This window comes from Vidua chalybeata, chromosome 8, assembly GCF_026979565.1.
Source record: "Vidua chalybeata isolate OUT-0048 chromosome 8, bVidCha1 merged haplotype, whole genome shotgun sequence".
NCBI lineage: Eukaryota > Metazoa > Chordata > Aves > Passeriformes > Viduidae > Vidua > Vidua chalybeata.
In genome coordinates this window covers 1,179,804-1,249,880 of record NC_071537.1, presented here as the reverse complement: position 1 = coordinate 1,249,880, position 70,077 = coordinate 1,179,804, and the positions used below count along the sequence as shown (strand labels likewise).

Here is a 70,077-nt window from a genome sequence, read left to right as displayed (position 1 = left end):
CCCCCTTGATTAATTATTCTCATCCAAAATCACTTATTTGCACAAGCCAGGCTCGGTCCTGGCTCCATCAGTGCTCCTGCTGGTGGGGAGGGAGGGGTGGCTGTGCTGCTGGTATTCCTGCAAACATCCTTTCATTTCCTACATGAAGGTTAAAATCCTGCACTTCAGCCCCGTCTTTCTTCTCTCTTTCCTTTTTAGCAAAATCTGCTGGAGTTTTGAAACAGTTCTTGAGCAGCTCCAAAGGCCCTCCCTGGTGGATTGCTCCACCATTAAGGCGGCTCTTTACGGATGTGTCCCGCTCATTTTGCTGGAATGAAACGGCAGTTCTGCCTCTCACACGATGGGTAAAAACTGCAGGAAACTGAAACTGAAACAGAAGCACAACCCACAGGGGAAGCACTACCACAGGTTTAATGTATTCCCCCCGGAAATCACAAAAGTCTGTCAGGGTCTTGTGTGTTTAGGGTGAAGCGTGTGCAGCCCCTGCCTGGCTGGGGGCACCTGTGTGTTTCACATTTCCGTGTCTGGGGGGGTTTGCAGCAGGTGCTGGAGCTGCAGGAACCTCTTTGCTTTCTGAGCTGGAGCTGCTGGTGCAGCTCAGAGATCTTTTCCAAGGTTTGGTGCTGGTTTTAGTGACGCTGGGCAGGGAGGGTTTGTGCTTTTTGGGAGTGCAAGGGATGCTCAAACAGCTCATGCCGTGGTGCAGGTTGTTGTTTCATGGAATCCTGTTGATATTTCCTGTTTCCTGTTGTTATTTTATATAAATCCAAGTTGTTATTTCATGGATCACGGAGTATCCTGTGCTGGAAGGGACCCACAAGGATCGAGTCCAGCTCCTGGCCCTGCACAGACCCCCCAAAAATCCCACTGAGAGCATTGTCCAAACACTTCTGGAGCTCTGGCACCTCGGAGCCGTGCCCATTCCCTGGGGATCTGGGCAGTGCCAGCACCCTCTGGGGATGAACTTTTCCCTGAGATCCAACCAAAACCTCCCCTGGCACCACTTCCTGCTGTTCCCCCAGGTCCTGTCACCAGAGCCCTCATGCACAGCTCATTACCAAAAACAATTCTTTTATTTCAACCCACATTTTGCTGGGAATGATCAGGCAATGACTCAAGCATGAGCTGTGATTCCAGCCAGCTCTGGGTGCAGCTGGCAGAGCACCAGCAGTACACACTCCCCAAAAATGCCTCCTGCTCTGGTTTGGAACGCAATTAGAAGGGTTTGTGTTTGTGCCTCTGCTGGGAGCCCAAGTGTTCCACTTGCTGAGCACTTTTCCCTCATTTGACATCTTTTCCCTTCCCTTCAGCCCCGGAGAATCTTTATAAAACAGCTGAACTTTGCTATATCTCTTTATAAAGTGCTGAACTTTGACCAGGGAGGCAGGAAAAGTGGGTGTGTGAAAGCCAGGAGTGGTAGCTCAGCCTCGGGATTAAACCAGGATCAAGGAATGCCCAAATAAGAGGAAACAGGGCCAGAATTACGTGGTGAGCTGGGCAGGGTGAGCTGATTCCTCCAGCAAACAGCAGGCAGGAGCTGGGCCCTGCCATCCCAAGCCTCGGCCCCTCATGCTGGTGCTGCTGCTCCAGTTCCTCTGCTGCCTGGCACTGAAAATTTGTCACCGAGTGTTATGGTTTGACAATGGTGTAATGCTAGTGTTTTTATGAAAATGTACTTTTCTTAAATAAATGTTGTGAGATGTTATTAGGGATAGAGTAGAGTAGGCTTAAGTTTAATAATAAAGGAAAAAAAACTTTATTAAACTACTATTAATATAGAAAACACATAAATTAAATTTAGGATGAAGACTTTTTAAAACTACTTTTCTTTCTCTTAATTTTAAACACATTTAGTTATGAAATATTATTTGGGATCTTTGATTAAATTACTATTTTTTAGGTAATTTATGTTTAAATTATTAAGGGAGAGAGAAGTCTTTCTTGCACCACAGACCCCCCAGGAAACACAGCTGCCCCCCTGTGTTTTTTTGTTACACATGGCAACCGCCTGGAAGAAAAATTTGTTAGTGTGATATTTTTTTTTTCCATGTCACAGTGCTCTTATTATTGTGTATGGACAGATTGCTTGTAGGGTTTTTTTAAGGATGTTTTGCTATGGACCTAAAGATATAACAGTTTAGTTTCTTATTCTGGGACTACAGTCCCCCTTATTTTTTTTTGGGGAACTAAAAGAGAGAGTTCTCCTGGGAGTTCTTGCTTTTAACCCCCTGTGTTCTTAGAGGCGTGTCTATACTTTCAGTGGTCACTCCAGGTGCTAATATTTAAACTTGACTACTGATTGGTTTGACTTAACTTTTTGGAAAAAATTCACTTCTATGTCAAACCACGACACTGAGTCTGCAATGGAAATACTTCTGTAATTGCCAGTATTATATGGATCATTGCCCTTCAACAGGGAAGCTGCTGAAGCAACTGTCCATTTATCTGGAAAATTACCACATGGCAAGAGCACATTAGGCTGCTCCCCTCTGTCTCCTGCAGCAAGGGCTTTCAGCTGCTGGACCACAAATCCCTGCCCGTGGCTCCAGCTGCAGCTTCGCTGCTGGGATGCAGCAGGGAAAGGGGAGGAAGGAAAAAGGGGAGGAAGGAAAAAGGGCTTTCCCCACTGCAGCACCTTGGTGGGGTTTGACATCCTCAGAGGGACAGCGGATCCCGGGTTTGGGTCCCCAAGTTAAATTTCAGGTTGAAAACAGAGATGGGAAAGGTGTAGGTCAAGGCTCCTGCTCCAGCACAGTGCCTGAAATAAAGGATAAATACAGTGATAATACTGGAATAAATGAGAAATACAGTGATAATATTGGAATAAATGAGAAATACAGTGATAATATTGGAATAAATGAGAAATACAGTGATAATATTGGAATAAATAGGAAATACAGTGATAATATGGTAATAAATTAGAAATACAGTGATAATATTATAATAAGTGGTAAATAAAGTGATAATATCATAATAAATGGTAAATAAAGTGATAATATAATAATAAATGTGAAATTCAGTGATGATATAGTAATAAATGGTAAATACAGTGATAATATCGTAATAAATGAGAAATACAGTGATAATATAGTAATAAATGGTAAATACAGTGATAATACTGAAATAAATGATAAATACAATGCTGGGGCAGTGGAATGTGCTTGTCTGTGCCTGTGCTCCAGCCTGGAGCATTCCCAAAGTGCTGGACACACCAAGTCCCAGCGGTGCAGCTTTGCATGGAGGGTTTGAGGGGATGAAGGTTCAGCATTTTTAGAGAATCCCAGGATGGTTTTGGGTGGAAGGGACCCTAAATCCCACCCAGGGCCACCCCTGCCATGGCAGGGCCACCTGCCACTGTCCCAGGTGCTCCAACCTGGCCTTGGGCACTGCCAGGGATGGGACATTTTCCCCAAATTCTGCCTCGTGCAGTCACAGGAGGTCTGATCACATCCCAGGCTCCACAAGTGACTTTCTCATGCAGAATTTTCTTTGTTTCCAGCACTTTTGTGGCATTAGAATTCCTGTTTCAGGCACGGTGTTTCTGGAAATCCTGTGTGTGCCCAGCCCTGCTTCCCACGGAGGGATGGCTGCCCAGGGGCTCTTGTGTCCAAATGAGTTTTGGGGTCAAAATAAACCTCGTTTAGTGTTTGTTCAGCAAAATGTGTTTATGGAAATGTATTTATTTAAACAGCTTCAGGTGAAGTGGGGGAATGAAGCCAAAGCTTTCAGCTACGCTTCTGTGCAAAATGACTAAAATAGGATTATTTACTATAAATATACCGAGTTATTTCCTTCCCCAGTGCGGCTGCAGCTTTCAGCCCTGACTTTGTGAGCTGATGTTTATCGGGCAAAACAAAGGATAAAATTAGCCGCTCGTTAAGTTCAGATCCACTTCTCTCTTATCTTGTAACTCTGCCTGAGGGCTTAAAAAAAGCCAGATGAAAAAGCAGCTCCCCGGAGCCCAAGGCCATGAGCTGTCCTTGCTGGGGTTCCAGGGCAGAGCACCCTCCTGCCCCTAATCCTGGACTAGCCTAAAGGAACAAATTCCTAATATCAGATATCCTAAAAACGCGGTTTTATTGTCCCTTCCTGGAGCACTGGCAATGCCTTGAGCTTTAACTCAACGTGTATTAATAATCCATCTAAAAGGAGCATTTCCGATTTTCCTTGAGGCTCTTGCACAGTCCTGAAGCAGTTTTTGTTGGGATTCTCCAGCTGGATTATTCCTTTTCCTTGTCCCATAATTTGCAGCGCTCTCCCATGAGTACAGCGCCTCCAAATAAACCCCCCTAATTTTCTCCTATAAATAAATATTTGTATTTTTACCCACATCACTGGTGGGGAAGGTGCTGGAGGAATATGGAGCTGGTGGATCACATCCCTTCCTCACTTCATTTCTTCCTTAAAAAAACTTTTACTGGTTTTTTTTTTTTTTTTTCCACATAAAATTTTACCAAGAAACTGAGAAATTTAAGTTAAAACACTTTAATTGAAGATTTCCTCTAGAGCAGGTTAAGACATCTCTTAACCCTGGTGGGATGGAGGGGTTGCTGTGGGAGAAGGAGCTGGAATTTGCCATGTCTGATCCATGAAATTCCAGAGGGAGGAGCAGTGAATCTTCTGCCTGGGTATTTTCTCTCTTAATCCCACATTCAACTTTGGCCACAGTTACCAGGAGGAGTTTGGCAATAGAAAAAAAAAAAAAAAACAACCAAACTATTTTTTAAAAGCTGAATGCCTTTCAAATATAGTTTACAGTTAAAAGTTTTCAACGAGCTCATTCAGAACTTGCATGGAAAGTTTGGAGATTTTAAAGACTGTAATTTAATCTGGCCCCTCAGCAAACGCCTTGAAACACATCTCTTATTTCTCTTATTTCCCACAATTTATGTTATCCTGGCATGTGCCAGCATCAGGATTGAGCAGCCCCATCTGCATCAGGCTCACATCACGCTCTGCTGTGACTTTGGGTGCTGCCATAAATCAAAATATTCGTAATTTTCATATTCTCCTTAGTGCTCTCCCGTGTCTTTTCCAGCTCAGGCTGCCTCCACTGTGCTGTTCCACTTGTGTCTCAAATCCCACGCTGGAGGCAGAACATGGAAAGCCTCAGGAGAGGGGCAGCAGCACCAGGAGTGACCCCAAGGGTCCCGTGGAGGCTGGAGAGTGGGATCAGCACAGCCAGGGTGAGTTAGTGGTGAAAGGGGGATGCGACAAAGCATTTGTGTGGAGCTTTGTGCAGCGCTTGGAGCGAAAGGAAAATTCTTCATGGCAGGATAAACTTTGAGGTGAAGGTGGTGGAGACGAGCAAGGCTCCAGGCCAGGTTGGACACTGGGCTGGGAGCAGCCTGGGGCAGGGGAAGGGCTCCCTGCCAGGGCTGGGGTGGCACGGGGTGCCTGTGAGGGCTCTCCCAGGCAGACCAGTGTGGATGGATCCACGGTGGGATGAAGTTCCCACTTGGCTGCAGGGGCTCTCCCAGCCGCGGAAGAGGGGCCACGCAGCGAACGGCGGGGGGCTGAGCTTTGTTTCAGGGGCACAGAAAAGCAGTCTTTGGGGAAATCTGGAATCCTCAGACCTGCAGGAGTCAGCCTGGAGTTCAGCTCTGCTCCCTGCGCTGGGCCAGGGGGTGGCACCTGCTCCCACCTGCTGTGGCACAGCTGCAGCTCCGCTCTCGCACCCCGTCGATGTCTCGGGGTTCAGAGGGGTCAGGGTGACCCTGAAGTCATAAAGAGTCTTTATTCCCAACCCGGGCAGCCAAAGAAGGAGCCTGGGATGCTCTGATTGCACTTTCAAGGTTGTTTATTTCTTCTTCTCTATAACATTCTCTCTCTGACCTGCCGAGCTCTGCCTAGCAAGCCCACCATGGCATTCTGCCCCGAGCCTCGGGCAGCTCCCACCTTGTACACTCAAAACTACGTGTGTGTGTTTATAATTTATTACCAATTCCCATCATCTATTTCAGACTGTGAATCTCTGCCTTGAACCAACAGAAAAGTGTCACCAGCACAGCAAGGCATGGAGGGCAAGGAGAAGGAGAAGAAGGTCAGGACATGTCCAAATCCCTCCATCTTGTACCCCCTTGAACCCCATTCTAAAAAGCCCCAAAATTCTACTTTTCCACCCTGTGTTAACTCAACTACCACACTGCTCAAACCCTTGTGGCTGTAATTCCTCACACAGAGTTGGCAGCTTTTCCCACGGGCTGAAATGGAAGCCACAGGTGTTTTTGACTTTGTGCCAGGGTCTCTGAGCCCCCTGCCAGGGTCTGGAGCAGCCAGGGCAGCCACAGGGATGTCCTGGACTCCGAGAGGAGGCAGCCTGGAAATATTTGCATTTTACTCCGGAGCTGCCCAGGCAGTGCAGAGAGCAGGATGAGGCCCCAGGCAGCCTTTGCTTTGTTAGTGAGAGGAGTTTGTACCAGGCTTCATTTTCACTCCCTAAGCCTCCCTGTGATCTGCCTCGTGCATCTGTTTCCCCTTGATCTCGCTGCCTGACTGACAGCTACTTTACACCAGCATTATCTGTCAAAACATTATTTAATGGAATCCCTTCTAGAAGGAGTTTTTGTTATTATTAGAAATCAAAATGCGGTGATAATTGAATCCCTTTGTATTCCCTGTGTAATGCAGGGAGTAAGACACATTCACACCTGAGGGGAAAACACATCTGGATTTCCTCTTTGCCCCAAGTCCAGGAGCTCTCCCTCTGCCTGGCTTTGATTCTCCTGCCTCAGAGGGGGAGGAAATTTGCAGTGCGTGCATCTCATCTGAGGGAAACAATGCCATACATATACTCTGATTTTTTTCTTTAATTTTTTTTTATTTTTTTGCTGTAGGAATGGCATTAAATAAATACATAGCAGGCTGCAGTGTCACAACAAGGAGATGTACAATTACGAAGAAAAAATACCCCAAGGAAATCAACACAAGGCTTATTAATATCCAGGCCTGCAGAAGACAACTGTCAGACAATTGGTCAACAAGGTACATGGTATCTGTTAGATACTGACTAACCCATTATGATCTTTATGAAGTGTCCTTTTGGGGGTCTAGATCTTCAAATATGAGTTGGAAGACCCTTTTCTTTTATTAGTTGCTAAGCTCTTTATACTTTTACCATATTGCGGCAGGTTAGAAGTCTGAGCTTTATTGTCTTATGTTATTGAAAATCCAGATTCCCGCAGCCTTCTCCCTCAGGTCAAGATTTGTCTGAGAATACATTCTCATTTCTCCATGTACAAAGGCTGTCTGGAGAGAGGCAGAAAAAGATTATGACTGTAATATACTTAAATCCAATTTATTTGCCTGACTAGAAACTTCCACACTTCACAATTGCTTCCTACAGAAGATTTTGTATTTAATTCCTTCAGAATCGCAGCGAGGAGCGGCAGAGATCCGAGTCCTCCAACAGGTCTGTGCTCCACACACACCTGAGCCAGAGGAGAGGGAGGGAAGCAGCAAATGGACGCTCACTTTGCACGGCTGCAGTTTGTTCCTGCTTCAGAAATGAACAGGAATGGGAAGGGATTTGGAATACTCTTTGCAGAGCCGGGCGTGGGGCGCCGCGGGCTCTGAGCACCCTGGCAGTGCTGTCTGATGGAGACATCATCTGGCTCAGTGACTTCATTCCCGTGCTGCTCTCCCAGCTCTGGTTCGAGAGGAGCATCTCAGCTGCTCTGCTCGTCCTTCACCAGGTCCCAGGGCTATTTTAAACCTTCATTTGAGAAGGCTTGAAAAGGCCTGGCTCGGGTTTCCTGCACCCTTTCCCTAAGCAGAGGTGGCACCAAAGCCTTTCTGCCTGGCTCCAGAACAAACGTGGCCAGGCCAGAATGCCCTGGGCCAGCTTGGGCCTCACCAACACCTTTGTTTGGGGGAAAAAAATGTAAAATGGGGTGAAAAGACGCTTTGCAAAGTGCAGCACTTGCCTTTGGACTGTGGCAGGGAGCCGTGGCTGTCCGTGACATGTCCAGGGCTTGGGACACTCCTGAAGGATGGATAAAGGATGGCCAAACCCTCACAAAGGGGTCAGGAGCTGCTGCTGCGTGGCCTTGGCTCCTGCACCTGGATTTGGCACTCCTTGCTTGGGCAGGGCAGTGCCAGGAGAGTCAAAAAGGAGAATTTCTTTGGTTCTGAGCACCAAGACGTGCAAAAGCAGGGCACAGCATGGCTCAGCCTGCAGCTCAGGTGCCCCGAGGGTGATGGCAGCACCTCCCTGGCCAGCAAGGGCCCTGCAGCCCCTCTGCAGCTCCTGCCGTGGGAGGCCCTGGCATTTTTTGGGATGCTGGGGCAGGTGGGCGTGGGTGTCCCACCTGCACAGGTGCCCCTGGGGCTGGGCACAGGCAGCAGCTCAGGGGCACGCCAGAGGGGTGGCCAGGGCTCCCTGGTGTGCTGGGACAGCAGGGACAGAGCCAAGGGCTCTGGTGGCTCTGGGGGATGCTCGAACAGAGCCCTTGGGACCCTCGGACAGGGCCTGGTGGCCACTGGGCTGCCACAAGCCAAACACCCTGGAGCTGCAGAGGAGGAGCTGCCTCCACCTCCTTGTAGATTCTCCCTCTACTTCAGAGCTATTTATCTGTCCTAAGACCAAAATCCAGCCTAAAACGACGGGAAGCCAACTCTGGCACAGTTATTTATTTGGGAAGATGCTGCAGTGGGGGTTTTTTAGCCATGGAAAGAGATCTCAGCTCGGTTTGAAACAGAGACAACCTTAATTCTCCCAGAAAACACCATGGCACTGATAACTTCAGAGCAGCTGGGCTGGATAAAGCTCCTTTTCACCACAAAATGCTCCCAGATTTCTGCAACTTGGAGAATTCCAGCACGTGGCTGTGTGGCTCGTGCTTTCCAGGAGCACCATCCCTCCACTCCCCCTGGGAGCTGGAGCCCTGTAATTCCCTGGCCAGGTTTCCCAGCTCTGTCCCTGGGCTGGTTTTGCACGGCCACGGCGCTGGATTTTTTTCATTTCCCTCCCAATCTTTTGAACAAATTCTCCTTTTCAAAGCCTGCACCCCGTGGGGGCTCTAAAATCATAACAATTAATGCTGGCAAAGACTCCTGAAGCCACCTAAGCCATCCCTCCCAGGGCAGGATTGCTGGAGCAGGCAGAGAAATTAATGGAGAGGGGAGGCACAGGAGCCAGGCAGGAACCTGCTCCCGAGCTAAAATTGGGGTAAAAAGTTGAAATCACCTAAAAAAGCTGCGAGGGGTGAAGTGGCAGAGCTGCTCTGTCACCCGAGTGCTTGATAGTTAATATGGAAGGAGCTGTAATCGCTAATTTATCCCAATTTTAACTCTTATTTCAACATTTGGGTTTTTTTTTTTTTTTTTTCCCCTCATTTTGACTTTTTCCGGATTTTGTAGCAACAAGGGGTGATCAAACAGATTTACAATAGTCGGTGTTTATCACCCTTCCAGAGGCGTTAAGTGGCTATAAATGCATATGAAATATCTGCCGTGGATCCCTCGCCTGCTCAGCAATGTGTTCTTCCTACGTTCCTAATTGCTAGCAGGAAAAATAGGAGGAATTTGTTTACCAGCTTCCTGCATAATATTCAGACATCTGGAGCTGCGAGGTCTGGCTGGCGCTCCTGGGGGACAGAGAATCCATCAAGGACAATTAGACAAGCGGGGAGCTGCAGCCGTCAGGGAATTTCCCAGCCGTGGGGAACGGCTCCGAGCGAGCCCCGGCGCCCTCCCACCCTCCCTGGGCTCCCCTCCTCTTCCTCCTCTCCCTGACAAGCTCTTCCCTGCTCCTTTCATCATCCTGCCACCGCTGGGAATGGCTGGATCCACGATCTCAGCGGGATTTTTCCGAAATGATTTCCTGACCTGCTGGTTGCCCTGGTCTGCAGGTGCATTGTCCCCACCCCTGCCCCTCGTTCCTGGCTGGGTTTTCCCCAAGCTCCCTCAGGAAAACCAATTTTTGTGCCACAGAATTGCTGCCTGTGCCCCTTAAAGGCGATTCGGGCACTTTTTTAGGGAGTGGAAATACCTGGGCACCTCCCTGCCGTGTGAGCCCTCCCTTCTGGCTCCTGTCACACACCTGGGGGGACAAACTCCTTCTTGAGGGTTCCTCTGGGCTCCTGCCAGCCCTCAAAAATTCCAGGGATTGCCATGTGAGAGCCAGGGAGCTCCGGTCCCCGTGGGGCTGCTCCTCATCTGTGACACAGATGGGTTATTGATGATTTTCTGTTTCTTATTTAACAGCTGGAGATCAGCAGAGAGAGACTGTGTGGTTTGATTGAAATCAGCCAAGGAACTGCTTTTAATCATGATTTAAATCGGGGAAAAAAAAAAAAAAAAAGTGAGAAACGTTGGTTTAAGTAATTGGGTTTTAAATTTGCTTTGCATTTGGGCTTTTTGAGTTGCCTAAACAAAGGTCTGTCCCCTTTGGGGGTGTCCTGGAACCAAAATCCTCTTTGTAACACATTAGGGCCAAAGACCACGTGGTTTTCACTTGTGTATTTTGTGAACATACTTTAATTTAATTTAATTTTTGTACAAAGCCCGCTTATCTGCTGTGTTTTTATTCTTTTTCTGCTGCCTGTGTTTTGTAACTCCTGGTATCAGGCAGGAGGTGACTGGAAGGCAGCCAAGGGACACTTTTTTCCTGGAGATAAGACTTTTTCTTCAACACAGACGTGAGAAAAGATGTTTAAATGGATTTGACAGCGGGGCAGGAGGCTGGGCCAGCCTTTGGGAGCGCTCAGGTGTGCCCAGGGCAGGGGATTTGGGAAGGGATGGGGGTCCCTGAGGCACCTGGCAGCCCCAGGAGCCCCCCAGGACCTCCCCTTGGGGAATGAGCAGATCTCATCCTCTCACACCTGTGGGCAAGGACAGGTGTCCAAATCCAGCTTGGACAGGGCTGGGAGCACCTGGGACAGGGGAAGTGTCCCTGGGCATGGCAGGGCTGGGAATGGATGGGATTTAAGGCCCCTTCCCACCCAAACCATTCTGGGATTCAGTGGAACCGTGGGCAACAGGGAGGGGAAGCACAGTGAGCACCCACAAATTGTTAATTTAGGGTTAATTTAATTTAACTCATTTATCCCCTTCCACCTCTGAGAAGTCCTTCTGGCCAAGCTGGTTCCAGGATGGGCTGGGGTGGGTTTTGGGGCCCCTGTCCCCTGGGCTGGGCTCCGTGGATGCTCTGCCTGTGGATATTCCCACAGGAGAAGATCCACAGAGAGCAGGAGCTGAGTTACTGCTGAGGCCAAACAGCTCTCCTGAGCTCATGGAGCTGATCCCAGCCCAGCTGCTGCTCCAGTGGGTCCTCTGCTCCCTCTCCTGTGGATTTAGGGAATTCTGGAATGTTCTGCCCGGGGAGGTGGTGCAGTCACCATCCCTGGGTGGGTTTAGCAAAGCCTGGATGTGGCACTGGCTGCCAGGGTTGAGTTGAGGGGCTGGGTTGGACTCGATGGTCTTTAAGATCTCTTCCAACCCAGGGATTCTGTGACTGTGGGGTTCTGTAAAAGGCCCCTGGCAAACCTGAGCCCAGCAGAACCAGTGGCAGAGCTTTTAGAACAAGAATAAAGTGAATTCCTGAGCTGGCTGTGCCAGCTTGGACATCCTCTCAAAGGGTGACAAAGTTCTGGAATGTTCTGCCCGGGGAGGTGGTGCAGTCCCCATCCCTGGGTGGGTTTAACAAAGCCTGGGTGTGGCACTGGCTGCCAGGGTTCAGTTCAGCTGTTGGGCTGGGTTGGACTCGGTGATCCTGGAGGTCTCTCCCAACCTGGAGGTTGTGTGAATTACAGTTCACCCACCTGGCAGCAGCCCAGGTGAGGATGGAGCCGTGTCAGGAGCACCTCTGGCTTTCTGAAGGGTCGATCAATACCTGAGCTCATCTGCTGCTGCTGCAAAGGTTACGCTGGAGCTCTCCCTGCAGATAAAACAGAACATTATGTCTTCTTCAGACTGGCTCAGAATTGCAAATCCTGGAGTGAGACACACTGGGGCACTCACAGGCAGCCTAGGAACAAGGTTTGGAGCAGGCAAGGTTCTGCAGCCCTGAGCTGCATCCTGTCCATCCCATCCATCCTGTCCATCCCATCCATCCTGTCCATCCCATCCATCCTGTCCATCCCATCCATCCTGTCCATCCCATCCATCCCTGTCCTGTCCATCCCCTCACTGTGGGGACAGGAGGGCGAGCTGTCCATCCCCTCTGTCCATCCCCTCTGTCCATCTCCTCTGTCCATCCTCTCTGTCCATCCCCTCTGTCCATCCTCTCTGTCCATCCCCTCTGTCCATCCCCTCTGTCCATCTCCTCTGTCCATCCTCTCTGTCCATCCCCTCTGTCCATCCTCTCTGTCCATCCCCTCTGTCCATCCCCTCTGTCCATCCCCTCTGTCCATCCCCTCTGTCCATCCCCTCTGTCCATCCCTTCTGTCCATCCCCTCTGTCCATCCCCTCTGTCCATCCTCTCTGTCCATCCCCTCTGTCCATCCTCTCTGTCCATCCCCTCACTGTCCATCCCCTCTCTGTCCATCCCCTCTGTCCATCCCCTCTCTGTCCATCCCCTCTCTGTCCATCCCCTCTCTGTCCATCCCCTCTGTCCATCCTCTCTGTCCATCCCCTCTGTCCATCCTCTCTGTCCATCCCCTCTGTCCATCCCCTCACTGTCCATCCCCTCTGTCCATCCTCTCTGTCCATCCCCTCTCTGTCCATCCCCTCTCTCCATCCCCTCTGTCCATCCCCTCGCTGTGGGGACAGGAGGGATCCCGGTTCCCTGCAGGACCTCGGCGCTGTGGGGAGGGGATGCCCGGGAGAAGGTGATGCCCAAGAGTTCCCTGTGCCAGAGGCTGGGCAGAGGCAGAGAACAAAGCAGGGATTTATGAAAAGCCCTCCCAGGACACACCTTGGGCACTGCAAGAGCCCGGCCAGGCCTCCAGCCAAGCTGGGCCCCGCCTCAGGAGCTTTCACACTTTGATCAGTTCTGCTCCATTTCCAGCCTGGGCTTCAGTGCCCAATCCCAGCTCCAGGTGCTGCAGTCCCACCCTGCCAGGCTGCTCTCCTCCATTCCCTGCTGGTTGCACTTTTTGGGGCTGGAGCTGCAGCGCTGTCCTTGGTTCTGGGCTGGAGAAGGATTGCTGTGTGTGCCTGGGCTGTGAGGAGAGCTGCTGGCCCCGGGTGTGCAGTTCAGAGCCACGCTGAGGCAGGAGAGCCAAACCCGAAGGCATCGGAGGGGACGGAGCTGTACGGGCAGATGCGAGCCCCGGTAGCCACAGGGCCGAGCGCTGCTCCACCAGCAGTGCTGGAGCTCCTTCCTGTGGTGGCAGCGATGAGTTACTGCCTGTGGAGCACCAGCCTGGCAACCAGCTGGGAACCAGCCTGGCACTGCGGGATCCACCACCCCGCGGGCTCGGGGCGGACTGACCCGCTGGACACTGCTCCAGGACACTCCGGCCGTGCCGGGCTGGTCACCTCACCCAGCCCCGGGCCGGCTGCGTGCTCACTCATTTAGTCCTTAAATTATGTCGTTTTCTAACTGGGGTCACGCACCTTCCCAGCCAGGAGAGGTGGGAGTGGGGAATTTGGGGGGTGGGCACGGCCCTGGGTGCTGCCCGCTCCCCTGGCCGCAGCAGCAGGGATGAGCAAGTGCTGCCTGCAGGTCTCCACAAGAACAGAATCTGGCCCTTCGTGTTCTTCTGACGTGGTTTTTCTTGTATGCAAACAAGGTAAAATTTGCAGGTTTGAGGTTTAGTTGGCAGGTGAGTTTGTCAGAGTGTTGTGTTATTGAGTTTATACTCCTGGGGTCAGCCCAGGCATTGGGAAAGCACAGCGAGCATTATTCATATTGTTAAACAAAGTCAAGGAATTCAGGCAGTTGCTACTGGCCAGGAAAAGAGACACTCAAAACAGAGGCACGTTTGTAATCATTCTCAGTAGTCTTTTTAGGAGCAGTAATTACTAAAATAATCGACAGGCATGGAAGGGATTATTAACGACAGCGATAGCCTGGAAGATCCATTCCTCCCTGGCACAGAGCAGCTGGGGGGTGGAATGAGCAGCCCTGGGCTTGTGCAAGGCCGAGCTCACACCTGGATTTTGTTGTGTCAGCCAAGGAGCTCTGAGGGGAGCAGAAACAGCCCCGCTGCTGCCTGGGCCGGGTGGGATTCTGAACCCAGCACCCTCCTACCCCATGCACTGATTTTGCTCTTGCTGCTCTGGAGAAACCAAACGTAAGTTCTTAATGAATTCCTTTTAATATGAGCATTTCCATGCGTCGAGCTGGGTGAAATTCAAGCTAAGGTGGAAAACATCCAGGCTGCATTACCACGGGGATGGGACAGCGAGGAGGGAATGAGTGGGAGCCTGCACAGGCTTCCCTGGGTCCAGGCTGGCACCCAGTGCCTGGATGGACAGGGCTTGGAGCAGCCTGGGACAGTGGGAGCTGTCCCTGCCAGGGCAGGGAGGAACTGGATGGGATTTAAGGTCCTTCTCCAGTCAAGCCGCTCTGGGATTCTGTCACGTCTGTGGTGATGCTCACGCTGCTCCGCAGAGCTTACCCAGCCCCACCTGCCAAAACGATGAGGTACAAAGCTGCTTTAGAGAGAAAACAGAGCTACAGAGACCCACCAGGTCCAGCTGCAGCTCCCTGAACCCCGCTGGGTCTCCATTCAGGGCCAGGCTCTGCGCTGAGAGCCAAGGGAGGAGAGCAGGACTGGGAGGAGGTGGGAGCAAACCCCTTCCACGCTTCTGGAACAGGAGCAGCGGGAATAAAACGCCACTTTTCTGGCACTAATGAACGTGTGGCAGTGCAGGAATAGCTCTGTGCCCATAGGAAGTCTGGATTTTCAGCTACTGTTTAAGTTCCTTTTCTTCTAAAAGTGCTGGTGAGGCTCAGTCCTGTCATCCACTTCCTCTTACAACCACCGCCGACTTCAAAGGAAATCCTGCTGGCAAAATAGCTACAGAATTGTGTCAGGAGTTTATTTGCTCCCAAGATTAGATAATTAATGAAGATAGAATATTAAAATTACATTTACATAAAGCTAAGGGTAATCTTAAAGGGTTCTATTATTTTGTAAATGACCCGAAGTTTGTAACGCATTTATAATGATGAATCAGGAGACGAGGCCTTTCAAATGAGGAAGTACAATTTATAATCTCACTTTCCTTCATTATTTATTCATCCTGCTGTGGAATCATCTGCTCTTCAAAACCTGAATAGCCACGGAGCTCCCTTTACCTGCCACTGGTACTCTAGAAGGAAACCAAGTTTTGTGTTTGAGTCAGTCCCAATCACAGGGTGAGGGCAGCTCCACACAGGTCCTTTTCTTGGGCCCAGTGAGTCTGAAATTCATAAAATTCCAGCCTGGTTTGGGCTGGAAGGGACCTCAAGGCTCATCTTTTTCCACCCCTGCCAGGGCAGGGACACCTCCCACTGTCCCAGGTGCTCCAGCCCCAGTGTCCAGCCTGGCCTTGGGCACTGCCAGGGATCCAGGGGCAGCCACAGCTGCTCTGGGAATTCACCCTGTGCCAGGGCCTGCCCACCCTGCCAGCCAGGAATTCCTTCCCAAAATCCCATCTAAGCCTGCCCTCCTTCAGCTGAAGGCCACAAATTCCACAGAACTTCTGCTGTCTGGCTTTCCCTTCAGGCTCAGACTTTGCTGCACCTGAATTGCCGAGGATGTAAGTGAGGGTAAAACCAGACATTTTTTTATTTTCAGCATAAACCCATGGAAATAGAGATTCCTTTCCACTCTGGTACGGTGTTTGTGGCAGTGCCCTGAAGGATTGCCCCTGCATGAACTCACTGCTCTGCTCCTTTCAAACAAGCCTCTCACCCAGCAGAGCTTTATTTAAACCCACTGCCCATTTCTGGGGGCAGCAATTTCCCACCCTTCAAACCAAGGAGGAATTTTCAGCACACAAACTGGGCTGCCCCTGGATCCCTGGCAGTGCCCAAGGCCAGGTTGGGAGCTGGGGATCAGCCTGGGACACTGGGAGGTGTCCCTGCCATGGCAAGGGTGGCACTGGGTGGGATTTAGGGTCCCTTCCCACCCAAACCATGCCAGGATTTTATCCCAAGTGTGGTGTGCTCTCCGTGGGCACCAAGGGCTCAGGAGGATCCCCCCAAGGACATCAGGTCCTTAACCCAAAAGCTGCTCCAGGAGCTTTCCCTCATCCCAAGCAGAGGAACAAGGCCCCCCAAATTCCCTGCTGTAAGAGGGAACCCAGCCCACCCCACTGCTCTCAGCACAGAGAGCCACACTGGGGGCAAGAAATGGCAGAGAAAATCTTCTCTCCCCTTCCCTAAAGCAACTGTCCCAGCCTGGGGAAGTGATTTGCTGCACACAGGGACTGAGAAAGCAAAGTTTGGACAGGGCAGGATTTTGTGACTCAGCTTTTACCAGAACTGGAACGACTTCAGCAGGATGCTCAGCACAAGTGATGCAACCCTGGCCATAAACTCAGACAGAAAACTCAGAATGTTATTTACTAGCTACCCTAAACTACCCAATCTTCAGTGAAATAGCCTCCCTTCACTGAATAACTCACACCAGCTCCTTCCCTTTCCTTACAAACTCTTTTAAAAATTGCTCAGAATTCTTTCCCTTCTGAGCTTTGCCCAGAAATGCACATTTCAAAGCTTCCCAGGCTCTTTCCTTGCTGAGCTACTGAGTCAGGGACTGAAGCACCCGGCACGTGCTGGGAGGTGTTGAGTTCAGAGAAATGAACTTTTATTTAAGGGCTTCTTTCTGATCAGGACTCCCACAAAGCAGCACCCTGTTAGTGCAGGGAGTGCTGAGGGATTGGAGCTGGATTCCTGCCCCTCTCCTTGTGCCTGTGAAGATGAGGGTGATGAGGATGAAGGCTGGTGCTCGGGAAGGTGCTCACGAGCAGAGGGAGGGTTTGGGAGGCTCAGGGAGGATTTTAACTGTGTGAATTCAGCTGTGCTCTGCCCTGCTGGAATATTCACATTCCACTCAACTCTTGTTATTCCCAGGACTTAGGGCACCACTGACAAAAAAATAGGTGTGCTGACACGTCTTTATTAATTAATTAAGGCCTAATTAATAAATTAGGATTCAAGCTGTGGCTGTTCCTGGATCCCTGGAAGTGTCCAAGGCCAGGTTGGAGCAGCCTGGGGCAGGGGAAAGTGTCCCTGCCATGGCAGGGGTGGGAATGGAGGGGCTTTGAGCTCCCTTCCCACCCAAACCAATTTGGGATTCCATGTAATTAAGAGGTAAATGTTATTGGTTTGAGGGGGAAAAGCTTCCCAAGGAGCTGGAGCATGGCTGGGCTTGGAACAAGTGGAAAGGGGAAGGAACTGGGTGGTCAAGTCCTGCCAGAATTTCATTCACCAGTGACCACGGTGCCTGCTCAGAGCCATCAGTGGCCAGCACGAGGTGACAGCAGAGCTGGTGGGGAGAGATTCCAGGAGGGATCTGCATGTGGGGACACCTCAGGCTGATGCTGGAATCCTCCACAGATGAGGAAAAGCCTTGGTGCTGCTGTAGGTCTGTGTTCCATCTGCAGCCTTCCCAAAACTCCACGGGCCTCTCACTGTGCAATTACAGGAGGATTTTGGTCTGATTACACACGAAAAACTCCCCTCTCCAAAGAAACTCGAAGATCAGAGACATTTCCTTTCAAGTATTACGCTGAAATTTGAACAATCCTGCTGCTTATTACAAAATGTTTCTGCATGGCACTGCAGAACTCATCGACTCGATACTTTTATTGTTAGAATTGTTTTGTTTTCTCTATAAATCCAAGCATTTCGCTTCCATACCCTTCTTTTTTTTAAGGAAATGTTGTTAGGGAAGTTTTAGTCACAGCTTGAGCAGGATGCACAGTCACAAGCCACTGCTGTGGGTACATTACCAGGACCATGAGAATCACAACCAGACACAAAATAAATGACATGTTTGTCCTTCAGCTGGGTGAAAATGGGAATGCAAAGTCTAGAGTCTTATTTTTCCTGATCCCCACGATTCCCTAATCTTATCAAATATACATTCCCATATTCCAAGGCAGCCTGATAAAGCAGCTCGCTAGAAATAAGTTGCATTAGATTGTGTACAGCACATTTTCCTGGGAAATCCAATTTCACAATCATGTTCTGGTGACATTTAGCCATTGCTTAGTGCAGCAAGGGCTCCTCAGATATTTGAAACGCTGAGTCCTGTGGCAGCAGGACCAGGGCAGGGATTGTCCCCTTGTGCCACCACGGGGAATTTGAGGGTTCAGTCCAGCTCTGGGTCTCACTGCAGGAGAGCCCTGGAGGGGCTGGAGCATGGCCAGGGCAGGGAATGGAGTTGGGAAGGGGCTGGGAAACTCCTGAGGGAGCTGGGAAGGGGCTGGAGGATCCTGAGGGAGCTGGGAAGGGCTGGAGAACTCCTGAGGAGCTGGGAAGGGACTGGGAAACTCCTGAGGAGCTGGGAAGGGGCTGGGGAACTCCTGAGGGAGCTGGGAAGGGGCTGGAGGATCCTGAGGAGCTGGGAAGGGGCTGGAGGATCCTGAGGGAGCTGGGAAGGGGCTGGAGAACTCCTGAGGGAGCTGGGAAGGGGCTGGAGAACTCCTGAGGGAGCTGGGAAGGGGCTGGAGAACTCCTGAGGAGCTGGGAAGGGGCTGGAGAACTCCTGAGGAGCTGGGAAGGGGCTGGGGAACTCCTGAGGGAGCTGGGAAGGGGCTGGAGAACTCCTGAGGGAGCTGGGAAGGGGCTGGAGAACTCCTGAGGAGCTGGGAAGGGGCTGAGCCTGGAGCAAAGGAGGCTCAGGGGGGACCTTGTGGCTCTGCACAGCTCCTGCCAGGAGGGGACAGCCGGGGGGGTCGGGCTCTGCTCCAGGGAACAGGGACAGGAGGAGAGGGAACGGCCTCAGGCTGGGCCAGGGCAGGGGCAGGGTGGGATCAGCAGGAATTTCCCCATGGGAAGGGGGTCAGGGATTGGCACTGCCCAGGGAGGGTTGCAGTGCCCATCCCTGGAGGTGTCCCCTGGAGGTGGCACTCAGGGCTGGGGACAGGGTGGGGAGGGGGCAGTGACAGGGCACTCTCAGGGGTCTGGGAGGTCCTGTCCCACCTCAGGGATCCTGTCCACTCCTTCCCCCAGCCCCTGCTCCTCCCTGGCTTTACAGCAGCTCGCTGCTGACCCTCTGCAGGCAGGAAAGGATTCCAGAGGCTGCCCGGCCACGGCACAGCTGCACAGGGAGCGTGCCTGGCCCTGTTTGTCTGGGAGTGGAGGTGCCTCCAGGTTCATAAATCTGTATGCAGTAGTAGGGGTTCTCCACCAGCAATTCATTTTAATTACGTGAGACATAAAAGGACCACCTACAGATGAGACAATACAGCTGTAAGATTCTCAAGGTTACTACGGGGAATACTTCATAACTGAAGTATGTTTTCCCCGAGGAGTTTGACTACCATTTGATTTAATTTTTAATTTTTACATTTTAATCAAAAATAGATCAAATGGTGGTGTTCTCCCCTGGGAACCATACTTCAGATATGAAGCAGTCCATGTTCCTTTTAAATATGTAAAGCTGCCATTTATGTATAACTCATGAATGACACCCTGTGTTGCAAGCAAATATCACGCGGCGATTTCGGGATTGTTGCAGTAACAACACCATAATCACACCAAAATATCCCCACCATAATCACACCAAAATATCCCCCAGCATAATCACACCAAAATATCCCCACCATAATCACACCAAAATATCCCCACCATAATCACACCAAAATATCCCCCAGCATAATCACACCAAAATATCCCCCAGCATAATCACACCAAAATATCCCCCAGCATAATCACACCAAAATATCCCCCAGCATAATCACACCAGAATATCCCCCAGCATAATCACACCAAAATATCTCCACCATAATCACAGCAAAATATCTTCACCATAATCACAGCAAAATATCCTCACCATAATCCTACCAAAATATCCCCCAGCATAATCCCACCAAAGTATCTTCACCATAATCCCACCAAAATATCCCCCACCATAATCACGCCAAAATATCCCCCACCATAATCACACCAAAATATCCCCACTATAATGACACCAAAATATCCCCCACCATAATCACACCAAAATATCCCCACTATAATGACACCAAAATATCCCCCACCATAATCACACCAAAATATCCCCACTATAATGACACCAAAATACCCCCACCTGGCAGTGCCCAAGGCCAGGCTGGACACTGGGAACACTGGGACAGTGGGAGGTGTCCCTGCCATGGCAGGGCTGGCACTGGGTGGGATTTGGGGTCCCTCCCAACCCAAACCAGGCTGGGATTCTGTGACAAGGAACAGCCTCAGGCTGTGCCAGGGGAGGTTCAGGATGGGTATTGGGAAAATTCCTTCCTGGAAAGGGCTGGCCAGCCCTGGCAGGCCTGGGGGGATTTCACAGCCCTGTGGATGTGGCACCTGGGGACAGGGGCAGTGCTGGGAAGGGTTGGACTCCGAGGGCTCAGAGCCTTTTCCAACCTGAACAATTCCGTGACTCTGTTGCATCTGCCCGGGATTTCTTTTATTTTTTCTGTGTGTCTAAACAGTGTGGCCACTGCTTTTTTTTTTTGCTTCCTTGAGAAGAGTTGGGAACAACTCAGGAGGGGAGAGGAACAGCAAGTCCTGGTGGCCCCAGGGTGGGGCAGCTGCTGGGTCCCTGGCCAAGCCCCTGGGAAATGGGGGAGAGGAAGAGGAGCAGCTGCTGCAGGCTCCCAAACTCTGCAGGAGCTCCCAGGGAATGTCCCCCTGCCCAAAACTCCATCCCTGCTCCTGCTCGGAGCACCGAGCCCCAGAATGGACACGCAGGGATCCTGGGTGGAAGCTGGATGTGGGAGGAAATGCCCAGTGTGAGTGTTAATTGGATAATTATCTGCAGTAATCAAGGCAAAGGCAGAGTTATTTATGTGTGACTGCATCTGCTAAAGCAGGGTATCACACCAGGCTCCCAGGAGAGCTGCTGAGGTTTTAAGCAACTAATTTAGACATAAACACCACGGATTTAAAATCTAGTCAATAAATTATAGTGCCTAAAATAAACACAAAAATAAATTTAAATATATTAACTATATTCATTTCAACACATAAGTCTTGCCTTGTCAGATCCAGTTGCCTTTAAACCCCACTTATCCCAATATTTTGATTTTCCATGTTTTTTTGGCAGTCAAGATGCCAAGTGGACCTGTAATTACCATCAAATTAATAAAGTGAGCACCTAAACCCACTACAAAGATTTTACATGACATAAGTAATGTATTTCTTCTCCTCATCAGAGGTTTTATTTACCTTTATTCCTCAGAAACCATTCAAGGAATAACACAACCAGACAATTCCATGCTGCAGCCAAAGTGGTGTTTAATGCTTCTGCTTTTGTAAGGAACAATTTACAAAATACAAAGTTAAAAATAAGAATTAGATCCTTTAAACCTGAATTAAAAACAGGCCAGGGGCCTTTCTCTCTATATACAAGTAAATAAAGCATCACTCTGGTTATTCTGTGTACAAATCACAGCAGTAGGAAATAGAAAGTTTATACATTTTTTTCATCAAGAAAACAAAACTTCAGAGTTCTACAAGGCGTACAAAAATAACTCTGTGGTTCCACTGCAGATTTGACACAAATCTGCTTTAAAGGAACATTCACTGCCCCAGCCTGTGCCAGCTTCATGATCCTGGAAAATCCCAAAATAAATTACAAACACATCTATCAAAAAGATATCACTAGTAAAAGCCTTCAGTGGAGCAGACAATTAAACTCCAACTTGTTTCCAGCCAGACTGATTTAAAAAAGCACTCCTTGCCCTGTTGGAAAACATGGAGCAAGGAATCACATCCGAGAGGAAAAGCTCACCTTGGAATTGACCCAGGAGCTTCTGCCTTCCAATTTGGGAAAAAAAATCAGGGATAATGAGGGGTGTGAGAGGAGCTGCTTTTATTCAGGGAGCTGCTGTGCCACGGGAACAGCTGGATGTGAACTCCAGGGGCTCCACGTGGGGACAATTCCCACGGCATGGAGCTGAAATGTGAATTTGTGCAGCCCCAGGCTGGGCAGGCCCTGGCACAGAGCAGCTGGGGCTGCTCCTGCATCCCAAGGCCAGGCTGGACACTGGGGCTGGGAGCACCTGGGACAGTGGGAGGTGTCCCAGGTGGGCTTTGAGGTCCTTTCCAGCCCAAAGCAGGCTGGAATTCTGCAAGGAAGTGGAGTCTGGGGCAGCTGGAAATGAGAGCAGTTACCTTCCCACTGCCTGGTGCCCTTTTTGGGGCTCATTCCCCAGCACAGGTGGCATGAGGAGGAGAATACATTTTATTTATTTATTTAAATGTCAGGATTGACCTGCTCTGCTTTCCCCTCCGCTGTGTTCCTGGAGAATCCCTGCTTGGGATCTCTCCCCTCAGGGGCAGTGTGGAAAACACCTGCAGGAATGAATTCCCAAATTCCCTGCCAGCCTGAGCTGCACATGGCATTTGGGACAGGGGGAAGGACGTCCCTGCTCACCCCAGAGCAGCTCCCAGGGCCAAAAGCAGGATCAGGATTTCCTGGCTGGCTCAGCTGTGGAGCTCAGGAATGCCCTGGATGCAACCCCTGCTCCGTGCCAGGGACAATGGGAAATTCTCATTAATTAAATCAGGATCACGTCAATACTGAGCTTACTCAAGTAATACATGAGGAAATAAATCTAAAAGCAGACCTGCACTGCACTGGCATTCAGATTTTGGTTAAAAAAAGAAAAAAAAAACCCCAAAAGTTCCCTAAAAAAATTCTCATTAAAGTTCTGCTACAGCCACCAACTGGGACCAGCCCTGGGATTCACCACGACACTCAAACCAAATGCAATGGCTGCTGGAAAAGCAGGAGAATTTAAAAGGATGTGCCACAAACCCCACCAGGAGCAGAAGGAAAACCAGGAAGGAACCAGCTGGTTCTTGGTTTTACCCCAGAGCAGATCCAGGTTGAAAGCAAACAGAGGAAATGTTGACACAGGTAACTGTGAACTCTTGAACACGATAAAATGGGAGTTGTTTAAGGAAAAAAAACACTTTTTTTAAATAATCCATGTTTTCCCTGTGTTTTAGACTTGATCCCATACTTTTGCCTGATGTATTCTGGCAGAAAACTCCTCCATCAGAGTCTGAGTCCAGTTTTGGTATTCCCCTCTTTGAACACCCAAAATTTTGACTATATTTGACCAAATTTTGACCAGTCCTAATCATTACTTGTCACACTTGAGGTTTTGAGTGATTTTGCAGGAACAAAACCATTTTAGCCCATTACATTTACATCAGATATTTCAGATTTTGCAGCACAGAGCTGCTGTTTATCCACCTTTAAAAAAAAAAAAATCTGCTTTGATTACCAGGATTTTTAAAAGACAAGGATTGGGGATGTAAAAATGAATTCCCCACAAATTCTGACGCCCCAGATCTTGGTATCAAGTATATAAATACTAACTTGAAAGTATTCATTCTTAATTTAACTAAAAATTTTATTGGCTTGGAGGAAACTTCATTTTTTAAACCAAAATCTGAATGTCAATTAAGTGTAGGTCTGCTTTCAGACTTATTTCCTCATGTATTACTTAATTAAACTCAGTATTTATGTGGTATTTATTTATTTAATGAGAATATCTCAACTCAGTGCTGACTCCAACTCCACACACCACACGGGAAGGATTCAAGGACTGCAGAACACCTTTGCCTGAGGATTTTGCAGCCTGATAACCCCCAAAATTAACCTTGCAGAGGTTAATTAACCTGTCATTAGATTTGTGCCAATAAAAGCCCGCTGGGTGATGAGGTCAAGCCTTTTTAAACAGATTTTTTTTTTTGAGATTTAAATGTAAGCTTCAATGGGATTTTTCCTGGACTTCACAGCTGCAAAGCCACTCAAGGACTAAAATTTGTGTCCTCCCACTCCTGCCCGTGGCCCTGCACAAGGAGGATTTTCCACAGGAGCATTTTCCAAGGGGGTCAGGGCTGTTGGGAAAACCTTTGGAATCACCACAGCACCTGGCCCAGTCCCAGGTGAAGCCTGGGCCCAAGGCCAGCTCAACTCAACCAGTCTAAAACACCAAATCTGCCTTTTCTTGTCCTTTTTAGATCAATTCTGAGCTAAACATGAAATCTGCCTTTCCTTGTCCTTTTTAGATCAATTCTGAGCTAAACATGAAATCTGCCTTTTCCTTGTCCTTTTTAGATCAATTCTGAGCTACCTAAACATGAAATCTGCCTTTTTCTTGTCCTTTTTAGATCAATTCTGAGCTACCTAAACATGAAATCTGCCTTTCCTTGTCCTTTATGAACAAATTCTGAGCTACCTAAACAGGAAATCAGCCTTTCCTTGTCATTTTCAGACCAATTCTGAGCTAAATATGAAATCTGCCTTTTTCTTGTCCTTTTTAGACAAATTCTGAGCTAAAAATTAATTCAGTCTTTTCTTGTCCTTTATGAACAAATTCTGAGCTAAACTGTAAATCTGCCTTTTCTTGTCTTTTTTAGACCAATTCTGAGCTAAAAATTAAATCAGCCTTTTCTTGTCATTTTAGACCAATTCTGAGCTAAATATGAAATCTGTCTTTTTCTTGTCCTTTTTAGACAAATTCTGAGCTACCTAAACATGAAATCAGCCTTTCCTTGTCCTTTTTAGACAAATTCTGAGCTAAACTGTAAATCAGTCTTTTCTTGTCCTTTATGAACAAATTCTGAGCTAAACATTAAATCAGCCTTTCCTTGTCCTTTTTAGACCAATTCTGAGCTACCTAAACATGAAATCAGCCTTTTCTTGTCCATTTAAAACAAATTCTGAGCTAAACTATAAATCTGCCTTTTCTTGTCCTTTTTAGACAAAGAGCTACCTAAACATTAAATCAGCCTTTCCTTGTCATTTTTAGACCAATTCTGAGCTACCTAAACAAGAAATCTGATTTTCTTGTCTTTTTTAGACAAATTCTGAGCTAAACATGAAATCTGATTTTCTTGTCATTTTTAGACCAATTCTGAGCTAAATATTAAATCAGCCTTTTCTTGTCCTTTATGAACAAATTCTGAGCTACCTAAACATGAAATCTGCCTTTCCTTGTCCTTTTTAGATCAATTCTGAGCTACCTAAACACGAAATCTGCCTTTCCTTGTCCTTTTTAGACCAATTCTGAGCTACCTAAACAAGAAATCTGATTTTCTTGTCTTTTTTAGACAAATTCTGAGCTAAACATGAAATCAGCCTTTTCTTTATGAACAAATTCTGAGCTACCTAAACACGAAATGAGCTTTTCCTTGTCCTTTTCAGACCAATTCTGAGCTACCTGAGCAGCAGGAGCATTTTGGGCAGGTGCAGAATTGTGCCCAGAGTGGCAGCAGGGCAGGGTGGGGGTGCTGAGGCAGGCAGGGCAGGGCAGCACCCAGGATCCAGCTGCAATCTGGGCATCCCAGCAGGAAATCAGAGCTGCTCCTCTGGCCCCTCTCCTTTCCTAGAAGCCCAGGATGTGACTGAAGTGGCCCTGGAATGAGAAAATCTCAGGTCACTACAAAGGAGCTTGGCAAAAAGGCTTTTCCTCACTCTTCATTTTCAAATTTTATTTGAAATTGCTGAGTACCACCACAAATATTCCTTTTTTTTTTTTTTTCCTCCTCCAGGGATGAGTGGAAATAAATTAACACAATCAATGTCTGCTCAGTCATAGCTCCTGATGGAAACTTTGATGGAAACTTTGCCTCTAATTCCATAAATCAGAGATTTTGCTATGAACATCCAGCATTTCTTCACACCTCTCCTCATTTTGGCTCTGGAAGGAGCAATATTTTCAATATTTTATCTATTCCTTAGAAAGGAAATACCCAATTACAGAAAAACATCGGCGATAGAATGAGATTCCTGAATATTTTCTTATGATCCAGTAAATCAAGGACAAGTAAAATGGGGTAGAGGAAGTGTTATGTTATTGTTTCTTTCAGTTACTTCCCAAATTCTGCTTTTTAGAGAGAATTGGAATTGAGAATGTCCAGATTTTCCAGCTGCTGCTGGAAATATTCATTTGTGCTCTGCTGCAATGCTAAATCCATCTCCTTTATTTTTAATTTCCACGATTTTTTTCCTGAGCAATGTGACTGTGGAGGTTCTTAACTTCATGTTTTATGGATCTAATACTGGGGAACAACTCCCAGTCTTTTTTATCCCAAAAAGCAGATTCCCACACTTACAGATTCTCCAGCAACACATCTCGGGCAGGGCTGGGAAATGCCTTTGCTCCCATGGTTTTCCAAAATCTGAGGAACAAAACCAGACACAAATTCAACAAAAATTCTAAAAAAGAGGGCAATTATTTGCAGCTTTATTATCAAACCTATTTGAGAAGTGATTTTGTAGCAAACCCGTGGCCAGTGGGGACTTACCATGGAATTCTGCTTTGTCTTTGCAGCCCAGGGAGCAGAGTCAGGGAGGAGTTTCTGCCTGGAATCCACATCCATGGCACAGTCCACCAGCTGGGCAGCAGCCTCCCGTGGGATGGTGTCCAGCAGTCTGCACACCCGCTTCTGGAAGACCCCAAAAGCAATATTTACCTGTCTGTGCCAGGCACAGGACCCAAATCCTCGGGATTTTCCTGCCTGTGCCTCCCACGGATGCCACGGGAGGAATACCAGGCTATGAGGCATGAGGCCAGAACACCAAGGTTTGGGTTTCCCAGTGCTCCTCATGCTGGGAGAGCAGGAATTCTGTACCTCACACCTCTCTGTGCCCAGGAAATCCCCTGGGAAAAGGCATCCCTGAGCCTCTGCCCCAGCAGGACTCAGCGTGGGGATGATCCAGGGAGCACAGCAGGGGATTGTGTGGAAGGAGCAATTAAATCCAGGAAACAGAAGGAAAAGCCTTGGATGGGAACATCCTTGGAGAGGGGTTTTGTGTCTTCCCTGAACGTGGGCACCTTTTCCCAGCTCTCCAGGGCTGCTTCTCCTGGAGCTCTGCCCTGAGCTGTGCCCAGGACCGAGGGGGGTTTGGAAGTGCTGGGAGCCCAAGGGCTGAGCTGAGCCCTCCCAGCACCAGGCACTCCCAAAAATGCTGCTTGGACAGGGGAGGCTAAGCTGCAAATCCATGGAAAGCACCAGCTGGAAACCTTCAGAAGAACATCCCTGGCCTGAGAGTGCCCGTGGAAAGGGAGGGTGACCCAGACCCCAGGGCTCCTTGGAACTGCAGCAGCAAATGAACACAAGCATGGGAATTACAGAACTGACACAGAGTTGGAGAACTGACACGGGAGTTACAAAACTGACACCGAATTCCAGAGAGGCACTCACACACTTGGGATGTTCCTTCCCAAACAAACTTTGTTTAAAGAATCCCAAAATCGCATCTCCTTCTCCAGCACGTGATTTCCCAGGAAGAAGGCGTGCTGGCACAGAACTAAGAGGCTACTGAAGCACAGAAACGGAATTTAAAGTTGGAATAAGTTAAGGAAAACCAAAAATGGATCAATGCACCAGGAACCTCAGCAGGAAACAGTTGAGATGGGGTGACCAGGAAGGGAGGCAGGATATCAGGATGGGAAGGGAATCCAAAAGTGAAATATGTACCGTAGTATGAAAGGGAATAATGGAATAAAAGTCTGGGGAGGTCCTCTAAATCTGTGAGACTGCCTCCCACTGGGAAAATATCCCCTGCCTCTGCTGCTGCAGAACTCCTCCTCCATTGCAGGGAAAGGCAAAGTGCAGCAGCAAACTGGGAATACGTGCGAGATGAGGGGGGAAAGGGAAAAATGACTCAAAGCCCCACAGCAGAAGGAATCTGGCCGATTAAAAATAAACTCCAGGTTTTGTACTGTATTTGGGGGGGGGGGGTTGCTCGGTGTCAGCACCAGGAATTCAGCACATGGAGGAGACAAACTCATCCCACCAATGCCAGCCTGGGGGAGCTGCTTGCTTCAGCCTCTGGAATTGTCTCTCGGGGAAGAAGCAGCCACTGCACCACCCCTGCCTGGGCAGGGATCCACGATCCACCTGTGGCTGACAGGGATCCACGAGCTCCCTGCTCCAAAGGCAAGCAGGCACTGTTTGCTTTTGCCAGGGAATGATCTGCCCCAGGCAGCTGGGAACAGGCAGGGAACAACACATCTCCCTGCAGGGAAGTCACTCCCATTTTCTTGTCCAGCTGGAAATCCCACTCGTTTTCACTGACAGGATAAAGGCCCCAGAGATGAAGCCAAGCTGCTGCCAAGCCCAGCTCCACTGGACAACCAACCCGAAGGAGTTGTAGGAAAAGTTCTGCTCACTTGTTGGGCTATTTTTGGTCCAATTTTAAAGATTTCCTCCAAGTTTAATATGTTCTTGTCGTGCAATTTCTGCTTTTTGACCCCGTTTTTCAAGGCCAGGCTGTCTCCTGTTTGGGGTTCCACCCAGCCTGTCCCACAGGTCTCCACAGAGCCCAGCTCTCCCTGGATCAGCCCCACTGGATCCCTGAGGAATGATGGCCCTGTGGAGATGCTCCTTGCTTTTTTCCCTATGGAAAGATGGCTCTGTTTGGGAAAGCAGAGGGAATGTGAGATCCATGCAGATCCACCTGGGAAACTCTACCTGAAGATCAATCCAAGCCAGGACATACTGGGAGCTCTGGCCTTGAAAATCTGATATTCCTCTAAGTCCAAATGCCTTAAAATCCAACATTCCAACCCAAACCAGGCTGGGATTCTGATTCCTCTCTGTCATCTTGGAGCAGAAATAGATGGAATTAGTGAGGCTGCCTGGTAAAGAGGGTGTCAGCCAGAAAAAAAAATTAAAAAGAAAAAAGAAATAAAAAAGGAAAATAAAAAATACTGGAAAAAGAAGGGAAAAGAAAAACAGAGGGAAAAAGGGGAAAAAAAAGGGAAGGAAAGAAAGGGAAAATAAGTGAAAAGGAAAAAGAAAAAAAGGAAATAAAAAAGGGAAGCAGTAATTAAAAAGGAATAAAGGAAAATGACGAGAGGAAAAACGAGAAAAACGAAAAATTCGAAAGGAAAGAAGGAGAAAGGAAAAAAGACATTAAAAAAAAAAGGGGGGGGGGGAAAGAAAACTGGGGAGAGAAAACGCGGAGAAAGAAAGGATGGAAAAACAGGAAAAAAGAAGGAAAACCCCGGAGCCTGTTGAGCTCCGTCCCCGAGCCGGCACCACCCGCGACAGTCGCGACACGGCCCGGGCGGCGAGGGGACCGGCACCGGGCCCGGCCATGGGGCAGAGGCTGGGCCAGCGCCCGGTGCCGTCCCCATTCCCCATTCCCCATTTCCCACTCCCGTTCCCGTTCCCGTTCCCGTTCCCGTTCCCGACTCACGCATTCCGGCTCCCCGGCTGCCCCCGGCCCCAGCGCCCCACGCCGGCCCCGCACCGGCACCGCGGCCATGGCGGCACCGGCACCGCCCGGATCCGCCCCGGGATCCGCCCCGGGAACCGGGATCCACCCCGGGATCCGCCCCTGGAACCGGGATCCGCCCCTGCAAACGGGATCCGCCCCGGGATCCGCCCCGGGAACCGGGATCCGCCCCTGGAACCGGGATCCGCACCGGGAACCGGGATCCGCCCCTGGAACCGGGATCCGCCCCGGGAACCGGGATCCGCCTCGGGATCCACCCCCGGAACCTCCCCCCGGCACCGGCACCGCCCGGATCCGCCCCGGGATCCGCCCCTGGAACCGGGATCTGCCCCGGGATCTGCCCCGGGATCCGCCCCTGGAACCGGGATCCGCCCCGGGATCCGCCCCTGGAACCGGGATTCACCGCCGGAACCACCCCCGGAATCCCCCCGGCACCGGCACCGCCCCGGGATCCGCCCCTGGAACCGGGATCCGCCCCTGGATCCACCCCCGGAACCTCCCCCCGGCACCGGCACCGCCCGGATCCGCCCCGGGATCCGCCCCTAGAACCGGGATCCACCCCCGGAACCTCCCCCCGGCACCGTCCGGGATCCGCCCCGGGATCCTCCCCTGGAACCGGGATCCGCCCCCGGAGCCTCCCCCGGTTCTGCCGGCGATGCGGTCCCGGTTCCGACAGCGGCCCGGAGCGATCGCGGCCGCTCCGCGTCCATCGCGCAGCGCTGAGCGCGGCCCCGTCCGGACCATGGGATGGTTTGGGTGGGAAGGGATCCCAAATCCCAGCCAGTGCCACCCTGCCATGGCAGGGACACCTCCCACTGTCCCAGGTGCTCCAGCCCCAGTGTCCAGCCTGGCCTTGGGCACTGCCAGGGATCCAGGGGCAGCCCCAGCTGCTCTGGGAATTCACCCTGTGCCAGGGCTGCCCACCCTGCCAGGGAACAATTCCTCATTCCCAATATCCCATGTAAATCTACCCATTGTCAGCTTAAAGCCGTTCCCTGTGTCCTGTCCTTCCATCTCTCAGCTCCTTCAGGCACTGAAAGGTCACACTGAGCTCACCCCGGATCCTTCTCCAGGCTGAACAATCCCGACTTTCCCAGCCCTTCTCACAGGGGAGAAGCTCCCTCCATCCTTCTCTAATAAGACACCGCTGGCCTTCCAGCTGCACCTGGCAGTTCTGCAGGAGAGAACACAGATTATTCCCTGGCATCCACTCCTTCTGGAGCTCATTCTTCACTCGGGATCCAGCTGTACTTCCAGGAGATGCTCTGTCGCATTCTCTGGGCCCGAGGGCATCTCACAAAAGATAATCCACAAATTCTTCTGTTTTTCCTTTTTTCATTTAGCACTTGCCACGCCTGATAGCAGAATAACCAAAATCCAGGTAAATCCATTTTGCAGAACACCCCAAGTCCCTGCAGAGCTGGGACCGAACCCAAACCCAGCCACAACAAATCCGATTTGTCTCATTATTTCCGAGCCACCTGCCAGAGCTCTGTGTCCTGCCAGTACAGCTCTGGGGAATGCTTCCCAGTGCCTGTTCCTGGTGAGAACAATGGGATGCACCTCAAACCCCTGGCATTCTGTGCCACATCCATCTCAGTGTGCCAGCGTGGGCCAGGACATCCCATCCTGCAGGTGCCCGCTGTGCACCTGGCTGCTGCTGACGGGGACACACCTCCACATTTCCACCTTGTCTTCTCCAGGTGAGCCCTGACCAAGAAGCCCCTCCAGGATGGGAACACGGATGGGCTGTCGCTGGCAGAGGGAGCTTGTTCCCCTCCACGCCATCAGCTGGACTTTCCTCATTTTTATCTGACACCTTTTGCCCTGGATTTGCAGAGAAATTCCCTTTGTGCCACCCCAAAACCCCGTTTTTAGCTTTGGTGTTGGATCCTGAGAAAGCAGGGCTCACAAGGCTCATTCCCCTCTCAGTTTCCTCCATCCTTTCTCTGCTGTTAACTCCCTCATTTCACGGGGTTCCAGGTGATTTAAAAGGAGAAGAATTTCTCAGAATTACCTGGGTTGGAAGGAACCTCTTGAGATGCTCCTGAAGCAGGATTGTGTCCCGAGGGGAAACTCCTCTTCCAAGGATGGAGATCCCACACCCCGCCCCAGAGTTTGGCCACCCTACAGAACTAAACCTGGGTTCTGTTTACTCCAAATAAATGGATTTAGGAGTCACAAACTCCTCACAGCTCCCCCTCGTTCCTTGCTGAGTGCTGGGAGACAGCCTCGGGATTTAAAGCATTAATTGCAATTTCAAACCTGTTTGTTCTCTTTTTTTTTTGGTCCAAAGCTGAATGAGATACTTAGAACTTCAACTGGACCCTTCGTTTTACCATTTTCCCAGAGGAAAATATCAGTATTTCCAAGTTTTCCCCGTAAAACTCCCCATTATTTTGTTCTGTGTGTACATCTCTGTGACATTTAACCAAGAAAACTGGTGCCCTGCCAGAGCCTTTTCCCAGTGCTCTTCAGTAAATGTTTTAAAATTTAATTTCATTTCCTCATTTTTTAAAATTTCTTCATTTAATACCAATTCTATTTTAATATCAGAATAATAATATCGGAATAAAAAAGGATGTAGCCACATAAGAAAAAGGTTGCTAGGTGTATTCCAAAGTTATTATTTTATATTTAACACTGCAATAAATCCTATTTCTGGATCAAAACAGAGTGTGGATATATCCTGAACACTTGGCAAGTTCCAGCTACTTCCAACTGGAATTCCAGTCTCTTTCCTGTTATGTCTTTTTGTCTGTAATATTAACAGCATTAAGCACCAGGAACTTTTCTGCCATGCAAGAAATTGTGGGATCAGGGCCTGGCTAGAATGGGAATTAGGTTAAAACATCAGTCTTTCAGGGAATTCCCAGCTGGAATGTGTCAGGTTAACCCTGTGTCCATAGGGGAGGTACTTTCACTCCTCCAGCTGGGCACTAAAATGTGGGAATTAGCACATGGAAAGGTGTTGGAGCCCTGTTTGCTGAGAATTTTGGACTTTCTGTGCTGCCAGGCACTGACCCCCAGGAGAGCTCTGCATTGACCTGAGGCCGTGGAGCAGCTTCCAAAATGGAATGGTAGAGCTGGGATTGTGGGGGTGGAGTTTGGATAGAAGTGTGTGATGTCACAGGGTGGGAAACTCATAGTTTCAGGGTTTAGAATACAGGAATTGATATACAGCAGGATGGAGGGTTTAGGGCAGTGGCTGGTCTTTCTTCTTCATCTTCTTCTCCACCTTCTTCTTCACCTTCTTCTTCACCTTCTTCTTCACCTTCTTCTTCACCTTCTTCTTCACCTTCTTCTTCTCCTCCTTCTCCATGGGTTTGGGTGGTTTTGTGTACTTGGATAAAAAAGTCCACATTGTAGGCACAGGTAGTTGGTTATTAAGTTAAGAGTAAAAATAATTGTGGTGTCATTTCTTAATTGGACACTTTATCCTTAAAAGGCCTTGGAGAGAGAGAAATGAGGCTCCATTTTTAGTCTGTTGGAGTAAAGGGCTGCAGAACTCAGGGTTTGTGAGACTGTGACAGAGATAAGAACTGATAAACATCTGAGCCCCAACAAGAAATACCCTCTCACACATTTAATCCCCACCTTGGCAGAAAAGAAACGAGGAATCATTAGAAAGGCAACACACGATTCTTTGGGAAACCTGCTGGCAAACTGCAGTGGGATTTGGGAGCAGCTGGGAGCACCCACCCAGCCTCTTCCCTCGGGGGTTTTCCACCCCGGTTTGGGCTCCACATCCATCTCCTGGGGGCTGCAGGTGAGCAGGGCATCCCCTGGCACTTGCCAGGTTAATTTGTCCCCCTGCCTGTTCCATCCCGAGTCCTTGAGGCTTCCCTGGGACGCTCCTGCCAAGGCTCCATATGGGATCCCAGAAATACAGCCGGATGGGAGGGAGATTTAGCTCTTCCCTGTCTCCGTGGGCCTATCCATTTGGAGCAGCAATCCTCGCCTTTCCCTTCCCAAGGAACCTGGAAAAGGTCTCGGGAAGCTCTCTCAGGGCTGAGGGTTTGATTTATGGGGCAGAGCTGGAGTTGACACGGGCCACGGAGGGAAGAGATTTATTTCCAGGGGTTCCATCTGTCCCACGCCTCGGCCTCCATCCCATAATGTCTGGACCCAGACCCTTGGGATTCCCTCTGCTGAATTCCTTCACAGCCAAAATTCACCTCTGTTTGCTGGGAGCTCACCAGGAATGGGGCTGGGACAGGGAAAAAAATCCCAAACCCCCGCGCGAGTGCGGCAGCGGCAGCAGGAATTCGGTGGAATTGTCCATGGACAATTGAGGGAATGTCCACAGCAAAATTCTGTTTGGTGGGGAACTGCAAGGGCAAAAGGATTTCCCCTTGGAAAACAGAAACAGCTTTGTTTGTGTGTGGAATTCCCTGGTTCAGCCTCACTCGTGGCCCTGAGTGCTGCCCGCTCGTCCCAGCCACGTGTTTTCCCTGTTGTCCCACGTGGGATTTTATTTGATATGAGCTGGAATCTAAAATGAAATTGAGCAATCCTACTGACAGCACAGGAATTCAGGATTTAAACAAAATTATTATCTTCAAAACAAATATTTTATGGGGGGAAACCCCCCACGTTTTTCCCTTGTTTTGTGAGAGAGGAAGAATTATTTTTAAAAGCTCTGAAAATCAGCAAAATGAGATAAAATCCCAAACATGATTTTCCTAAAGGCTGGATTATTCCACTGGGTTTCTGTCAGGTTAAAATGTCAGAGAAAATAAATAGAATTAGACTTTCTTTTCTCCACTCACACAGTTTACATCAACTAGAATGTATTTAGGGAAAATGTGTAGTTTTATATATTTTTCTTTGTTTTCTTTAAAAGTATTTTAGGCTATAGGAAAAGACAATAAATGGAGATGTTAACAGTTTATTTTGCATTTATTTGCTTTTTGAGAATTCAGGTAAAACATTGTTGATTAACGTGTCAAAACATGAAATTTATCCAGTGAAATTCCAGGCTGTTTCATGACCATCTTAGTAGCAGCAGAGAGATCAGAGTGCTCTGGATTAATTTTTGTCTATTTCTGCAGCAGGAGGATTATTGGAGAGACCAAAAGAAACACTCACTGTTCTCACCCACACTGCACTTCCCATCACTGGGGTAATCCTGGTCCCAGATTTAAGGGCAGCGAGCTCCAGGGGTGAGAACCTCACTTCACCTTGACAACACCCCACGTTCTTTTCCACGGATTCTCCTGGCAAAGACAAAGGAAAATGGGAATTGGTCACCTCTGCTATTGCAGAGGGTCAGCAGGGAGCAGTGGGGCCCCCAGGGGCTGTACTGGGACCAGTGACACTGGGGACACACCAGGGGACTGAGGGTGCAGGGACACCCCTGGAGGATGGGATGGCATCCAAAAGTGCCCTGGAGCCAGGCTGGAACAGCTGGGAATGTTCACCTGGAGAGGAGCAGCTCCAGGGAGAGCTCAGAGCTCTGCCAGGGCCTGGAGGGGCTCCAGGAGAGCTGGAGAGGGACTGGGGACAAGGGATGAGGGACAGCACACAGGGAATGGCTCCCAGTGCCAGAGGGCAGGGCTGGATGGGAGATTGGGAATTGGGAATTGTTCCCTGGCAGGGTGCTGAAGGTCTGGGATGGAATTCCCAGAGCAGCTGTGGCTGCCCCTGGATCCCTGGCAGTGTTATCCCAAAAGGGTTTTATTCCCCTCTGTGGAAGAACCCGACCCCCACACAGACTTATGGGATTTATTTCCAGCTCTGCACAAAAAGGGGACGGGGCTGATCCCCCAAGGCAGCACACAATTACCAAAACTTGTCACTATTTACACAATTCACCAAACAAAAGCACAGACATTCACTGGCTGCATGTCACACAGTGCCCTTATTAATTAGTGTTCTGTCTCCTCGTTAACGATTCTCTGCTTATCTAATGATTCCTGGTGTTCCTCTGCTTTTGGGGTTTCTCAGGTTGCTGGTCGCCATCTGCTCCCCCCGGAATTCCCTTCTTTCCCAGTGGGAGCTGGTCCAGCACAGCTGGCCAGTTGTTTTTATTAGTTTCTTCCTTATCCTGGGAGTTCTGCCGAGTGCCCCTGGGGCTGGCAAATTCTGTATTCCCCGTGCCCTCTGTCAGTGGGAATCCTACTGATACCTCAGGTTTGAGCTTTTCTATTTTTCAGGTTCTGTGCTGCTTTAGTCTGTGGGTCTGGGCTTCATCTCAGGGGATGCTGAGCTCTCTGCACAGAGCAGGAGACAAAACAATTCCTGCTCCAGCTGGGCACCAAGGACAAATGATCCAAAGCTCAGCCCAGGAGCACAAACAGCGTGGGCTGGAGAGAGAAAAACAAGCAGGATGGGAGTGCCTGGGCTAAAGCTGGAATTGGACAATGAACTGCAAGGTGCAAATGGAGCAGAGCTGATCCCAGTGAGAGCCCCTGGGAGCGCTCGTGCATTTTGGGACCATTTTGGTTCCTCTTGGGTGCAGCCCTGGCTGGGCTCTGGTGCTGCCCAAGGTGGATCCATGAGGAGATCCTTTGAATAAATCCCTGCTTTGTTCTGTGACTCTGCCCAGCCTCTGCTCCAGGGCAGCCTCACCAGCACAAAGGCTGTGCCTGCCCCCTGGGAAGGACACCTGGCATGGACTGGGCAGCCACACAAGGAATGATTTTTTCCCCAAAGCGTGTTCTCGAGCCCCGGGCCGGGCTCGCTGGGAGGCGAGCAGCCCTGAGGCGATGCCGGCAGTGCGGGGCGGCCTCAGGGAACGCCTGTGGGGCAGCACCCATTCTGTGTGGGACACATCGGCCACCTCCCGAGTTTTTGGAGGCGGCCGCCCACACAGGGCCACGGAGACAAAGATCAGCCTTTTCCCTTGGGAAAGAAAAGTGGCCAGCCCAGGTTCCTGCTGTCAGTTTGTAGGGTTCCCTTGGGGCTGTGAGGGCAGCACAGGTTTGAGGTGGGGGCAGCTTGGGTCTGCGACACATCCTCGATCGTTTGGATTTTTGGACGTGTCCGGACACTGAGGCCCACAGACCCCTGGAGACAAAGTCCAGCCTTTTTCCTTGGGAAAGAAAAGTGGCCAGCCCAGGTTTCTGATGTCGGTTTGTAGGGTTCCCTTGGGGCTGTGAGGACAGCACAGTTTTGAGGCGAGGGCAGCTTGTGTCTGCGACATATCCTTGCTTATTGGGATTTTTTGGAGGCGGCCGGCCACTCAGGGCCACAGGCCGCCGAGCACAAACGCGGCCTCCGGGGCAGAATCTCAGCGGTCGCGCATTGCGGCGGCTCCGGGCCCCGGGGCTGTCCCTGCCCTTGGAACGGCGCGGCCGGCACGGGGCACACGTGACGCGGGGAGTACACGTGACACGGGGAGCGCACGTGACGCGGGGAGCGCACGTGACGCGAGGAGCACACGTGACACGGAGAACACACGTGACGCGGGGAGGCCACGTGAGGCGGGCGGAAGCGCGTGACCGGGGCGGACGCACGTGACGCGGGCGCCGCCACGTGACCCCCGCCGGCGACACCACGTGTCCCTCGCTCGGCCCGGCCATGGCGGGCGCGGTGGCGGCCGCGGGCTCCGCTGAGCAGTTCCAGAAGCTGCTGCAGAGCCCGGACAGGTGAGGGGACAGCGGGGGCGACGCGGGGGGATCTCGTCCCTGTGTCCCGTACCGGGGCTCCCGTCCCGCCGCGCCATCCCTCTGTCTCCTCCGTGGGTGCCATCCCGGTGTCCCGTCTCTCGGTGCCATCCCGGTGTCCCCATCCCGGTGTCCCCCCTTTGGGTCCCGTCTCTCGGTGCCATCCCGGTGTCCCCATCCCGGTGTCCCCATCCCGGTGTCCCCATCCCGGTGTCCCCCCTTTGGGTCCCGTCTCTCGGTGCCATCCCGGTGTCCTCATCCCGGTGTCCCCATCCCGGTGTCCCCCCTTTGGGTCCCGTCTCTCGGTGCCATCCCGGTGTCCCCATCCCGGTGTCCCCATCCCGGTGTCCCGCTTTGGGTCCCGTCCCTCGGTGCCATCCCGGTGTCCCCATCCCGGTGTCCCCATCCCGGTGTCCCCATCCCGGTGTCCCCCCTTTGGGTCCCGTCCCTCGGTGCCATCCCGGTGTCCCCATCCCGGTGTCCCCATCCCGGTGTCCCGCTTTGGGTCCCGTCCCTCGGTGCCATCCCGGTGTCCCCATCCCGGGTCCCCGCAGGGCACAGCTCGGGAGGGGCCGGTGCTGCCGCAGCGCTCCGTGAAACCTGCGAGGGGAAGAGAAAAAAAAAAAACAAAACAAAATGGAGAAAAACTGAGCTCCAAACTGCGCAAAGGCCGGGCTTTGGCCGGGTTCTGGCCTGGCTTTGGCTCGGGCTTAGGCCGGGCTTAGGCTCGGCCTGTCCCCAGCTCAGCAGTCGGGGGTGCTGCCCTGCAGCAGCTCCTGCCGCAGGGAACATGGGGCGAATCGGCTGGAAAATCCTATAATCCAGAGCTGCCCTGCGAGCTGGGATTGTCCTCCAGCCGTGGAAGGTGTCACCAAAACCACCAGGGCATTTCAGTGGGAACAGCAGTGGCATTTCAGTGGGGACAGCAGTGAAATTTCAATGGGAACAGCAGTGATGTTTCAGTGGGAACAGCAGTGAAATTTCAATGGGAACAGCAGTGATGTTTCAGTGGGAACAGCAGTGAAATTTCCATGGCAGCAGCAGTGAGATTTCAGTTGGGAACAGCAGTGAAATTTCACTGGGAACAGCAGTGGTGTTTCAGTGGGAACAGCAGTGACATTTCAGTGGGAACAGCAGTGGTGTTTCAGTGGGAACAGCAGTGACATTTCAGTGGGAACAGCAGTGGTGTTTCAGTGGGAACAGCAGTGATGTTTCAGTGGGAACAGCAGTGATGTTTCAGTGGGAACAGCAGTGATGTTTCAGTGGGAACAGCAGTGGTGTTTCAGTGGGAACAGCAGTGATGTTTCAGTGGGGACAGCAGTGATGTTTCAGTGGGAACAGCAGTGGTGTTTCAGTGGGAACAGCAGTGAATTTTCAATGGGAACAGCAGTGGTGTTTCAATGGGAACAGCAGTGAATTTTCAATGGGAACAGCAGTGAATTTTCAGTGGGAACAGCAGTGACATTTCAGTGGGAACACCATCATTTGGGTGTTCATTGACACAGAAGTGGCTCTGAATTATTCCTCTCCTGCGCAGGCTCTCATTCATCTGGTTTTGTGCTCCGTGATGAACGGCAGGGCTCTGCTTTTCCTACAATCCCAGCCTGGTCTGGGACCTGCAGTCCCATCCAGGGACACCTTGCCCTGTGCCAGGGTGCTCCCAGCCCCGTCCAGCCTGTCCTGAACAATCCCAGTGCTTTTATTCCATGCACATGTTTAACTTTGGGAGGGAGGAGACAGATTTACAGGTGATTAAACGTGTGGTGGAATACCAGCAGTTCTTACAGACAGCAGGAGGAAATGCTGTTAAACGATGGTTCTGGGGAAAAGGAACAGAATTTCTTCCAGACTTGCTGCAGGACTTCCCCTTTGCCCCCTGGAATTGTCCTTCAGCTGGATTATTTTGTAGGGACATTGCAGAAGAAACTCACGTGTCCAAAGGAAAATTGCTTCAGGAACAAACAGAGAATTTTAAGGTTATTTAATATTTAGAAAATATATTCCTAAATCTATGTCTAAATACAATATTTAGAAAAACCCACCAGTAATTTTCTCATTGCCTTTGTCACAGAACATAATTTGGTTTTCTCTCTAAAGGAATTGATTGTTTTATCCATGTCCTTGGACCTAAGATGAGCTGATAATCCTGATAAATCTTCCTCTGAAAACAGCATTTATAGTTACATATCAATTTCACAGCATTTCTTGTTTCAGAAAATTATCATTTCTTGCATCGAGTTGTCATTAAGTTTGTGTTGTAGAATAAGTGTAAATCTTGATATTTAAGGGAAAATTGGGGATTTGTCATAACCTTTTTGTCCCTGCCCTGTTTAATAGTGGAGCTCTTTTTTTTAACCTTGATTAAATGTAGGGAACACTTTGTTTAGAATTACTTAAGTGCTTCATTTTGCTAAGTCTTTATTTTTTATCTTTCTTAATGTTTTCAAGTACTCTGTTTTTTTTTTTTTTAAGGTGAAATCAAAGTGCTCAGAGAGCAGTTCAGTTGCAAAATCTGAATGAATTAAAAAAAAAAATCAAAAAACCAAAACAACTCCAAAACCCCTAGTGCAGATGAATTTAGAATATGTTTTTCCTGAAGATAAAAATGAACATATTGCAGCTGGATGTTGTTAAGGAAGGACCAGGCTCTGGTGGGAAGAGGATGAAGTAATCCTGGGATGATTTGTCCTGAGGTCCATCCCTGTGGCCAGGCGTGTCCTGCTGTGGGCACAGACTTAAACTGAGGATTAGGGGGGGGAAAAGAAAAGTTGTTCTGTTGTTTTTCTGCCAGAATTTTCTAGAGTTTCACTGGCAAACCAAGTCTGTGAAAGCATCCAGGGTGTGTGCTCAGGTCACAGGAAGTGCTCCAGCAGGGATCTTGTGCTGCCCGTGCAGCTGTTACAATGAATTTCTATTTTTTTTTTGAATAAAAGACATGAAGTGGCTGCTGTGGCATGGGTGACTTGGTTTCTCTGCTTTTCTAAGTAATTAATACCAGTACATTGTATCTTTAATTCCTTTTTCCCGTTCTCTGGTGGGTTTGACCTCTGCAAAGATGGAGAACAGAACTGGAAATTCCAATAGCTTGTCACTGCTGCCATCCCAGATGTTAAAGCCCCTGGGAGCTGGTACCCAGTGTGATGGGATTTCTGCTCACACCTTTAAATGCTGTGTAGAACCAATCCCAAACATCCCAGAAAACCTGGAATAAGAAGTTGGAGGTAATGAAAGCAGAAAAATAGCATTGCAGTGTGAAGGGTTTTGTACTGCATCGCCCCAGCAGTGCTGCCTGGGCTCGCGCTGTTCCCTGGAAAGGAAAACTCCTGGCTATGCTTTAAGGGGTTTTTAATCTCAGGTGATGCCTCAGGTTTTAAGTTTTCTATTTTTCACATTCTGTGCTGCTTTAGTGTGCAGTTCTCAGCTTCACATCAGGGGATGGTGAGCTCTGTGCACAGAGCAGGGAGACAAAACAATTCCTGCTCCAGCTGGGCACCAAGGACAAATGATCCAAACCTCAGCCCAGGAGCACAAACAGCGTGGGCTGGAGAGAGAAAAACAAGCAGGATGGGAGTGCCTGGGCTAAAGCTGGAATGGGACAATGAACTGCAAGGTGCAAATGGAGCAGAGCTGATCCCAGTGAGAGCCCCCGGGAGCGCTCGTGCATTTTGGGACCATTTTGGTTCCTCTTGGCTGCAGCCCTGGCTGGGCTCTGGTGCTGCCCAAGGTGGATCCATGAGGAGATCCTTTGAATAAATCCCTGCTTTGTTCTGTGACTCTGCCCAGCCTCTGCTCCAGGGCAGCCTCACAGGAAGGTGGTGGGGGTGGGTTTTTATGGAGTGCCCATCCCTGGAGTGTCCAAGGAATTCCTGGAGGTGGCACTCAGGGCTCTGGGGACAAGGTGGGTGTCGGGCCCCCGGATGGTGACCCTGGAGGCCGTTCCCAGGCTCAGTGATTCCGTGATGCTGGTGGTTTTTGGCAGCTGTTCCCAGGAGTGCTGTCTCTCCCCAGGTCCCTGGTGGTGGTGCACTTCTGGGCGCCGTGGGCTCCGCAGTGCGCGCAGATGAACGAGGTGATGGCAGCGCTGGCGCGGGAGCACAGCCAGGTCACCTTCGTGCAGGTGAGCCAGGGCCAGCCCTGGGGAAGGGAAGTGTTCCACAACAGGGGGAGGTCCCTCTTGGGGTGCCTGTGTGACCTCACATTTCAAATGCCCCTCTCACATCTGTTATCCCAGAGGTGCTGCTGCCCTCAGGGATGGCTCAGACAGGGAATCCTGGAATGCTTTGGGTGGGAAAGGACCTCAAAACACATCCAGTGTTATCCCAGAGGTGCTGCTGCCCTCAGGGATGGCTCAGACAGGGAATCCTGGAGTGCTTTGGGTGGGAAAGGACCTCAAAACACATCCAGTGTTATCCCAGAGGTGCTGCTGCCCTTGGGGATGGCTCAGACAGGGAATCCTGGAGTGCTTTGGGTGGGAAGGGACCTCAAAGCACATCCAGTGTTATCCCAGAGGTGCTGCTGCCATCAGGTTTGGCTCAGACAGGGAATGCTGGAATGCTTTGGGTGGGAAAGGACCTCAAAACACATCCAGTGTTATCCCAGAGGTGCTGCTGCCCTCAGGGATGGCTCAGACAGGGAATCCTGGAGTGCTTTGGGTGGGAAAGGACCTCAAAACACATCCAGTGTTATCCCAGAGGTGCTGCTGCCCTTGGGGATGGCTCAGACAGGGAATCCTGGAGTGCTTTGGGTGGGAAGGGACCTCAAAGCACATCCAGTGTTATCCCAGAGGTGCTGCTGCCATCAGGTTTGGCTCAGACAGGGAATGCTGGAGTGCTTTGGGTGGGAAAGGACCTCAAAACACATCCAGTGTTATCCCAGAGGTGCTGCTGCCCTCAGGGATGCCTCAGGGAAGGAATCCTGGAGTGCTTTGGGTGGGAAGGGACCTCAAAGCACATCCAGTGTTATCCCAGAGGTGCTGCTGCCCTTGGGGATGGCTCAGACAGGGAATCCTGGAGTGCTTTGGGTGGGAAAGGACCTCAAAGCACATCCAGTGTTATCCCAGAGGTGCTGCTGCCATCAAGGATGGCTCAGACAGGGAATCCTGGAGTGCTTTGGGTGGGAAAGGACCTCAAAGCACATCCAGTGTTATCCCAGAGGTGCTGCTGCCATCAGGGATGGCTCAAACAGGGAATGCTGGAGTGCTTTGGGTGGGAAAGGACCTCAAAACACATCCAGTGTTATCCCAGAGGTGCTGCTGCCATCAGGGATGGCTCAGAGAAGGAATGCTGGAGTGCTTTGGGTGGGAAAGGTCCTCAAAGCACATCCAGTGCCACCCCTGCCATGGGCAGGGACACCTCCCACTGTCCCAGGTGCTCCAGCCTTGGAGATGTTCCTGGTTCAGGGATCTCAGGGTTCCCAGAGGGCTCCTGTGGCACTAAAATGTCCCTTCAGGAAGGTGAATTCAGCCCCTGCACGTTGTCACTCTGCTTTGTGAGGCTCTCTGCACATCCCACTGGGATCCAGGGCAAGGAAAAAGGAATTCACCCACGTGCTGATGGTTTTAAACCAAATTTCTCTGGTTAATGAGACACTTGTGGGATGATGAGGGCAGGGAGCAGTGCAGCAGCCAGCTGTGTGTGAGTGTTTTAATGTGATTTTTACACATTAAAAGGATGTGTGTGTGGGGTTTTTTTTTAAGGATTCCTTTCAGTTGGTATTTGTAAAACAGGACAGAATTACTTTAATGGTATTTTATGACTTAGAGCTTCACAGGACTAATTTTTAACATATTGCAAATTCAAGATGCTTCAATTTATCTAGAGTTTAGTAGCTTTTACCCAGCCCAACAAAGTCTGGAATCTCTCAGTTGCCTTTTTATTATTCCTGTATCATTTATTTATGACCTTTTATTATTCATTTATTATTATTCATTTATTATTATTTATTATTATTTATTATTTATTTTTAATAACAAGATTCCAAAGTCATCCAGGACTGTAAAACCAAGACAGTGGCACATCCTTTTCCCAACTTCCCTCCTCCCAGTAATTTTAATATTACTGGTGTTCTTGCTTAGAGAAAATAAAATTCTTGGGTGAATTTTACTGATACATTTTGGAGGGAGGAGCTCCTCAAGAGGAATATATTTGAATTTTGGCAGTTCTTGATGGGATTTTTGTATTGCAGAATATCCAGCCTGCCTTTGAATTGGCAAACACCTGTGTTCACATCCCAAAACACAAACAACATTTTGGGAAGCTGTGCCAATAAGAACAAGTTCCTGAAATGTGAAATGAAATCTCTTCTGTGTTTATGTGGAACATAAATATCCGAGCAGGAAATTTTGCTGGGAAAGAAAATGAGTGTTAGAGGTGGAAGTCATCATTTGCCCCTGGAGAAAGAATCAATAATTGGAATTATCTATTCTCCTTCAATTATGTATAAGCTTTCAGTTCAATTTCAGCTAATGTAAGCTTTCATTTTCTAGCTGTAGTTTCTCACTTGGTTCTGTTGGAGTGGTGATTTGCAGGAGGAGGCTGGGGCTCAGTTTTGATGCTCCTGCTTTGCCTCTCCAATTAGTGGGTTCATTAGGAGCCTGTGTAGCTGGAGCAGCTCAAAAGCTGAGCCAGTGAAGATAAATTTCCAGAGCAAATCCCTGTGTGATGGAAGTGGGAGCAGTAATCCCAGGCTGGGCACTCAGCAGCCTTGCAGGAGTTAAAAATCAGGTTCAGCTGAAGGAACACCTCCTTTTCCCCTCCTAATTTGCAGAAATGGGGCTGCAGATGTCAGGGGTGATGTAGAGCCCCCAAAGGGGCACAAAGGCACCTCTGTGATGGTGACATACCTGGGGGCAGTGATTTATGGGTTCCAATATAGCAGGAGCTGCACAGCATTGAGAATTTACTAGGTCAGGAGTGCACCAAAAATTTTATTCGCAGCCTCCGGGCGTCTTTTGAAATGTGCAACAAAATAAAAACCTCTGAACCTGTTCTGACACCGCGGAGGTTCAGTGGGTGCCACGGCAGCCCAGAGAGTCTCATTTAAATGCAAATGTCTCACAGACTTCAGCAGCAGATCCTGTTTAAATGTATAAAATACCAGGGAGAACATTCCAGGATTGACACTCACAGTGAAACTTTAAAGAAGATTATGAAAATAATCAATTTTTTTTTTTTTTTTGGTTTGGTTTTTAGCTGGAAGCCGAGGCTGTGCCTGAAGTGTCTGAAAAATATGGAATTAGTTCTGTTCCAACGTTCTTGTTCTTTAAGGTAAGAGGAAATGGATTTAAGAGGAAATGAGTTTAAGAAAAGTGGATTTAAGAGAAAATAGAATCCATGTGGACTCTTTAATACTTTTGTAATACTCTACCAGAACCTTAGGAGCTTTCTCATTGAGGAAACACCTCTGTAACTGATTGAAGTCTATCCAGTGGAACCTAAAAATGGAGATAGAAATGGTTTTTGCACTTTATATGGAATAGTTCAGGGCCTCCTTTAGTGCTTCAGCATTCATACGTAGTTTTTATTTCACTTGTTGTACTTGGGTCAAAAGATTTACAGCAACATTTCTTTGTCTTGTAGTTGGGAAAAAACCCGAGTAAATATGGTAATAACAGAAATAACAATTCTGTTTGGGTGCTATTTGCCTGTTATGATAAAACTGATAACATTTGCTTAAATAATGATTTCTAGAGGCAAACTTGCTGCTGTTACTGATGCCTTGGAGTGGCTGCCTAGAACAGAGGCTAGACAAGGTTAGGAGGATAAAGTGGGTATTTATTAAAGGCCTTCCACAGCTACACCTTGGGCAGTCAGAAGCCTCAGAGGCTGCACCCAAGGTGTGGACCATGGTCACAATTTTTCAGGCAGATATAAGTTTGGTCTGTTTACACATCAGGGGTTAATCCTCCAATTACAGCTTTGGGTGATGAAGTTATTTACCCCCAGTTTGCTCCCCCCAGCTCACTTTTGTTGGTACTTTTCAGGGCCTGAGGCCGTCGGGTGTCCTTGAGTTTCAGGCCTGGAGGAATTGTTTAGTCTGACCAAGATGTGAAGGCAGTCACTAACACTTAGTGTGGAGTTCAGAGTTAGGCACTCGTGCAGCACAGGACATGAGAACCGATGTCGCCCTGTTCTTTTAGAAGAGTTAAAGTTCTGTTCAGAGCTTTCTGTGCCTTCTGATGTTCACGTGTTTCTACAGAGTTTCTCACGCATGTTCATGTAGATAGTGATTGACATTCTTCTTTGTGAGAGGAGAGAATTGAGGGACTGTTGGTTTGACCAGTTAGTGGGTAGGGAAGTGACCCCTGTTAGTGGGTAGGGAAGTGGTTAGTTAGTGGGTAGAGAAGTGGTTAGTTAGTGATTAGAGAAATGGTTAGTTCGTGGGTAGAGAAGTGACCCCTGTTAGTGGGTAGAGAAGTGGTTAGTTAGTGGGTAGAGAAGTGGTTAGTTAGTGGGTAGAGAAGTGACCCCTGTTAGTGGGTAGAGAAGTGGTTAGTTAGTGGGTAGAGAAGTGGTTAGTTAGTGATTAGAGAAATGGTTAGTTAGTGGGTAGAGAAGTGGTTAGTTAGTGATTAGAGAAGTGGTTAGTTAGTGGTTAGGGAAGTGGTTAGTTAGTGATTAGCGAAGTGGTTAGTTAGTGGTTAGGGAAGTGGTTAGTTAGTGATTAGAGAAGTGGTTAGTTAGTGATTAGAGAAGTGGTTAGTTAGTGGTTAGGGAAGTGGTTAGTTAGTGGTTAGAGAAGTGGTTAGTTAGTGATTAGAGAAGTGGTTAGTTAGTGATTAGAGAAGTGGTTAGTTAGTGGGTAGAGAAATGACCCCTGTTAGTGGGTAGAGAAGTGGTTAGTTAGTGGTTAGGGAAGTGGTTAGTTAGTGGTTAGAGAAGTGGTTAGTTAGTGATTAGAGAAGTGGTTAGTTAGTAGGTAGAGAAGTGACCGCTGTTAGTGGGTAGAGAAGTGGTTAGTTAGTGGTTAGAGAAGTGACCCTAGTTAGTGGTTAGAGAAGTGACCCCTGTTAGTGGTTAGAGAAGTGACCCCTGTTAGTGGTTAGAGAAGTGACCCCTGTTAGTGGTTAGAGAAGTGGTTAATTAGTGGGTAGAGAAGTGGTTAGTTAGTGGGTAGAGAAGTGGTTAGTTAGTGGGTAGAGAAGTGGTTAGTTAGTGGTTAGAGAAGTGGTTAATTAGTGGGTAGAGAAGTGGTTAGTTAGTGGTTAAAGAAGTTAGTTAGTGGTTAGAGAAAGACCCCTGTTAGTGGTTAGAGAAGTGGTTAGTTAGTGGTTAAGAGAAGTGGTTAGTTAGTGGTTAAGAGAAGTGGTTAGTTAGTGGGTAGAGAAGTGACCCCTGTTAGTGGGTAGAGAAGTGGTTAGTTAGTGGTTAAGAGAAGTGGTTAGTTAGTGGTTAGTTAGTGGTTAGAGAAGTGGTTAGTTAGTGGGTAGAGAAGTAACAGTTGATCCCCCAGTGCACTGTCACTTTCAGAGTTCTGTATATGGCCAGGTCAGAAATTCAGCTTCCTCTTTCATAGCCTAATGTGCGCGGACGTTCTTTCGCGCCGACCCGGCCAAGCCGCAGTCGCTGAGGCGCCGCCGCCAGGAGCGCGGCCAGGCCTGGCTTTGCTGTGCCTTCAGCCCAGGCTTGGCCCCACGGGTGCGTTTGTGTCCCCGCAGAACTCGCAGAAGGTGGACAGGCTGGACGGAGCGCACGCGCCCGAGCTGACGCAGAAGGTGCAGCGGCACGCGGCCGGCGCCGCCGCCCCCGCGCAGGAGCAGCTGCACGCCCGCCTCGGGCGGCTCGTCAACGCTGCCCCCTGCATGCTCTTCATGAAGGGCTCCCCCAAGGAGCCCCGCTGCGGTGAGCCCCGCTTTCTCAAAGGGTTTTCTTTTGGGAGTTCTAAAGTTCTTCTGAAAGCTTTCCGCGCCTTCTGATGTTCGCGTATTTCTACTGCAGTTCTCACGCACTGTCCATGTAAATAACGATTGTTCTGCGTTCTTTGTGGGAGGAGAGAACTCATGGGTTGTTGGTTTGACCAAAAATAACAATTGTTTTGTGTTCTTGTTTGTGGGAGGAGAGAACTCATGGGCTGTTGGTTTGACCAAAAATAACAATTGTTTTGTGTTCTTGTTTGTGGGAGGAGTGAACTCATGGGCTGTTGGTTTGGCCAGAAATAATGATTGTTCTGCGTTCTTTGTGGGAGGAGAGAACTCATGGGCTGTTGGTTTGGCCAGAAATAATGATTGTTTTGTGTTCTTGTTTGTGGGAGGAGAGAATTGATGGGCTGTTGGTTTGACCAGTGTGGTTGACCAGAAATAACAATTTTTTGTGTTCTTCTTTGTGGGAGTAGAGAATTGATGGGCTGTTGGTTTGACCAGAAATAATGATTGTTTTCCATTCTTCTTTATGGGAGTAGAGAACTCATGGGCTGTTGGTTTGACCAGCGTGGTTGACCAGAAATAATGATTGTTTTGCGTTCTTCTTTATGGGAGGAGAGAATTGATGGAATGCTGGTTTTACCAGAAATAATGATTGTTTTGCGTTCTTCTTTATGGGAGGAGAGAATTGATGGGCTGTTGGTTTGGCCAGTGTGGTTGGAGAGGTGGCAATTCCATCCTCCAATCCACTGCCACTTTTAAAATTCTGTATCTTGCAAAATCAGAAATAAAACTCCTTTTCTCCTTTGGACTTACCAAGCTGCTGTGTACTCACTGCATGTCCAACAGCAGCCAGCCCTGCCTGGGGTTTCATGTTCACTATCTCCCCTCTCTTGGGTGAATTGTACTGGTTTATTTTAGGCCCAAATTTTATGTATGTGTACATATTTGAAATATGTATACATTTTAAATTTTAAATATGTGGATATTTATGTATGTATAAATATATATATAATTATTTCTAATAACAAATTTTATATAAAAATATATTTTTATAATTATATTTATATATCTGAGCATATTTTAAATATGTATATATTTTAAATTTTAAATGTGTATATATTTATGTATGTATAAATATATATAATTATTACTGATAACAAATTTTAAAATATATTTTTATAATTACATATGTATACGTATTTTAAATATATGTATATTTTAAATTTTAAATTAGTATACATTTTAAATTTAAATATGTATATATAAATATATATAATTATTACTAATAACAAATTTTAAATAAAAATATATGTTTATAATTATATATGTATACATATTTTAAATATGTGTATATTTTAAATTTTAAATTAGTATACATTTTAAAGTATGTATATATTTATGTATGTATAAATATATATAATTATTAGTAATAACAAATTTTGTATAAAATATTTTTATAATTAAATTTATATATGTATACATATTTTCAAGATGTATATATTTTAAAATTTAAAGATATATATTTATGTATGTATCAATAGATCTAAATATCACGAATAACAAAATTTATATAAAATATTTTAAATAATTATATATATGTATACATAAATATGCATATATTTATGATGTATAAATATAATTATTACTCATAACATAGTTTTTATACTTACATTTATATATAATGTAGGCAGGCAGCACTGACAGAAGCAGAGGACACAGCCTCGAGCTGCTGTTTAGGTTGGATATCAGGAAAAAGTTCTTTACAGAAAGAGGGATAAAGTTCTGGAATGTTCTGCCCGGGGAGGTGGTGCAGTCACCATCCCTGGGTGTGTTTAACAAAGCCTGGATGTGGCTCTGGCTGCCAGGGTTGAGCTGAGGGGTTGGGCTGGGTTGGACTCGATGGTCCTGGAGGTCTCTCCCAGCCTGGTGATTCTGGAATTTATGTATTATTTTTATATTTATACCCAAATATTAGATGGAGGTGCTCCTCAAGAGGAGCTTTTAGCATTTGTTTAGCTCCTCAAGAGGCGCTCCTAATATTTATTTAAATCTAACAAAACTATTTTTAACTGAGTTAATTTACTAATAAACAATTAACTAATACTATACAATATTTTAAATTTTAAAAGTAATTTATTATTAAATTTACTAAAAAATAACATATTTAAGCGAAATTTCTCTTTAAAATACTTTATAAACTTTAAAAATTAAAACCTTTAAACTTAATGAAAAACAATTTTATATAATATTTATTTTTTAAAAATTAGAACAAAATCAAAATAAAACTATAAATATTACTTTGCATTATAAAAATATAAATATTACTTCAAGTTATGAAAAAATGATAAAAATTACTTTAAATTCAGGAGGAATTATATATATTATATATTTGTCAGAGATGATCTGGATCTGTTTTATCAGTAGTAGGAGTAATAAAAATAGAATTAAATAAAAGACCCTGCTAGATAAAGATGGAGATAATGTTGACTTTTATCTACTTTGATACAGATAAGATGTGCTGGGGCCTTCAGTTCAGGTGGCAAGTGGAGGGAACTTTTTCCAGCGGGGATTTGGGGATTTTAGTGCAGTTTGGGGCATTTTTTTTCCTTGGAAAAGGCAGCAGAGCAGAGCGTGGGGTGAGGCAGCCCTGGCTGACCCTTGGGTGTGGTTGCTGCAGGTGCTGCAGGTGTGATTTCTGTGCATTCCTTGGGCAACACTGGGGTTTATTTGGTAGGTTTTGCTCGTTAGCTTCATTCATACTCTCAATTTCCAAGGCGTTCTTGTTGCTCTGATCACCCTGTTTTTATATATATATATATATATATATATATATATATATATATATATATATATATAAATTATATAATTATATATATAATTTTATATATAATTATATAATGTATAATCATATAATTACATAATATATAATTATATAATTATATTTTATATAATATAATATAAATATAACAAATAGATAAATAGAATAAATATATAAATATATTTATTACATTTTTATATATTTATACACAAATATAAAAATAATAGCTATTGATATATTTATATTTATATAATAAATATATAACAAATATATAATATTTACAGTAATATATAACATAACATAATATAATATGCTATAATATGCTATAATATAATATAATATGCTATAATATGCTATAATATGCTATAATATGCTATAATATGCTATAATATAATATAATATAATATAATATAATATAATATAATATAATATAATATAATATAATATAATATAATATAATATAATATAATATAATATAATATAATATAATATAATATAATATAATATAATATAACGTGATATACTATGGTATACTATGATATACTATAATATACTACAATATAATATAATATACTACAATATAATATGCTATAATATGCTATAATATAATATGCTATGCTATAACGTAATATAACATAACGTAATATAACATAACGTAATATAACATAACGTAATATAACATAACGTAACACAACAAACATAATATAACATAATATAACATAATGTAATATAACATAATATAACATAATATAACATAATATAACATAATATAACATAATATAACATAATATAACATAATGTAATATAACATAATATAACATAATATACTATGGTATACTATTGTATACTATACTACAATGTAATATACTACAATATAATACAATATAACATAAGATAATATAACATAACATAACATATACAGAATAAGTAGACGATATTTGCAGCAACACAGCTTTGCTGTTTGCACTGTTACGCTCTCCTGCGTGACCATTTCACCGTTTACTCCCTCGCCGTTCGCTCTGGCGCGGTCGCTGTCCCCAGCCCCGCTGAGCCCCGTTTCCCTCGCGCAGGCTTCAGCCGGCAGATGGTGGAGATCCTGCAGCGGCACGGCGTGGCCTTCAGCTCCTTCGACGTCTTCTCGGACGAGGAGGTGCGCCAGGGCCTCAAAGCCTTCTCCAACTGGCCCACCTACCCCCAGCTCTACGTGGCTGGGGAGCTCATCGGGGGCCTGGACGTCGTCAAGGTGCCGCGCTCGCGTTTCTCGCCTTTTGCCTTTGCTTAACCTCTCAAGTCAGGTTCACTTAAATGACTGTGAAGCTCTAGAAGTCTCCTAAACAACCTGCTTTTTTTTTTTCTTATTTTGATAGGGTTTAACATTTGTTTCGGTTTTTAGAGCACGTGACCTTGAGCAAACCACAAAATCCACCGCCAAGCTACAGTAAGGGCCTAGGCAACAGAAGAACTGCCTCTAGAAGCCTCAGATCTTCCATTTCCCGTTTATATTTTCATCCTTCTCCATGAAAGCCTCCCGCTCCCAACCATACCACCCCACCCAAATTTCTGTATCAGCCCAGCACGCCCCTCTGGCTGCCCTGGCTGGCTCCAGGCCCTGGCAGGGCGCTCGGGGACCTTGGCACGAAGTCAAAAACACCTGTGGCTTCCATTTCAGCTGCCCAGCTTATATGAGGGATTACAACCGGTGGTGGTTGAATTGGCACAGGGTGGAAAAGTGGAATTTTGGGGTTTTTTTAGAATGTAATTCACGGATACAACATGGAGGGATCTGGGTGTGCCCGAGCCTTTTCTTCCTTCTTCTTGCCCTCCATGTCTCGGTGTGATGGGGACACTTTTGGTCTAGGATAGGGACACAGTGTCCAGCACAGATTTTAGGTGTTGGGACAGGAGCTGTGAAGCTGGTACACGTAATTTTGGGTATAAAATGTGGGAGATGCTCGGGGCAGACTGTACCAGCCAGACCTCTGTGGGTCACAGAGAAAATATTTTAGATAAAAAGAAATAAACAACCTTGAAAACTCAGCTTCACACCTTCCAGAGCTGTTCTTTGGCTGCCGGGCTAGGGGAAAAGGAATTTCACACTGCTGGGCTCTTGCCAACCCGAGCCTGAATATTCCTTGCCAGAAATGTCTTTTTCTTGCCTTTTCTGCCTCATTTTTTGTTTTTTCCCCCCCGATTTCCCCAGGAGCTGGAGGCGTCGGGAGAGCTGGACACGATCTGCCCGAAGGGCCAGAAGCTGGAGGACAGGTGGGGCAATTAGAACAAATGTTGAGTTTTCTTTCTGGGTTCATGTAGGGGAAACCCTCTGCTTCATTCTGCTTTTGAATTCCTGCTTCGTCACAAGTGCCTCAAGAATTTATTTGCTTTACAGAATTCCTGCAGTTTTTCAGTGTCTTTTGGGGTTTGTACCTCGAAGTCCAAGAACCTTTACTTATATTTGTGGCTTAATTTCTGCTTGTTGCAAAAAAGTATCTTTTTCTATATTTATATAGCTATATATATCTATTTATGCATTAATATATCTATATCTATTTATATATCTCCACGTATCCATATATTTATAAATATATCTTTCTATATTTATATATCCACATTTATAAATTTATATATTTATACATTTATATATATATGTATTTATTTAGAAATATATCTGTACTTCTATATTTCTATTTATATATCTATATATATCTACTTGTAGATTTATATATTTATATATCCACTAATATATTTATATATCCACTAATATATTTATATATCTACTTATATATTTATATATCCACTAATATATTTATATATCCACTAATATATTTATATATCCACTAATATATTTTTATATCCACTAATATATTTATATATCTACTTATATATTTATATATCTGTATCTCTAGGTGGCTATATAGAAATAGATTCCTTTTTGCCTCTCTTTAAACAATTTATTCTTTAAAAATAACTGGGAAAATCATCTTTTTAAGCTTTTTCCAGCTTTGTTTGCCACTGATTTCCCATCTCTGGTGTCACTGGAGGGAATCCCTGCCTGGTTCTTCTCTCTGCTCAGTGCAGTGCAGAAATAACTTCATTAAATCCCATTTAAAAGTGGTCATAAATAATAATCCCACCATTCTAAATTCCAGGGATTAATTAATTCCTTCCAAATTTGTCCCGAGGCTTGGGTTACTTCACTTTGAAATTGTTTCACTGAGGCCACAAACCCCAATTAATGCTTTGAGCAGAGATTAAATTGGAGATTAAGATGAGATGGGCACATCTTCAAAAACTTTTTTTTTAGTGGCCTTTAGAAATTTTTTTTTAAAAACCTTTTAGCCCCTTCCTGTGCTTTTTAAGGAGTTTGTTAAGAAATCAAACATTTTTTGGCCCGTTCTTGATGAAAGTTTGCCAATTGCACAAGCAGTAACTCCATTTACACAGAATTTTTTTTTGCTTGGCACAAACTTTAGAGGGAAAGGAGAGAATGGGAGATGTCCTCTGCCTCCCAAAGGCTTTTAAAATTCCCTTAAAAAAACAAAAAAAACCCTTCCCAAGTTTTATTTTTGGTTAAAATAGTCCATGGGCTGTGTTGGAAGGAGCAGCAGCACTTTTGGGTAAGTTTCAGGGATATTTTTCACCAGCCTGCTCCGATGGATTCCTGCTGGGAATGGGGCAGTTCTTGGGGCTGGATCTGTTTGATTTTTCCCTTCCACACCTGCCTTTGTTTGGGGTGATAACCAAAGGCTTTCTTGTCTTTTTCCAGGCTTAAATCCTTGATAAACAAAGCTCCTGTGATGCTCTTTATGAAGGGAAACAAACAGGTAACGTGGAGTGCTGCAGAAAATATGGAATTTTTAGCTTGTTCTCCCTTCATTCCAATCAGGGCTGCTGCAAAAGTTATTTATCTTTTCATCTGGGGCTTCTGAAAACCATGGAACAGCCCTGGTTTTAATTATTGCTGAATATTATTTAAGTATTGGATATTCCTATTATTATCTATATTAATAATATAATATACTGTAATATACTGTAATATACTATATATACTACAATATACTATAATACAATATACTATACTATACTATATATAGTATATATATAATATATATAATATATAATATATAATATATAATATAATAGATAATAGATAATATATATTATATAATATATAATATATACTATAATATATATTAATATATTAATATAATATAATATAATATAATATAATATAATATTATATTATATTATATTATATTATATTATATTATATATAATTATATAATATATATAATTATCTAATTATAATATAATATAATATAATATAATATAATATAATATATATAATATAATATAATATAATATAATATAATATAATATAATATAATATATTATCAAATGATATACTATAAATTAACATAATATCAATTAATATACTATAAATTAACATAATATCTCATATCAATTAATATAATATAAATTAGTATATTATATTAATATATATTATATTAGTATACTATAATATACTATATATTATATAATATATAATATATTATATATAATACAATATAATATAATATAATACATCAATTAACATAATATAATATCAATTAATATACTGTAAATTAACATAATATCATTTGATATATTATAAATTAACATAATATCATCTCATATCAATTAATATAATATAAATTAGTATTAATATTATAATAGATATTTCTAATATCTTATATAATATATTTATTATATAATACCTATAATGCCTATTAATATCTAACAATTGCTGGGTGTTTTTTTTGTCTTCATGTGAAGAGTTTGCAGTGGATATGAACTATTAATTCATTATAATTCAAATTATAATCAATTTAATTACAGTTGAATTCATGAGAATTAAATTAATTCTAATGATGATAAATATAACAAGTTGCTGTTCTTGTTTATTGGAGTTTATTGTGGTGAATCCAGGGCGGTGGTGCCTCAAAATGAAGCAGATTTATTCCATAAATCCATAAAAATCAGGAGAGAAAGGATGGAGAAGGGATAAAGGAGGGGCTCATCCAGCAAAAAATTGGGAATTGCTGTAGTGCAGCAGGATTTAAAAAAAAAAAAGCAGAGGCATTTCATACCTGTATTTTATATTTTAGATGGCAAAATGTGGCTTCAGCAAGCAAATCCTAGAAATCATGAATAACAGCGGGTAGGTAACGGGCTTGGGTTTGGGATGCTTAAAAACTGCATTTTATGCAAAAAAAAAAGAGAAAATATAACTGCAATTATTCCCCAAATACGGAGTTTTATTTTTAAAGAGGATTTCAAGCAGCTGAAAGGTTTCCTGAGATTTTTAATGAAGTTTTTTTGGGGTCATTGAGGAGTTTTTTTCAGAATTTTGAGGGTTTTTTCAAGATCTGTAAGGGGTTTTTTTTTTTTTGAGAATTTTGTGGGGTTCTGTTAGAATGTACAGAAATTTTTGAGGGCTCTTTGAAAATTTTGGAGCCTTTTTGGTGAGGATTTTTTTGAAGAATTTTGAGTGTTTTTTAAGGATTTTGGGCTTTCTCTGTGAGAATTTTCAGGGTTTTTTTTTTTTTTTTTTTTTTTTTTGGGGAATTTTGAGGATTTTTGTCAGCATTTTGAGAGGTTTTGAGAATTTTTAGGGTTTTTGAAAAACCTTGAGGTTTTGAGACTTTTGAGGGTTTAAAAAAATCTTGAGGTTTTAGAACTTTTTGGGGTTTTTTGAGACTTTTGAGGTTATTTAAAAAATCTTGAGGTTTAGAACTTTGAGGGGGATTTTTTTTAGAATTTTGAGGGGTTTTTGAGAACATTGACTTTTTTTTAATAATTTTAAGGGATTTTTTCCCAGCAATTTATTGGCTTTTTAAAAATCTTGAAGTTTTAGAACTTTGAGTGATTTTTTTTTTAGACTTTTGAGGGGTTTTTGAGAACATTGAGGGTTTTTTTTTTTGTAATTTTGAGGATTTTTTGAGAACCTTGCAGGTTTTTTTCCACCATTTTATGATTTTGTAAAAAATCTTGAGGTTTAGAACTTTGAGGGGGATTTTTTTTAGAATTTTGAGGGGTTTTTGAGAACTTTGCAGGGTTTTTTTTTTGATAATTTTAAGGGATTTTTTCCCAGCAATTTATTGGCTTTTTAAAAATCTTGAAGTTTTAGAACATTGAGTGATTTTTCTTTAGAATTTTTAGGGGTTTTTGAGAACTTTGCAGGTTTTTCCCACCATTTAATGAGTTTGTAAAAAATCCCGAGGTTTAGAACTTTGAGGGGGGATTTTTTTTAGAATTTTGAGGGTTTTTTGAGAAATTTGAGTACTTTCTGACAACTTCATGGATTTTTTCCACCATTTTATAGATTTAAAAAAAAAAATCTTGAACTTTTACAACTTTGATGGTTTTTTTGGAGAAATTTGAGGACTTTCTGACAACTTCGCAGGTTTTCCCCACCATTTTACAGATTTTTAAAAAAACCTTGAGATTTTAGAAATTTTCGGGGTTTTTTTTTACGTTTTTATGAGAACTTTGAGGCCTCTCTTCACAAACACTGCGGGATTTTGTTGTTTTTTTTGAGCATTTCTTCCCAACTGCAGCGTGAATAACGTGAATATCCCATTTTTTTTTTTTTTCCCCCTCTCTCCCCAGCGTGGATTACGAGACCTTTGACATCCTGGAGGACGAGGAGGTAACAGAACCTGCCCACTCCCCCTGCTGCATTTTCCAGAGCCACAATTCCCAAATATTTCCCAAATATTTGCTTTTCCAGGTGCGCCAGGGGCTGAAATCCTTTTCCAACTGGCCCACGTACCCCCAGCTGTACGTGAAGGGGGAGCTGGTGGGGGGGCTGGACATTGTCAAGGTAGGAGCTGGGTTTCTGGCCAATAAAAACTCCATTTATTGCATTTAAAAACTCCAATTATTGCATTTAAAAATTCCATTTATTGCATTTAAAAATTCCATTTATTGCATTTAAAAATTCCATTTATTGCATTTAAAAATTCCATTTATTGCATTTACAAACTCCATTTATTGCATTTACAAACTCCATTTATTGCATTTTAAAACTCCATTTATTGGAATTTTCACTCCATTTATTGCATTTACAAACTCCATTTATTGCACTTACAAACTCCATTTATTGCATTTAAAAATTCCATTTATTGCATTTTAAAATTCCATTTATTGCACTTACAAACTCCATTTGTTGCATTTAAAAATTCCATTTGTTGCATTTAAAAACTCCATTTGTTGCATTTAAAAACTCCATTTGTTGCACTTACAAACTCCATTTATTGCATTTGAAAATTCCATTTATTGCATTTAAAAATTCCATTTATTGCATTTAAAAACTTCATTTATTGGAATTTTCACTCCATTTATTGCATTTACAAACTCCATTTATTGCATTTAAAAACTCCATTTATTGTATTTAAAAATTCCATTTATTGTACTTACAAACTCCATTTATTGCATTTACAAACTCCATTTATTGCACTTACAAACTCCATTTCTTGCATTTAAAAACTCCATTTATTGCACTTACAAACTCCATTTGTTGCACTTAAAAATTCCATTTATTGCACTTACAAACTCCATTTGTTGCATTTAAAAAACTCCATTTATTGAATTTAAAAAACTCTTATTTATTGCATTTAAAATTTCCATTTATTGCATTTAAAAACTCCATTTATTGCATTTAAAAATTCCATTTATTGCATTTAAAAATTCCATTTATTGCATTTAAAAATTCCATTTATTGCATTAAAAAAATCCATTTATTGCATTTAAAAACTCCATTTATTGTACTTACAAACTCCATTTATTGCATTTAAAAACTCAATTTATTGCATTTTAAAATTCCATTTATTGCATTTACAAACTCCATTTATTGCATTTAAAAACTCCATTTATTGCATTTAAAAACTCCATTTATTGCACTTACAAACTCCATTTCTTGGGATTTTCCTGCCTGTCCCCAGCAGAATTCCTGCAGCCACCCCAGGAGGCTTTTCCAGGGAAAGGAGCTTTAATCCTTCAATGATTGATTGGAAAAAACTCATTTTTACCCTTTTTTTTTTGCACTTTTCCCGTCCTTAATTTTGTTCCTGACGTTGTGGTTTTTTTTTTTTTTGGTGTTTTTTGTTTGTTTTTTTTTTTTGTTTTTTTTTTTTTTGTTGGTTTTTTTTTTTTTTTTTTTTTTTTTTTTTTTTTTTTTTTTTTTTTTTTTTTTTTTTTGTTTTTTTTTTTTTTTTTTTCCCCAGAAAACACTCCTGGGAAAAAGGAAATTTTCTTGGAGCTGTTGGAGCAGCCCCAGAGTTCCCAAATCCTCCTGAGCCAATTCCTCAGACTCTGAATGCTCAGGCAATAAATCCCATTTCACTCTAAAAATGCTGGGACTACTTAAATTACAGAGATTTGTTTGGTTTATTTAACAAGTGTGAGGATTGCCCCAATTGCCTAGATTAATTTTATTTACAAAGATTAATTCTACTTCAATTGCATAGATTAATTTTATTTATATAGACCAATGTTACTTAAAGTATATGGATTAATTTTATTTACAAAGATTAATTTTGCTTCAATTGTATAGCTTTATTTTATTTATATGAACTACTCCAATTATATAGATTAATTTTACTTAAAGTATATAAATTTTTATTTATTCAACAAGTGCAGGGATTGCTTCAATTATTACATAAATTTTTAATTGAAATGATATCAAATTACTATATAAATAATAATTTTAACTGTAGCTATTAGTTTTGCCTAAATTCTGTAGATTAATTTTATTTCTGTAGATTAACTTCATTAAATTATATAGATTAATTCTATTTCTATAGATTACCTGAAGTATATAGGTTAATTCTGTTTATTGAGCAAGTGTAGGGATAACTTTGATAAATTTTGCTTATATTACATAGACTCACTTAACTTAGAGATCAATTTTATTTGTTTATTTAGCAAGTGTGGGGATGAAAGAAATAAAATGAGTCTGGATAATTGAAGAAGTGTGGGGGCGTGCTCAGGAGGAGGAGTCTTGGGCACTGTGAGATGCTGTAAAATCCTTTTTTTTCTGCTATTTCAATGGAATTCCTCCCTTTGCATCCTTGGGCTGCTTGAATTCGTGACTCGTAGGGGTGGGCGAATGTTGGGCGTGGTTCAAATTTCATTTTTTACTGCAGCACAGTGTGGAATTGTTGAAAGAGAGCTGTTTGTGCCAAGGTGTGGGGGAGGAAGAGCGTGGCACGTGCTTTCCCAGGTGTCTCCTGGCGTTCCTTCCCAGCCCTGCAGTGGGAATTTCAGTCCCCAGGGATGGGCAGGGCAGAGGCACCTCCTGCTCAGCATCCCGAGGAGATTTCGTTTTCTTGCTGGGCTTTGTGGGTGGGAGGAACAAAACCCAGCCATGGGTGGCACCTTTGGGGTGCTGGAACGTTCTCTGGGTGCCTGGAATTCCACCTGGGAGGAGATCCAGGGACCCCAGGCAGAGCTTTCAAGGTGTGATTTTTCCATTCCAGTGTTTTGTCTTTTTTTTTTTTTTTTTGCTAAATACACCCAAACCAGAATTTAAATCCTTTATAAAGCTCAGAGTGTTGCCCAGGAGGGAGCTCTGGTGAGGCTCCAGCACACACCCTGCTGCCAGGGAGTGTTCCCTGCTGGAATGCCCTTGGATAATCCCAGCAAATCCATCACTGCTGCCTTTCTGCCTTTCAGGAGCTGAAGGAAAGTGGGGAACTGCTGCCTGTGCTGAAGGGGGAGAATTAATGGGGAGGACATCAGTGGGAAGAGAAATCCCTGGAACAGTTCGAGATTCTCCTGGAGAAACAGACAACTTCAGCCCTGAGGAGCGTCAGGAGGGGAAGCAGACAGGAAATAAAAATAAATATTCTCTGTATGAAAAAAGGGGTTTCACTGGGGACACAACAAGGTCAATTAAAATTCACTGCTCCAGGATTTGTGGTGTTGGGCTTTCATGATTTGCGCCCCTGTCCATCCCAGAATTATTTAAGGTGAAATTGGAACTTGGCTTTTGTTTTTTTTTGGGCTCAGCTCTCATTAGGGGAATATTAATGAAGCACCATCTCTTCCTGCCCCCATTAATTGTTTCCATGTCTAATGAACAAGAAAAACGCTTTGGGGGCCTTCACCCAGCGCAGCTTTAGGGAGTTGTTAATGAGCTGCAGCTCTGTCCTCTGCAAACTCGTTAAGTGGGCGCACTAATTGCTAGTTTGGGGTGCTCAGTCACGGACGTGGGGGTTTGGGGGATGTTTCAGAGGTTTTGGAGGTGCTGGTGGATCCTCAGGGAAAGTTTCCTGGGCTGCTCCAGGGATCCTTCACTGCTGGATCCAGAGGATTTCACCTGGGCTCAGTCCTTGTTTCCACACCTGAGTAAATTCCAAAGCCCCAAATCCTCTCCTTGCTGGGAGGGGCCAGGACTGACCTTCCCAGGTGTGCCTGGAGACAAGAGCTCCAGGTGAGGTGCACACCTTGGGGCAGCACCTTGGGAGGCTTGGGGAGCAGCTCTGGGGCTTTTCCCCTAAATTCTAAATATGATCCAAGTCCCCGAACCTCAAATCTGGAGTTAAGCTTATCCCAACCTGGAGGAGGTTGGCAGCAGGGAAGCAGCTCCTTCCATGTGTTAGAGGATTCCTAGGGATGGATATTTAATTTTCTAGGATTAGTTTTAGTAATTGCTATCATATATGTGTTATAACTTTAAACCTGATTTTAATTGCTCTGGAAAAAAAAAAAATCCTTGTCATGAAAACAAGCCTTAATTAATCCTCTTAAGTGAATTGCAAATGCATTCAGGTAGTTGTCAGTAGGAAGAAAATAATTTATTACAGCAAAACGTAGCACCCCTGTGGTGAAATAAGGAGTTAGAAGCTTTAATTAAATACTAAATACCAAATGCTATTTAGTTTTCTTTCAGAATTCAGTGTAGTGGAATTTATTTGGGGTTTATGGAGTCCTGGTAATGGATTTATAGGCATGCAGCAGAGCAGCGGGGAACAGCAGTTGATTCCTGACAATTTGTATTTTTATTTATTCCAGTACTGGATATTGGGGAGGGATTGTTCCCTGGCACAGGCTGCCCACAGCAGCTGTGGGTGCAGTTAGAGCCTCCTGCTCTGTATTTCCCTCCTTCTTGTGCAATATTCCCCTTGTCTGTCCCAACATTTCAGCTGGATTATTTTTCCCTGCAATTTAATGTTGGGATATTAGTTAAAAAAAAAAAAAACCAAACAAGCTATTCCAGAGGATGATGAAGAGAGGAACAGCCAGTGATTAAACCCTCTGTGCTACTTAAATATATTAAATAACTTCACCCTGCAGATAATTGTCACCTCCCAGGTGCTGGGATAAGAAATTCCTTTGAACCTCCATAAAAGATTCCAGGTTGGAAAGGGAAATATCACTTGGCTGAGATCAGGGATGCAATCCATACCTGGGATTGAAATTCAAAATTTACCTGGCTGCATGTGAACACTGACTGAGGGCTTCTGCCGGGCCAAGGAGAAACCTGGGTGGTTTTAATTAGGGGGGCATTTCATGAGGAAATTTGGGGTTCATGATTTTAATTAGGGGGGTATTTCTTGGGGAAATTTGGGTTAGTTCATTGTTTTAATTAGGGGGGTATTTCTTGGGGAAATTGGGGTTCATGATTTTAATTAAGGGGTATTTTATGGGGAAATTTGGGGTTAGTTCATTATTTTAATTAGGGGGGTATTTCTTGGGGAAATTTGGGTTAGTTCATTATTTTAATTAGGGGGGCATTTCTTGGGGAAATTTGGGTTAGTTCATTATTTAGGGGGGTATTTCTTGGGGAAATTTGGGTTAGTTCATTATTTTAATTAGGGGGGCATTTCTTGGGGAAATTTGGGTTGGTTCATGATTTTAATTAGGGGGGTATTTTATGGGAAAATTTGGGTTCATTATTTTAATTAGGGGGGTATTTCATGAGGAAATTTGGGTTAGTTCATGATTTTAATTAGGGGGGCATTTCTTGGGGAAATTTGGGTTCATGATTTTAATTAGGGGGGCATTTCTTGGGGAGTAATTGGGATTTCATTTCATGGGGCTGACACCAAAGGGGAGCAAACAGGGACTTGTTTTTCCTTCAAGGTGTAGTTGCAGGGATCAGGTTCAGATGAGATTTGGGGGATTTGAAGGACAGTCGGGGGATGTGGGGTTACAGGAGCTGGTTTGGGGTTACAGGAGCTGGTTTGGGGTTGCAGGAGCTGGTTTGGGGTTACAGGAGCTGATTTGGGGTTACAGGAGCTGTTTTGGGGTTACAGGAGCTGTTTTGGGGTTGCAGGATCTGTTTTGGGTTGCAGGAGCTGTTTTGGGGTTACAGGAGCTGTTTTGGGATTACAGGAGCTGGTTTGGGGTTACAGGATCTGGTTTGGGTTACAGGATCTGTTTTGGGATTACAGGATCTGGTTTGGGGTTGCAGGAGCTGGTTTGGGTTGCAGGAGCTGTTTTGGGGTTACAGGAGCTGTTTTGGGGTTACAGGAGCTGTTTTGGGTTACAGGATCTGTTTTGGGTTACAGGATCTGTTTTGGGATTACAGGATCTGGTTTGGGGTTACAGGATCTGTTTTGGGATTACAGGAGCTGTTTTGGGTTACAGGATCTGGTTTGGGGTTACAGGATCTGTTTTGGGATTACAGGATCTGGTTTGTGGTTACAGGATCTGTTTTGGGATTACAGGATCTGGTTTGTGGTTACAGGATCTGTTTTGGGATTACAGGAGCTGTTTTGGGTTACAGGATCTGGTTTGGGGTTACAGGATCTGTTTTGGGTTACAGGAGCTGGTTTGGGGTTGCAGGAGCTGTTTTGGGTTACAGGAGCTGGTTTGGGGTTACAGGATCTGTTTTGGGTTACAGGAGCTGTTTTGGGATTACAGGATCTGGTTTGGGTTGCAGGATCTGTTTTGGGATTACAGGATCTGGTTTGTGGTTACAGGATCTGTTTTGGGATTACAGGATCTGGTTTGGGTTGCAGGATCTGTTTTGGGATTACAGGATCTGTTTTGTGGTTACAGGATCTGTTTTGGGATTACAGGAGCTGTTTTGGGATTACAGGATCTGGTTTGTGGTTACAGGATCTGTTTTGGGATTACAGGATCTGGTTTGTGGTTACAGGATCTGTTTTGGGATTACAGGATCTGGTTTGTGGTTACAGGATCTGTTTTGGGATTACAGGAGCTGTTTTGGGTTACAGGATCTGGTTTGGGGTTACAGGATCTGTTTTGGGATTACAGGATCTGGTTTGTGGTTACAGGATCTGTTTTGGGATTACAGGATCTGGTTTGTGGTTACAGGATCTGTTTTGGGATTACAGGAGCTGTTTTGGGTTACAGGATCTGGTTTGGGGTTACAGGATCTGTTTTGGGTTGCAGGATCTGTTTTGGGTTACAGGATCTGGTTTGGGGTTACAGGAGCTGGTTTGGGATTACAGGAGCTGTTTTGGGTTACAGGATCTGGTTTGGGGTTACAGGAGCTGGTTTGGGATTACAGGATCTGTTTTGGGTTGCAGGATCTGTTTTGGGTTACAGGATCTGGTTTGGGGTTACAGGAGCTGGTTTGGGGTTACAGGAGCTGTTTTGGGTTACAGGATCTGGTTTGGGGTTACAGGAGCTGGTTTGGGGTTGCAGGAGCTGTTTTGGGTTACAGGAGCTGGTTTGGGGTTACAGGATCTGTTTTGGGTTACAGGAGCTGTTTTGGGATTACAGGATCTGGTTTGGGTTACAGGAGCTGGTTTGGATGTTACAGGATCTGTTTTTGGGTTGCAGTAGCTGTTTTGGGATTACAGGATCTGTTTTGTGGTTACAGGATCTGTTTTGGGATTACAGGATCTGGTTTGGGTTGCAGGATCTGTTTTGGGATTACAGGATCTGGTTTGTGGTTACAGGATCTGTTTTGGGATTACAGGATCTGGTTTGGGTTGCAGGATCTGTTTTGGGATTACAGGATCTGGTTTGGGTTGCAGTAGCTGTTTTGGGATTACAGGATCTGGTTTGTGGTTACAGGATCTGTTTTGGGATTACAGGATCTGGTTTGTGGTTACAGGATCTGTTTTGGGATTACAGGATCTGGTTTGTGGTTACAGGATCTGTTTTGGGATTACAGGAGCTGTTTTGGGTTACAGGATCTGGTTTGGGGTTACAGGATCTGTTTTGGGATTGCAGGATCTGGTTTGTGGTTACAGGATCTGTTTTGGGATTACAGGAGCTATTTTGGGTTACAGGATCTGGTTTGGGGTTACAGGATCTGTTTTGGGATTACAGGATCTGGTTTGTGGTTACAGGATCTGTTTTGGGATTACAGGATCTGGTTTGTGGTTACAGGATCTGTTTTGGGATTACAGGAGCTGTTTTGGGTTACAGGATCTGGTTTGGGGTTACAGGATCTGTTTTGGGATTACAGGATCTGTTTTGGGATTACAGGATCTGTTTTGGGATTACAGGATCTGGTTTGTGGTTACAGGATCTGTTTTGGGTTGCAGGATCTGTTTTGGGTTACAGGATCTGGTTTGGGGTTACAGGATCTGTTTTGGGTTGCAGGATCTGTTTTGGGTTACAGGATCTGGTTTGGGGTTACAGGAGCTGGTTTGGGATTACAGGAGCTGTTTTGGGTTACAGGATCTGGTTTGGGGTTACAGGAGCTGGTTTGGGATTACAGGATCTGTTTTGGGTTACAGGATCTGTTTTGGGTTTACAGGATCTGGTTTGTGGTTACAGGATCTGTTTTGGGATTACAGGAGCTGTTTTGGGTTACAGGATCTGTTTTGGGATTACAGGATCTGTTTTGGGTTACAGGATCTGGTTTGGGGTTACAGGATCTGTTTTGGGATTACAGGATCTGTTTTGGGATTACAGGATCTGGTTTGTGGTTACAGGATCTGTTTTGGGTTGCAGGATCTGTTTTGGGTTACAGGATCTGGTTTGGGGTTACAGGATCTGTTTTGGGATTACAGGATTCCCGTTCTGCTGTCCCGGGCTGGGGGCGAGCGGCTTCTCCCGTGCCAGAGCTGCCCGTGCCCCTGCAGGAGCTGCGGGCACAGGGAGGGCACGGACGGGGCTGGGGGGAAAAGCCAATCCCGGGGATTTTCCTGCCGGCGGCAGCACCGGGGATGGCCACGGGGCGGTGCTGGGAGAGCGGGATAACAACGGGATAATGGGATAGGGGGAGAGCGGGCTAGGGGGAGAGCGGGATAATGGGATAACGGGATAGTGGGAGAATGGGATAGGGGGAGAGCGGGATAGTGGGAGAATGGGATAGTGGGAGAGCGGGCTAGGGGGAGAGCGGGATAATGGGAGAATGGGATAGTGGGAGAATGGGATAACGGGATAGGGGGAGAGCGGGATAATGGGATAACGGGATAGGGGGATAGCAGGATAATGGGATAGAGGGATAGCAGGGCAGGGGATGCTGCCCCGGGATGATGGGATAGCGGGATAATGGGATAGCAGGGCTGGGAATGCTGCCCTGGGATGATGGGATAATGGGATAGCAGGGCTGGGAATGCTGCCCCGGGATGATGGGATAGCGGGATAATGGGATAGCAGGGCTGGGAATGCTGCCCTGGGATGATGGGATAGCGGGATAATGGGATAGCAGGGCTGGGAATGCTGCCCTGGGATGATGGGATAGCGGGATAATGGGATAGCAGGGCTGGGAATGCTGCCCCGGGATGATGGGATAGCGGGATAACGGGATAGAAGGGCTGAGAATGCTGCCCCGGGATGGTGGGATAACAGGATAAGAAGATTGGGAATGCTGCCCTGCAATAACGGGGCTGGGCATGCTGCCTCAGGATAAGGGGATTGAGGGATAACGGCACTGGGGATGCTGCCCCGGGATAGTGGGATGGATAACAGGATAACAGGACTGGGAATGCTGCCCCGGGATAGTGGGATAGTGGGATGGATAACAGGATAACAGGGCTGGGAATGCTGCCTCAGGATAATGGGATAGTGGGATGGATAACAGGATAACAGGACTGGGAATGCTGCCTCAGGATAATGGGATAGTGGGATGGATAACAGGATAACAGGGCTGGGAATGCTGCCTCAGGATAATGGGATAGTGGGATGGATAACAGGATAACAGGGCTGGGAATGCTGCCCCGGGATAGTGGGATAGTGGGATGGATAACAGGATAACAGGGCTGGGAATGCTGCCTCAGGATAATGGGATAGTGGGATGGATAACAGGATAACAGGACTGGGAATGCTGCCCCGGGATAGTGGGATAGTGGGATGGATAACAGGATAACAGGACTGGGGATGCTGCCTCAGGATAATGGGATAGTGGGATGGATAACAGGATAACAGGGCTGGGAATGCTGCCTCAGGATAATGGGATAGTGGCAGGGCACGGGGGCAGAGCTGGGGGGGACACGGGGCTGGGGATGCTGCCAGGAGGGATGGCCGTGGGATAATGGGAATAACGGGGCTGGGAACGCTGAGGGGGAGCTCGGGGGGATAACGGGGAGCGGGAGGTGGGATCAGGAGGGAAATCAGGCTGGGAATGCTGCAGGGGGGGGATAACGGGGGGCACGGGGCAGGGAATGCTGTGGGACAGGTGGAAAACGGGGACAAGGGGAGGGGCCACAGGGCTGGGGGCTCCTTAGCCCAGCACCCCCCGGTCTCGGGGTGAGGTGTCCAGCGTGGCTTTGTTTGGGGATTCATTTTGAACTTTCAATTTAAATCCATCGGTTGCTGTTCCCAAGGCAAACCTGGACTTTTCCGATCGAATGCTTGGGAATTCTAACACTAATTCTAACACTAATTCTGACACTAATTCTAGCACTAATTCTAACACTAATTCTGACACTAATTCTGACACTAATTCTAGTTCTGGAATGATGATGATGATGCCGATAGCAGCTGTGGTTGCTGTTCAGTCTGAGTGTTCCCAGGGAGCAGCTCTGAACCCCCGGCGGTGCCACGGGTGCCTCTGAAGGAAGGGCAGGAGCCGAGGCTTTCCTGCCACTGGGAAGGATTGGGTTAAACTGGGAATGCTCCCACTGGGCAGACCGGAGCTGTCAGGAAGACTCAAACTCTCAGGGATTTCGGGCTCCTGGCAGAACCAGCCTGGCATTTCTGCCCCTCAGTGTCTGGGCTGATCCCTCACCGAGTGCCTGAGCCTGGCACTGCCGGGGTGCCAGTCTGGCTGCCAGCTCTGCACCCCGAGGGCTGCCCAGATTCCTCCTGGGTTTGGGTCCAGTCTTGGTCACAGTGCAGATCTCGGCGTAATTAAGTGATGGCAACAGAATTCGTGGATCACGTGTGAGCCATCAGAGAATTCCAGAAGGGTTTGGGTGGGAAGGAACCTTAAAATCCCAGCCAGTGCCACCCCTGCCATGGCAGGGACACCTCCCACTGTCCCAGGTGCTCCAGCCCCAGTGTCCAACCTGGCCTTGGGCACTGCCAGGGATCCAGGGGCAGCCACAGCTGCTCTGGGAATTCCATCCCTGCCAGGGAACAATTCCCAATTCCCAATCTCCCATCCAGCCCTGCCCTCTGGCACTGGGAGCCATTCCCTGGCTCCTGGCACTCCCTTTTCCAAAGCCACGATGGAAGATCTGGTCTTCCCCTTCTGTGGACGGCAAAACACGGTAGGAAAATCAATTTAATAAATTGTAGGGGTTTTTTGTTGTTGTTGTTGTTTTGTTTGTTTGTTTGTTTTTGTTGTTGGGTTTTTGTTTTTGTTTTGTTTTGCCAGGGCAGCTTAAAACCCCGTATCAATTATTTCCAAGTGGCTTTCCCCCGCCTTTCCCCCTTTTTCCCGGGACCATCCCTGTGTGACACTAGATGGAGCCTTCTGTGCGCGGGAGGAGCTCGGGGAGTTGGGAGCGGCTCTTCCAGCAGCGCTCTCAGTGTAAATCGTGTCAATGCCATCGCCGCTGGGAGCAGGGCCGGTGTTCAGTGGGAAAAACACGGTGGGAAGGGATTTCTCACACCTGCAGAGGGCAAAACTCACCTGGGGTTTCCCTTATACGTCAGAACCCGAGAGGCAGGATTGCACACAGCATTGTTAAAGTGGATTTTTAAGGCTCCCTGCCCCTGGAATGAGGTGAGCTGGGAGGGCCCTTCCAACCCAAAATCAGTCTGGCATTCCGTGGTTTTGAAGGACGTGCAGAGGAAGAGTTGTGCACAGAGGAAGAGTAGGGATGCACAGAACTCCCTGCCCTTCAAATATCTGGCTGCTTGTAGCTGTCTTTCTTGGGAAAATCGCTCAGAGTGGGATAATTATTTGATGATGGTGGCCATGCTGCAGTGGGGAGCTCCTCTCAGTGTTCTCCTTGCAGCAGCAGAGTGGTGTCCCCAGAGTGGTGTCACATCTGTCACTGTGAGCACACCCCGAGCCTCTGAGAGCACCCAAAAAAAGCGGATTATGGAATGCCAGTGCCAGGGGAGATGGAGCTGCAGCACCGTTCTGGGATGGGCTGTGGCATCTCGACTATTCTCTGCCAATTTCACAGCGAGTGCAAACAACTTGGACACTTTGTGGCACCCAGATAATGAGAAAATGCAATTATCAAACAAATTTGAGGCATAGGATCTCTGCTTTTACTGAGGATGAGAACTGAGAGGGGAGATCTTGTAGGAAGCTCTGGGACAGGGATGCGGGGGCTCACACAGGGCACATCCTCTGCCCCAAGGTTTTCAAACTGCAGAAATGGATCTGCCCCATCCCTGGAAGCGCCCAAGGCCAGGCTGGAGGGGCTTGGAACAACCTGGGAAAATGGAAAGAGGGGGAGGGTGGATTTGATAGATTCACTTTGTTCTGGTCTCCTCTAATGGAGAACAGAAAGTGAATTCAGTCCTTCACACTCCAACGTGGCAGGACAGATTTCTAAACTGCTGAGGTCTAAGATTCATTGCTTAGAAAAAAAAAAAAAAAAAAAAAGACATTTTCATCTTAAAGTTTATTCCTTCCTTCCTGTACTTTGCTTGTGAGCAGTTGAAACCCATTTTTGGGGAAGGGAAGGAGCGGGAGAAGCTGCCAGTGTGTCCTGGAATGGAATTGTCTCTTTTTAGTGCAAACAACCTCTGCCCGCAGCCCCTGCTCCCAGCCAGCCCCACTTCAGAAGCTTTGGCTTGATGGATTCCACCGAAAGGAGCTGAAAACAGCAGGGCCGGGACACTGTAACACCTCTGGATGCCCGCGGGGGCCAGGAGGGCGTTAAATGCTCAGAGAATTCCCGCAGATCCACGGCATTTCCCCCGGAGCACCAGAGCTCTGCTCTGCCTGCCCCGGGTTTGGGATGGGATCAGCCCCAGCTCTGCCTTCCTCGGGTTTGGGATGGGATCAGCCCCAGCTCTGCCCCGGGTTTGGGATGGGATCAGCCCCAGCTCTGCCCTGGATTTGGGATGGGATCAGCCCCAGCTCTGCCCCGGGTTTGGGATGGGATCAGCCCCAGCTCTGCCTTCCTCGGGTTTGGGATGGGATCAGCCCCAGCTCTGCCTTCCTCGGGTTTGGGATGGGATCAGCCCCAGCTCTGCCCTGGATTTGGGATGGGATCAGCCCCAGCTCTGCCTGCCCTGGATTTGGGATGGGATCAGCCCCAGCTCTGCTCTGGATTTGGGATGGGATCAGCCCCAGCTCTGCCCCGGGTTTGGGATGGGATCAGCCCCAGCTCTGCTCTGGATTTGGGATGGGATCAGCCCCAGCTCTGCTCTGGATTTGGGATGGGATCAGCCCCAGCTCTGCCCTGGATTTGGGATGGGATCAGCCCCAGCTCTGCCTTCCTCGGGTTTGGGATGGGATCAGCCCCAGCTCTGCTCTGGATTTGGGATGGGATCAGCCCCAGCTCTGCCCTGGATTTGGGATGGGATCAGCCCCAGCTCTGCTCTGGATTTGGGATGGGATCAGCCCCAGCTCTGCCCTGGATTTGGGATGGGATCAGCCCCAGCTCTGTCCTGGATTTGGGATGGGATCAGCCCCAGCTCTGTCCTGGATTTGGGATGGGATCAGCCCCAGCTCTGCCCCGGGTTTGGGATGGGATCAGCCCCAGCTCTGAGGCTCCTGGCCTCAAGGGGCTCAGCCTTGGCTGAACCCAGGTTTTCAGGGGCCTTTTACAGAATCCCAGAATCTCCAGGTTGGAAGAGACCTCCAGGATCATCGAGTCCAACCCAGCCCAACAGCTCAACCCTGGCAGCCAGTGCCACATCCAGGCTTTGTTAAACACACCCAGGGATGGGGACTGCACCACCTCCCCGGGCAGAACATTCCAGAACTTTGTCACCCTTTGAGAGGATGTCCAGGCTGGCACAGCCAGCTCAGGAATTCGCTTTATCCTTGTTCTAAAAGCTCTGCCACTGGTTCTGCTGGGGGTACAGGGAATGTCTGTGGGAATGTCCGTGCACGGGGCAGGGAATGGGCTGGGGCTGGGATTGGGGCTGGGGCTGGACAGCCACAGCCTCCAGCAGGGAGGGAGCTCCTCCAGCCACCCCCCTTTGGCATTTTTGGGATCTTTTCCT

The 70,077-nt window shown here is 46.5% G+C and overlaps 2 protein-coding genes and 2 long non-coding RNA genes across 6 annotated transcripts; 2 read left to right on the top strand and 2 right to left on the bottom strand.

Moving 5' to 3' along the window:
- Positions 1-5,961: 5,961 nt before the first annotated feature.
- On the top strand, positions 5,962-10,286 carry LOC128791687 (uncharacterized). Its single transcript, XR_008432115.1, has 4 exons — positions 5,962-6,043; positions 6,837-6,984; positions 7,371-7,411; positions 10,207-10,286. It is a non-coding gene; the product is annotated as an uncharacterized LOC128791687 (long non-coding RNA).
- Positions 10,287-21,297: 11,011 nt separating this feature from the next.
- Positions 21,298-29,329, bottom strand: C8H10orf143 (chromosome 8 C10orf143 homolog). Of its 3 annotated transcripts, none has more exons than XR_008432075.1 (4): positions 26,354-28,913; positions 26,162-26,227; positions 24,231-25,461; positions 21,298-24,124 (listed from the first exon to the last, which is right to left on the bottom strand). XR_008432075.1 is itself a non-coding variant. In XM_053949323.1 (4 exons), the coding sequence occupies exons 1-4, from the start codon at positions 29,322-29,324 to the stop codon at positions 25,432-25,434; spliced, it is 306 nt and encodes a 101-aa protein (XP_053805298.1). In that variant the 5' UTR covers positions 29,325-29,329; the 3' UTR covers positions 21,298-25,431. The 3 variants fall into 3 exon arrangements, 2 of the variants coding, with proteins under 2 accessions (XP_053805298.1, XP_053805297.1); XM_053949323.1 differs by adding an exon at positions 29,256-29,329 and having other exon boundaries at positions 21,298-25,461; positions 26,354-26,494; XM_053949322.1 differs by having other exon boundaries at positions 21,298-25,461.
- A 4,848-nt stretch (positions 29,330-34,177) lies between these two features.
- On the bottom strand, positions 34,178-37,072 carry LOC128791796 (uncharacterized). Its single transcript, XR_008432146.1, has 2 exons — positions 36,939-37,072; positions 34,178-34,513 (listed from the first exon to the last, which is right to left on the bottom strand). It is a non-coding gene; the product is annotated as an uncharacterized LOC128791796 (long non-coding RNA).
- GLRX3 (glutaredoxin 3) lies at positions 36,746-59,535 on the top strand. The gene is made up of 11 exons (XM_053949694.1): positions 36,746-36,886; positions 40,913-41,021; positions 44,095-44,169; positions 46,560-46,743; positions 50,652-50,824; positions 51,782-51,843; positions 53,345-53,402; positions 54,726-54,778; positions 56,230-56,269; positions 56,351-56,443; positions 59,296-59,535. The coding sequence occupies exons 1-11, from the start codon at positions 36,819-36,821 to the stop codon at positions 59,344-59,346; spliced, it is 966 nt and encodes a 321-aa protein (XP_053805669.1). The 5' UTR covers positions 36,746-36,818; the 3' UTR covers positions 59,347-59,535.
- The last annotated feature ends 10,542 nt before the right edge of the window (positions 59,536-70,077 follow it).

What these genes read in the sequence shown, in the direction of transcription:
- C8H10orf143 (XM_053949322.1), bottom strand. Translation starts at nt 27,172, where the DNA reads ATGCTTGTGTTCATTTGCTGCTGCAGTTCCAAGGAGCCCTGGGGTCTG. An exon ending in AGACAAAGCAGAATTCCATG is followed by an intron (nt 26,228 to 26,353) that starts GTAAGTCCCCAC and finishes TTTGTTCCTCAG; the next exon opens with ATTTTGGAAAACCATGGGAG. An exon ending in GATGTGTTGCTGGAGAATCT is followed by an intron (nt 25,462 to 26,161) that starts GTAAGTGTGGGA and finishes TTCTCATTCCAG; the next exon opens with GGCCACTTCAGTCACATCCT.
- GLRX3 (XM_053949694.1), top strand. Translation starts at nt 36,819, where the DNA reads ATGGCGGGCGCGGTGGCGGCCGCGGGCTCCGCTGAGCAGTTCCAGAAG. An exon ending in GGGGCCTGGACGTCGTCAAG is followed by an intron (nt 50,825 to 51,781) that starts GTGCCGCGCTCG and finishes CGATTTCCCCAG; the next exon opens with GAGCTGGAGGCGTCGGGAGA. An exon ending in TTATGAAGGGAAACAAACAG is followed by an intron (nt 53,403 to 54,725) that starts GTAACGTGGAGT and finishes TTTATATTTTAG; the next exon opens with ATGGCAAAATGTGGCTTCAG.